At 41.7% G+C, this 71,829-nt stretch overlaps 4 protein-coding genes and 1 long non-coding RNA gene across 6 annotated transcripts; 2 read left to right on the forward strand and 3 right to left on the reverse strand.

The window, feature by feature from the left end:
• The first annotated feature begins 11,794 nt into the window (after positions 1 to 11,794).
• Positions 11,795 to 19,112, forward strand: LOC124033899 (G1/S-specific cyclin-D1). Its single transcript, XM_046346304.1, has 5 exons — positions 11,795 to 12,316; positions 13,695 to 13,910; positions 14,356 to 14,515; positions 15,404 to 15,552; positions 15,690 to 19,112. The coding sequence occupies exons 1-5, from the start codon at positions 12,119 to 12,121 to the stop codon at positions 15,843 to 15,845; spliced, it is 879 nt and encodes a 292-aa protein (XP_046202260.1). The 5' UTR covers positions 11,795 to 12,118; the 3' UTR covers positions 15,846 to 19,112.
• Positions 19,113 to 27,657: 8,545 nt separating this feature from the next.
• Positions 27,658 to 30,062, reverse strand: fgf19 (fibroblast growth factor 19). Its single transcript, XM_046345126.1, has 3 exons — positions 29,723 to 30,062; positions 28,816 to 28,919; positions 27,658 to 28,378 (listed from the first exon to the last, which is right to left on the reverse strand). The coding sequence occupies exons 1-3, from the start codon at positions 29,931 to 29,933 to the stop codon at positions 28,058 to 28,060; spliced, it is 636 nt and encodes a 211-aa protein (XP_046201082.1). The 5' UTR covers positions 29,934 to 30,062; the 3' UTR covers positions 27,658 to 28,057.
• A 459-nt stretch (positions 30,063 to 30,521) lies between these two features.
• On the forward strand, positions 30,522 to 49,306 carry LOC124033901. The gene is made up of 3 exons (XR_006838474.1): positions 30,522 to 30,799; positions 48,810 to 48,907; positions 49,107 to 49,306. It is a non-coding gene; the product is annotated as an uncharacterized LOC124033901 (long non-coding RNA).
• On the reverse strand, positions 37,501 to 42,522 carry LOC124033900 (fibroblast growth factor 4B-like). Of its 2 annotated transcripts, none has more exons than XM_046346307.1 (3): positions 41,945 to 42,522; positions 39,329 to 39,432; positions 37,501 to 38,639 (listed from the first exon to the last, which is right to left on the reverse strand). In XM_046346307.1, the coding sequence occupies exons 1-3, from the start codon at positions 42,237 to 42,239 to the stop codon at positions 38,463 to 38,465; spliced, it is 576 nt and encodes a 191-aa protein (XP_046202263.1). In that variant the 5' UTR covers positions 42,240 to 42,522; the 3' UTR covers positions 37,501 to 38,462. The 2 variants fall into 2 exon arrangements, with proteins under 2 accessions (XP_046202263.1, XP_046202261.1); XM_046346305.1 differs by having other exon boundaries at positions 39,323 to 39,432.
• A 2,752-nt stretch (positions 49,307 to 52,058) lies between the features above and the next one.
• On the reverse strand, positions 52,059 to 55,410 carry fgf3 (fibroblast growth factor 3). Its single transcript, XM_046345127.1, has 3 exons — positions 54,770 to 55,410; positions 53,113 to 53,216; positions 52,059 to 52,455 (listed from the first exon to the last, which is right to left on the reverse strand). Exons 1-3 carry the CDS (start codon positions 55,044 to 55,046, stop codon positions 52,069 to 52,071), a joined length of 768 nt encoding a protein of 255 aa, XP_046201083.1. The 5' UTR covers positions 55,047 to 55,410; the 3' UTR covers positions 52,059 to 52,068.
• Between the last annotated feature and the right edge of the window lie 16,419 nt (positions 55,411 to 71,829).

Consider the following 71,829-nt stretch of genomic DNA (forward strand, 5'->3'; position numbering starts at 1 on the left):
CTCATTCTGTGTTCAATAATAGTGTTTAACATTCTTTTTGAACGACTACCCCGTCTCTGTACCGCACACATACAATTATCTGTAGAGTCCCTCAATCAAGTGGTGAATTTCAAGTACAGATTCAACCACGAAGATCAAAGGATTTTTCAATGTCTCGCAAAGAAGGGCACCGATTGGTAAATGTGCAAACAAATATACAAGCGGACGCTGAATATCCCTTTGAGCGCAGTGAGGTTATTAATTAGGTTTTCAATGGTGTATCAATACATCCAGTCACTACAAAGACACAGGCGTCCTTCCTAACTCAATTGCAATTGATTATATAGAATTCTCACTTTAATCAGTCCAGGGATCACTTAGTAGACTGACAACTTTTGTACAACTTTGAAAATAATATACCTTTAGCTTACATGCAACATAAAATAGGCTTACCCAATACAATAGGCTTACTGTGTGCAACTAACACATAGAGTTGTTATAGAAGTCACTGAAAAGCAGGGGTGTCAATTGGGTATGGCAGAGTATAGTTCAATACCAGTAATTAAAATTGAACTCCTTCCAATCCCAATTTAAAAATGCAGTTTAACAGGCTGGTTTTAGGACCATGCTGGATCAGAGCTGACGAGCAGGCTGTTTTATAGATGAGTTGGTTGTTTAGCAACAAAACCGACGTGTGGGGAACTATGGAGCAAAACAGACGGGGTTGGCTTATGTTGACAACATGTCAACTACACTGAACAAAAATATAAACGCAACATGTAAAGTGTTGGTCCCATGTTTCCTAAGCTGAAATAAAAGATTGCAGAAATGTTCCATATGCTCAAAAAGTGGGGGGGGGGGGCTTGACAAGTGTCAACGTGGAGCAATCATCAAAGACAAACAGAGAAGTGGGAGGAGGCAGTGGCTGGGAGGTGGTCAGGTGGGCGTTATGTTAAGTGATGACAACCTCTAATCCTCTCATTAGGATTATGTTTTGGGATATATGCAGCAGCACAGCTTATTTCTCTCAAATTTTGTTCACACATTTGTTTACATCGCTGTTAGTGAGCATTTCTCCTTTGCCAAGATAATCCATCCACCTGACAGGTGTGGCATAGCAAGAAGCTGATTAAACAGCATGGTCATTACACAGGTGCACCTTGTGCTGGGGACAATAAAAGGCCACTCTAAAATGTGCAGCTTTGTCACACAACACAATGCCACAGATGTCTCAAGTTTTGAAGGAGCATGTAATTGGCATGCTGACTGCAGGAATGTCCACTAGAGCTGTTGCCAGGGAATGTAATGTTCATTTCTCTACCATAAGGTGCCTCCAACATCATTTTAGAGAATTTGGCAGTTCTTCCAACCGGGCTCACAAACACAGACCACGTGTAACCACACCAGCCCAGGACCTCCACAGCCGATGTCTTCACCTGTGGGATTATCTGAAAACAGCCACAACGACAGCTGATGAAACTGTGGGTTTGCACAACCAAATCATTTCTGCACAATCTGTCAGAAACTATTTCAGGGAAGCTCATCTGCGTACTTGTCGTCCTCACCAGGGCCTTGACCTGATTGCAGTTCAGCGTCATAACTAACTTCAGTGGGTAAATGCTCACCTTCGATGGCCACTAGCATGCTGGAGAAGTGTGTGCAATTCACGGATGAATCCCAGTTTTAACTGTACCAGGCAGATAGCAGATTGCATGTATGGTGTCGTGTGGGGAGCGGTTTGTTGATGTCAACGTTATGAACAGAATGCCCCATGGTGGTGGTGGGGTTATGGTATGGGCAGGCATAATCTACGGACAACAAACACAATTGCATTTTATCGATGGCAATTTCAATGCACAGTGATACAGTGACAAGATCCTGAGGCCCATTGTCGTGCCGTTCATCCGCCTCCATCACTTCATGTTTCAGCATGATAATACACGGCCCTATATCAGAAGGATCTGTAAACAATTCCTGGAAGCTGAACATCTGCCATGGCCTGCATACTCACCAGACATGTCACCCATGGAGCATGTTTGGGATGCCCTGTATCGACATGTACAGCGTGTTCCAGTTCCCGCCAATACTCATCCACTTTGCCCAGCCATTGAAGAGGAGAAGGACAACATTCCACAGTCCACAATCAACAGCATGATGAACTTTATATGAAGGAGATGTGTCGCACTGCTTGAGGCAAATGGTGGTCACACCAGATACTGACTGATTTTCTGATCCACATCCCTACCTTTTTTAAAGGTATCTGAGACCAACAGATGCATAACTGTATTCCCAGTCATGTGAAATCCATAGATTTAATTTATTTATTTTAATTGACTGATTTTCTTATATGAACTGTAACTCGGTAAAATCTTTGAAATTGTTGCACGTTGAGTTTATATTTTTGTTCAGTGTATATTTAGTCTCCAAATGTTTATTGGAAACATAAATATATTTGCTCAATGAACACTTGCTGTCCCTCAAACACATTGTTACAATTGTTGGTTAGCTAGCTAGCTTGCCATATTAGCATTGACATGAAATCAGTCAAAACATTGCAAAACAATACCAGAGGGGTGTCGTACGAAGCAGTTTTAAGGCGTTAGCAAGGTAACTTTGGTCAACTGAGTTCAACTTGCATAACCGGTCATATGAAATTGACTCACTTTTTATCCAGGTACATTTCTATGGTAGCGAATCCTTCAGAACCAACTTGCTCTGGAGCAGGCTAACTCATGGCTAACATTGTCATGTTTTGTCTTAGATTGTCTTGTCATTTTGCTTTTCCCTCTGTTCATTTTCCCCCTGCTGGTCTTTTTAGGTTCGTTCCCCTTTTTCTCTCTCCCTTCCTCTCTCTCTTCTCTCTATCGTTCCGTTCCTGCTCCCAGCTGTTCCTATTCCCCTAATCAATCATTTAGTCTTCCCACACCTGTTCCCGATCCTTTTCCCTGATTAGAGTCCCTATTTCTCTCCTTGTTTTCCGTTCCTGCCCTGTCGGATCCTTGTCTATTGTTCACCGTGCTGTGTCTATGTATCGCCCTGTCGTGTCGTGTTTCCCTCAGATGCTGCGTGGTGAGCAGGTGTCTGAGTCTGCTACGTTCAAGTGCCTTCCCGAGGCAACCTGCAGTTCTTGATCAAGTCTCCAGTCTGTTCTCGTCATTACGAGTAGAATTATGCCTTTTGATTGTAAAGTTACTTTACTGGATTAAAAACTCTGTTTTCGCCAAGTCGCTTTTGGGTCCTCATTCACCCGCATAACAGAAGGATCCGACCAAAGAATGGACCCAGCGACTACAGATGCTCGTAACACTGCCGTCGAGATCCAAGGAGCCATGCTCGGCAGACACGAGCAGGAATTGTCTGCTGCTCGCCATGCCGTGGAGAACCTGGCCGCTCAGGTTTCCGACCTCTCTGGACAGTTCCAGAGTCTTCGTCTCGTGCCACCTGTTACTTCCTGGCCTGCCGAGCCTCCGGAACCTAGGGTTAATAACCCACCTTGCTACTCCGGGCAGCCCACGGAGTGCCGCTCCTTTCTCACCCAGTGTGATATTGTGTTCTCTCTCCAACCCAACACATACTCTAGCGAGAGAGCTCGGGTTGCTTACGTCATTTCACTCCTTACTGGCCGGGCTCGAGAGTGGGGCACAGCTATCTGGGAGGCAAGGGCTGAGTGTTCTAACAATTACCAGAACTTTAAAGAGGAGATGATTCGGGTTTTTGACCGTTCAGTTTTTGGTAGGGAGGCTTCTAGGGCCCTGGCTTCCCTATGCCAAGGTGATCGATCCATAACGGATTACTCTATAGAGTTTCGCACTCTTGCTGCCTCTAGTGACTGGAACGAGCCGGCGCTGCTCGCTCGTTTTCTGGAGGGACTCCACGCAGTGGTCAAAGATGAGATTCTCTCTCGGGAGGTTCCTTCCAGTGTGGACTCTTTGATTGCTCTCGCCATCCGCATAGAACGACGGGTAGATCTTCGTCACCAAGCTCGTGGAAGAGAGCTCGCGTCAACGGTGTTTCCCTGCTCCGCATCGCAACCATCTCCCTCCTCTGGCTCAGAGACTGAGCCCATGCAGCTGGGAGGTATTCGCATCTCGACCAAGGAGAGGGAACGGAGGATCACCAACCGCCTGTGCCTATATTGCGGATTTGATGGACATTTTGTCAATTCATGTCCAGTAAAAGGCCAGAGCTCATCAGTAAGCGGAGGGCTACTGGTGAGCGCTACTACTCAGGTCTCTTCATCTAGATCCTGTACTACTATGTCGGTCCATCTACGCTGGACCGGTTCGGGTGCTACATGCAGTGCCTTGATTGACTCTGGGGCTGAGGGTTGTTTCATGGACGAAGCATGGGCTCGGAAACATGACATTCCTTTCAGACAGTTAGACAAGCCTACGCCCATGTTTGCCTTAGATGGTAGTCATCTTCCCAGTATCAGATTTGAGACACTACCTTTAACTCTCACAGTATCTGGTAACCACAGTGAGACTATATCTTTTTTGATTTTTCGTTCACCTTTTACACCTGTTGTTTTGGGTCATCCCTGGCTAGTATGTCATAATCCTTCTATTAATTGGTCTAGTAATTCTATCCTATCCTGGAACGTTTCTTGTCATGTGAAGTGTTTAATGTCTGCCATCCCTCCCATTTCTTCTGTCCCCACTTCTCAGGAGGAACCTGGCGATTTGACAGGAGTGCCGGAGGAATATCATGATCTGCGCACGGTCTTCAGTCGGTCCCGAGCCAACTCCCTTCCTCCTCACCGGTCGTATGATTGTAGTATTGATCTCCTTCCGGGGACCACTCCTCCTCGGGGTAGACTATACTCTCTGTCGGCTCCCGAACGTAAGGCTCTCGAGGATTATTTATCTGTGTCTCTTGACGCCGGTACCATAGTGCCTTCTTCCTCTCCGGCCGGGGCGGGGTTCTTTTTTGTTAAGAAGAAGGACGGTACTCTGCGCCCTGCGTGGATTATCGAGGGCTGAATGACATAACGGTTAAGAATCGTTATCCGCTTCCCCTTATGTCATCAGCCTTCGAGATTCTGCAGGGAGCCAGGTGCTTTACTAAGTTGGACCTTCGTAACGCTTACCATCTCGTGCGCATCAGAGAGGGGGACGAGTGGAAAACGGCGTTTAACACTCCGTTAGGGCATTTTGAGTACCGGGTTCTGCCGTTTGGTCTCGCCAATGCGCCAGCTGTTTTTCAGGCATTAGTTAATGATGTTCTGAGAGACATGCTGAACATCTTTGTTTTTGTCTATCTTGACGATATCCTGATTTTTTCACCGTCACTCGAGATTCATGTTCAGCACGTTCGACGTGTTCTACAGCGCCTTTTAGAGAATTGTCTCTACGTGAAGGCTGAGAAGTGCTCTTTTCATGTCTCCTCCGTTACTTTTCTCGGTTCCGTTATTTCCGCTGAAGGCATTCAGATGGATTCCGCTAAGGTCCAAGCTGTCAGTGATTGGCCCGTTCCAAGGTCACGTGTCGAGTTGCAGCGCTTTTTAGGTTTCGCTAATTTCTATCGGCGTTTCATTCGTAATTTCGGTCAAGTTGCTGCCCCTCTCACAGCTCTTACTTCTGTCAAGACGTGTTTTAAGTGGTCCGGTTCCGCCCAGGGAGCTTTTGATCTTCTAAAAGAACGTTTTACGTCCGCTCCTATCCTCGTTACTCCTGACGTCACTAGACAATTCATTGTCGAGGTTGACGCTTCAGAGGTAGGCGTGGGAGCCATTCTATCCCAGCGCTTCCAGTCTGACGATAAGGTTCATCCTTGCGCTTATTTTTCTCATCGCCTGTCGCCATCTGAGCGCAACTATGATGTGGGTAACCGCGAACTGCTCGCCATCCGCTTAGCCCTAGGCGAATGGCGACAGTGGTTGGAGGGGGCGACCGTTCCTTTTGTCGTTTGGACAGACCATAAGAACCTTGAGTACATCCGTTCTGCCAAACGACTTAATGCCCGTCAAGCTCGTTGGGCTTTGTTTTTCGCTCGTTTCGAGTTTGTGATTTCTTACCGTCCGGGTAGCAAAAACACCAAGCCTGATGCCTTATCCCGTCTGTTTAGTTCTTCTGTGGCTTCTACTGATCCCGAGGGATTCTTCCTTATGGGCGTGTTGTCGGGTTGACAGTCTGGGGAATTGAAAGACAGGTTAAGCAAGCACTCACGCACACTGCGTCGCCGCGCGCTTGTCCTAGTAACCTCCTTTTCGTTCCTGTTTCCACTCGTCTGGCTGTTCTTCAGTGGGCTCACTCTGCCAAGTTAGCTGGTCATCCCGGTGTTCGAGGCACTCTTGCGTCTATTCGCCAGCGCTTTTGGTGGCCGACTCAGGAGCGTGACACGCGCCGTTTCGTGGCTGCTTGTTCGGACTGCGCGCAGACTAAGTCGGGTAACTCTCCTCCTGCCGGTCGTCTCAGACCGCTCCCCATTCCTTCTCGACCATGGTCTCACATCGCCCTAGACTTCATTACCGGTCTGCCTTTGTCTGCGGGGAAGACTGTGATTCTTACGGTTGTCGATAGGTTCTCTAAGGCGGCACATTTCATTCCCCTCGCTAAACTTCCTTCCGCTAAGGAGACGGCACAAATCATCATCGAGAATGTGTTCAGAATTCATGGCCTCCCGTTAGACGCCGTTTCAGACAGAGGCCCGCAATTCACGTCACAGTTTTGGAGGGAGTTCTGTCGTTTGATTGGTGCGTCCGTCAGTCTCTCTTCCGGGTTTCATCCCCAGTCTAACGGTCAAGCAGAGAGGGCCAATCAGACGATTGGTCGCATACTACGCAGCCTTTCTTTCAGAAACCCTGCGTCTTGGGCAGAACAGCTCCCCTGGGCAGAATACGCTCACAACTCGCTTCCTTCGTCTGCTACCGGGTTATCTCCGTTTCAGAGTAGTCTGGGTTACCAGCCTCCTCTGTTCTCATCCCAGCTTGCCGAGTCCAGCGTTCCCTCCGCTCAAGCGTTTGTCCAACGTTGTGAGCGCACCTGGAGGAGGGTGAGGTCTGCACTTTGCCGTTACAGGGCACAGACTGTGAGAGCCGCCAATAAACGCAGGATTAAGAGTCCAAGGTATTGTTGCGGCCAGAGAGTGTGGCTTTCCACTCGCAACCTTCCTCTTACGACAGCTTCTCGTAAGTTGACTCCGCGGTTCATTGGTCCGTTCCGTGTCTCCCAGGTCGTCAATCCTGTCGCTGTGCGACTGCTTCTTCCGCGACATCTTCGTCGCGTCCATCCTGTCTTCCATGTCTCCTGTGTCAAGCCCTTTCTTCGCACCCCCGTTCGTCTTCCCTCCCCCTCCCGTCCTTGTCGAGAGCGCACCTATTTACAAGGTACGTAGGATCATGGACATGCGTTCTCGGGGACGGGGTCACCAATACTTAGTGGATTGGGAGGGTTACGGTCCTGAGGAGAGGAGTTGGGTTCCGTCTCGGGACGTGCTGGACCATTCACTTATTGATGATTTCCTCCGTTGCCGCCAGGATTCCTCCTCGAGTGCGCCAGGAGGCGCTCGGTGAGTGGGGGGTACTGTCATGTTTTGTCTTAGATTGTCTTGTCATTTTGCTTTTCCCTCTGTTCATTTTCCCCCTGCTGGTCTTTTTAGGTTCGTTCCCTTTTTTCTCTCTCCCTTCCTCTCTCTCTTCTCTCTATCGTTCCGTTCCTGCTCCCAGCTGTTCCTATTCCCCTAATCAATCATTTAGTCTTCCCACACCTGTTCCCGATCCTTTTCCCTGATTAGAGTCCCTATTTCTCTCCTTGTTTTCCGTTCCTGCCCTGTCGGATCCTTGTCTATTGTTCACCGTGCTGTGTCTATGTATCGCCCTGTCGTGTCGTGTTTCCCTCAGATGCTGCGTGGTGAGCAGGTGTCTGAGTCTGCTACGTTCAAGTGCCTTCCCGAGGCAACCTGCAGTTCTTGATCAAGTCTCCAGTCTGTTCTCGTCATTACGAGTAGAATTATGCCTTTTGATTGTAAAGTTACTTTACTGGATTAAAAACTCTGTTTTCGCCAAGTCGCTTTTGGGTCCTCATTCACCCGCATAACAAACATGCTGACAAGACCACACGCACGAGTCCGTCTGCGTGCGCCATCGCCCGCATGTTGATTATGTCCGCCCAAACCAGACGTGATCAGGACACTCAGGTTGAAATATCAAAACAAACACTAAACCAATTATATTAATTTGGGAACAGGTCAAAAAATATTCAACATTTATTTCAATGTTGCTAGTTAGCTTGCTGTTGTTAGCTAATTTGTCCTGGGATATAAATATTGGGTTATTATTTTACCTGAAATGCACAAGGTCCTCTACTCCAAAAATTAATCCACAGATAAACTAGTAATCTCCTCCTTCAGGCTTCTTCTTCTTCTTTGGACTTTATATGGCGGTTGGCAACCAACTTTAAAAGGTGCATTACCACAACCGACTGGAGTGTGGACCTCAGTTCATCTTTCAATCACCCACATTGGTATATGCTCCTAAAAAACAATGAGGAGATGGCACGTGGGTATATACTCCTAAAAACCAATGAGGAGATAGGAGAGGCACTTGCACCTCGTTGAACGTCACAAATATAACCAAGTTCTATTTTAGTACCTAACCACGCAGACGCTCGCGAGCAGTATGGGTGCAATGATTGAATAACATGTATGTGTACATTTATTTTTCAATGCTCGCGCATACGACGAGTCCGGTCTGGTCAGCATGTAACTCCACTTATGCTGACTGAAATACCTGAGCCACGAGTTGGGGACCAATTAAATCAGATTCCATCCTTCTTGCATAGATTGCGTCCTCGTCCCTTTAATTTGAGGAAGACGACTGATTAAATATTTTATTAATTGAATTATTTCTTTATATGTTAAAAATGTGTTATGTCACGCACAGTATGACTTAATACAATTATTTTACCAATAGGAGTGGGGGAAAAATGTGATTGTGGTTGTGCATTGATAAGCACACCGCAGTCGGCATTAACGATAAGTAATAAAATATAGAAGACCATTCTAAAAGCCTATTTTACACCATAGCCTGCTGAATTTGCAAGATAACTTGTCTTACATTTTTATTTTGGCACAAATTAAAATGTGGCACTGACTCGCCATGGATTTATTTTTCAGCATTGTCTCAATGAAGAGTTTGGCGTTCGACTAGTCATGTGCGACATGCATGCGCAGTTACAAGCCTGCTCGAGTTAGCGGCAGGCGGACGAGCAATATCCACCATTGTAATACAGACGAAGACTGGGCTGGAATGTGAAGCTAAATGAAGCTGATTAGCTTTAGAAAACCCTGAGCAGATCTAGCTTGCTTCGTAGGACACCCATCAGGCAGTGGTGTAAAGTACTTCAGCACAAATACTTTAAAGTACTACAAGTAGTTTTTAAGGTGTCTGTACTTTACTATTTATATTTTTGACTTTAACTTTTTATTTTACTTCACTGCATTCCTTAAGACAATAATGTACTTTTTACTCCATACATTTTCCTTGACACCCAAAAATGGACGTATCAAGCGAACATCCTTAGTCATCCCTACTGCCTCTGATCTGGCAGACTCACTAAACACACATGCTTCATTTGTAAATTATGTCTGAGTGTTGGGGTGTGCCCCTGGCTATCTGTACATTAAAGAAAACAATAAAATGGTGTCATCTGGTTTGCTTAATATAAGGAATCGTAAATTATTTATAGTTTTACTTTTGATACTTAAGTATATTTGAGCAATTACATTTACTTTTGATACTTACGTATATTTAAAACCAAATACTTTTAGACTTTTACTCAAGTGGAATTTTACTGGGTGACTTTTACTTTTACTTTAGTCATTTTCTATTACAGTTGCTTTACTTTTACTCAAGTATGACAATTGGGTACAGCTATCAAGAACAAGATAAAACTAGCTGAAATGAGACACCTACCATTCCTCACATGGCAGCTTCTTGTCATTGTTGCTAGCTATCTGACCATTTAGAATCAGAGCGAAGCAGGGCTTCTGGCCCTATCCATGCGTATGTATTATTTTGTGACTTTGTCAGCCAACCCATCTATGAGAGTGGATTGACACAGCTGCAGGGAACAGCATTATTTTTCTCTCAAAACAATGCAGAGGTGGAAGATGGCTGTGGTAGAAAATACCCCACTGTAACTTTGCCATACTCTACGTTTAGCTGAAGCCCCTGCTGAAAATATGTAGGGATTTTGGCACATGGTTTGCATAATGTTCAAAAAACATGACAAAAGTTGAAAAGAGTGCAATAATGTGCAACTTGGGTGATAAGAATACTAGGCCTACCTTATAGGCCATTTGGGTAATGATAAAAAATCACAAAGATGCTAACATCGATTTTGATTGTAAAAACGTTTAGCTTAAAAACTTGTAAAGGTGAATGAGTCACCCACATTCAGTCAGCAATAGCAAGTCTTGACAAAAAGAAAGCCTCTTTCTGTAGTTTTAGGTAGCTATTCAATAGCCTATGGAGAAGAATGTTAAGAATGCGAATAGCTCCTATTCCTATTGAAACGACTGAGATTAAATGTTTTTGCGACTCTTAGAAAAATTGTGACAAATATGATTTTGACTAGTCACAGAATTGATCCCATATTTAGATCCTCTTCCACACAACAACAATAATATTGATATTCTGCTCCCATGACTTGCAACTCTTCTAAAGGCAAAAGAACATACCTACCTTTCTTTTCAAATGGGACTTTTTTGTTATTTTTTGAATGTTATATAACAGAATAGTTCACACATTTCATATTTGGCCTACAGCCAATGGTATTTTAACCAATCACCAATAGGTCATTTTAATCTGAATAGAACATTTCAACACTCTCTTCATAAGTGCTTGGTCGTCTTCTGCCTGGTAACAGCAATTCCTCCTATTGGTTTAGACTAATTTCGGTCTCCTCCCTCGTCAGAGAGAGAGAGAGAACTTGTGTGTGTGTGTGAGTGTAATATTTACTGTTCACTTTTTATTGTTCATTTCACTCTTGTTTATCCATTTCACTTGCTTTGGCAATGTAAACATATGTTTCCCATGCCAATGAAGCCCCTTGAATTGAATTGAGAGATAAGAGTGGGGGGGGGGGGGGGTCAGTTTTATAAACTTTTGTTTCAGTCACCACGTTATTCATCTTGTACATTACAATTTCAACACACACAGCACTGTAAAGTGAGGTAGTGCACTTTTGTTGTGCCAAGTTTTAATGCCGTAAAATTAAACTGAAACCTGAAACCAATATTGATAATAGATGTGTATAGTGCAATTATTATTAGGTTAGGCTTTAACGTAAACGACTTTGCACATCGTGTTTTACTCTTGAAATATTCAATTGCCTGCCTTATTGAATGGCTCTGATAGTTTTATATGCTTTTTACAGGTTTTGTGATGCATATGTCTATTGAATATGCCTGCAATCTGAACAAGTATATGCATTACTGGATAATGATTACTTTATAATGATTAAAGTGATTTAAAAAAGACATGTCGCACTGTTAAATGTCTTTGTGTGTTAGAAGCTTGCCCATGTGCTCACCTCATGTTCGACTGGGTGACGAGAAGAGAAGCCGGAGTTATTCTCAGAGCTTTTTTTAACAGGAAAGTTTCATGAATGTGTCTATACCGCCCCCTATCAAAATTGAACCAATTCACATTAATCTCTGCATAACCAACTTCCCTATACTGACACTGGCCCTACATCCCTCCTCCCTCAAACCCCCACCACTCAGCGTCCGTTCTCTTCACCCCCTCCTGACTCCCCTCCGCTGTATAGGCTACGCCACCCAGAATACTGGGACCTCCCATTTCCATACCTATAGGAGTGGATAAGCAGCGATTGGAAGGACTTGGAAACTTTAGAGGGGTAGTTCTTTAGAGTGATCCTCCTCTCTCTATAGACTCCTTAGCTCGGCTCTCTCAGACTCGCTGTTGCTTTGATCTCCTCCTTAACAACAGTTAACGTCATCGCATAGCCCTCTGAAGGGGAGTTTTGTCTAGAAGGGTGAAGCGTTGGAGCTCTCAGAGGGTTTACACTGTAGGAGCAGCAAGCAGCATCCACGGAGCCTCACTCACTCCTAACAAGAAGCACATATTTTGATTATTTATTCAGCCCAGAAAACGCAAGCTACTACCGCAAAAGATATGGAGCACCAGCTGCTGTGCTGTGAAGTGGAAACCATCAGAAGAGCTTACCAAGACGCCAACTTACTAAATGACCGAGTTCTACAGACAATGCTCAAAGCAGAGGAAAATTATCTCCCGTCTCCGAATTACTTCAAGTGTGTCCAGAAAGAAATAATACCTAAAATGAGGAAAATTGTGGCTACATGGATGTTAGAGGTGTGTACATTTATGATGTCTCGATGTATTGCTTAAACGTTTGTGTCCTAACACTAACCATGCCCTTTGGACGCAATGTATTGAATTGGTCGGTTTATGCATCGTACGTTTATTCTTTCCAAGCATGATCATTCATATTATGTAAACATACTGACATGTAGTAGGCTAATGTTTCATTTGTAACGGTTGTCCAAGTAGGCTAAAATAGATTTGGAACACTGTTGTAGCCTATTAGGCTATTTCCAAGGTATTGTGTGTGTTCAGTAGTTACAACACTTGCAATGTAGCTGCTCGATTCTTTTCGTTGTCGGGACATAGGAAATGTATTTAGATTGAAAAATTGTTCCAAATTAATAGCAATGTACACGTATGCAGTCTTACTCTTGCCAGTATTATGCGCCATCTTTGTTGTCGTATGCGTAGGTTTTTAATATCATTAAAAATCTTTAATAATGTCGGCAATGACAGTAACTCAATCAGCAAGTCGAAAAGTATATCTTGGGTATGCACTTATAATCCTGTCGCACAGATAGCGAAAAATGATTATATAAAACCATAAAGTTTTGTTTCGGCTTACTTATCAGGCTGCTGTTCCTGCAGTTTCTGAAGGTCGCTCTGGAGACATGATCATTTTCACAAAAATGTTAAATAAGAATGCATTTTCAATGGTCGGATATGATACTATATCGATTAATCAACATTTACATGTAGTTAGAGATTGAGTCTTGTGTCGACATACATTTTTTATTAATTTCAGAAATTGTGAGTCCGCACAAGATCTAAATGTTGCACGCTCCACGAGAAAGAGCGGTGTCTTGTAAATTAAATGTTTTTTATATGTTTACTATATTAAAGTTCGACACATCTTAAAACTATCCGATAAGGTATACCATAAGGATCATTTACATGCTAATTTCACAAACCGGGACAATTTTTACATATTTTTAATTATTTTTTGAAAAGATGACGAACTAGAAATTTCAGGGGAAAGTTGCATTGACGCCACCTTTGTGTCTTAGTAAGAAGCGACTGAAAACAGCCTAAATTCAACTATTTCAATTTCCGTTTTAATTAGGCTTAAGCAACTGTTTCAGTTTTTCGAAATGCATGATTTTATGTTGATTGCATTGGCAGACTATAGCCTACTTTGCGCCAGCCAAGCCTATAATTAGGCCATAGCTATTGTTTTAAGGACAGCCTTAAGGAATGGAAGGATCTTTTTTTTAAATGCGTAGTGTTGTCATTACAGTATTTCGTTTACTCGTATGGACAGGCCTATTTATTGGTATATACAATCGACCTGAATGCACTTATAGTCCTATATTATAGGTTACTGTAATTTGAGGCTATAGGCTAAAATTGCTGTTTTCACTTCTAGGTCTGCGAGGAACAGAAATGCGAGGAGGAGGTTTTTCCCCTGGCTATGAACTACTTGGATAGATTTTTGTCTGTGGAGCCCACAAATAAAACCAGATTACAACTCCTGGGAGCTACTTGTATGTTTTTGGCCTCAAAGATGAAGGAAACGGTCCCTTTAACTGCAGAGAAGTTGTGCATTTACACCGACAACTACATCCGGCCCAGCGATCTATTGGTAAATGAGCAATGTCAATCTTCTACATATACACTCTGTATATGGCTGTAGTTATAATCCATTTAATATCGGATAGGCTATTTTAATGAGCATTTCCATAGTAGGCTATCTCATAATGCAATGATAGCATATAGGCCTATGCCTACAGGTAGCCTACTACAATGCATCCAGTCTGTTGGCCTATAGGCCTACTACTTGTCTTAGTTTCTCGTCGACGGGATCTAAATCATTATTGCATAATTTCTATTGTGTTAATTTCAAAGAAAGAGTTTGGATTCTTGTACATTTCACATGATAGCCTACAACGTTTAGCCCAGTGTAGCGCAATGACATGACGAGGGCGACATCTCCCTCTAGTGGATAGAGTCAAATGTAGAATCAATTATGAAGCCACTTGTGAAGTTCGATTGTCTCATTGCGCACGTCTGTTTGTCTTTCTTTGTAGCAAATGGAACTACTGACTCTAAACAAGTTGAAATGGGATCTAGCATCAGTAACACCGCACGATTTCATAGACCATTTCCTCTCCAAGCTACCAATCCAGCAGCACACGAAGCAGATTCTGCGCAAGCATGCCCAGACATTCGTGGCTCTCTGTGCAACAGGTAGGCCCACACATGAACCATTGTCTGTTAAGTGTGAGCTTTTTCCTGCCACTGCTCCATAACCACTTTTTCAGGGACCAATGGCTAAGATATGTGTTTGATGCAAGATATTGATTTTTGTCTGCATTTTCCCCACTTGTGAGGATAACTCTTCCTCGTTGAAAGCCCCCAGGTGGCCAATGGTCAATGTAAATGGTTGGGGGGTATGGGCTCTGGTGCAGGAATGTTTGAGTGTACAAGGCCTAACATGTTTTATGGAGGGTGTCTCTGTCACTGCGTAGTGTGGACAAGTAAGGAGATACTGGAATGGAGTCAGTGCCATCTTTTTTTTCTCCAGATCAGTTTTATGAGTTTGCTTCTCACCACATTGGTTTGTTTGCGTGGTGTTTCTCCCCAAAGTCAGGGTTTACTCAATAGATTCTGAATCAGTTGTCACTGGGGGTATGTTTTTAGGGCTATTGTGGAAATCATTTACGTGAGGGGAAACGGGTGTGAAGGGGTGGTAATTTCCTTTCGTTTTGGAAAAAGTTTTGAAGTGGTGTATCCATTGAATGTGTGTGCTCTACGTACTTTTGTACCTGTCCTATTTTGTCGACGAGCTAGATGTATTGTTCTTGGACGTCTGTGTGCATGAGCACTTGGTTGTCCTGTCAGTAGCCGGTCGTGAAATGAAGCACATTCAGGATATTGTGACTGCGAGTGGGAAGGGGCAACAGGATTTCCATTGTCCCCTACAGTACCTCATTCTGCCACAGCCTAGAATGGAATAGACTTTACCACATGAATCCCATTGAAAGCTCAGGTGTACCATTTGGCCGATGATCTGTTTCGGGTGTTTTGCTTTACGACTCGAGTACTTACCGTCTCTTTCTTTTGTCTTCCCCGTAGATGTCAAATTCATCGCCAACCCTCCCTCCATGATCGCAGCGGGCAGTGTGGCAGCAGCGGTCCAGGGACTTTACCTAAAGAGCAAAGATGGTGCACTTTCATCCCAGAACCTAACCAACTTTCTGTCCCAAGTCATCAGGAGTGACCCGGTACGTCAAACACAATTCTCCGGGCCTTTACATTGCACCACACACACACGCTTGCATTGGCTATTTGTCACAAACCCTTTCGCTACTATTGAGGTGTTTTGCTTCATTATGTTGACATTATCTCTCTCTCCTCACAGGACTGCCTGAAGTCGTGTCAGGAACAGATTGAGTCTCTGCTTGAGTCTAGTCTGAGACAGGCACAGCAACATAGTGTCTCCACAGAAACAAAAAGGGTAGAGGAGGATGTGGACCTGTCCTGCACCCCTACAGATGTGAGGGACATTAACATTTGAGTGGCATCTTCCCCATTTTTTTTGGAAATATTTTTGAGGCTCTGGCCTTACCAAGAGGCCATCTGGGAAAAGAGGACACCAGGGCACCCTCGAGTCGTCACCCTCTGAACACACTCTGGCAAATGCTAATGTGCCACACCTGTTACGGTGCCCCGGCCTGTATGGCCTCCCAGTGACATGTGGCCGCCCTCAGCCAGGGCTGTCAAGAAAGGACTGAGCACCTCACTTTTCTGAGACCTTCAGTCATATTCCCTCTCACTCTCCCATCCCGTCTGGCTCAAGACATAGACAAGGATGATAGCAAAAATGAATCATTGTGAAAGATACACAACTATATGGATGAAACAAAAACGTTATAGTTTATGTGCAAGATTAAGCCACAGAAATATACATTGTTACTACCCAATGTTGAACTAGGATTTTTAAATACCATAGACTGATTTTACGTGCTTACTTAAAACATTTAAAAATAACAAGTAGGTATTTTTTTGTCTGTCTTTGTGTCTAGGTTTTTATTTGAAGTATAAATTCATTTATAAAAGAGAAGGGGCTTTTTTTGTTATCTATTAGGCATTTTGCTTGCTATCAAAGCTCCCGTTTTCCCCCCAGTCTAGTCTTCTGTATATCCCTGCTTGCTTATGCGTTGAATCACTTTATTATATTGTCTAGACTTCTAAAGAAATTCTGAGCCCCTAGTTTTGGCCTCTTCTCTTTTTAACTGAGTTGTATAACTCAACAGTATACTTTTAGTATATATTGCTCTGTTTTATTGTTTAGATTGTGGATTGCTGAGGTTTGGCAAATAAGTTCATTCATTCTTCAGTATAAGGACAATTACTTTATATTCAATTAGGAGTAAATTGAATGAACCAGCATTGTTTGGCTGTTGATTTGTGATTAATTTTGTCCTCATTGCCACATATGTACATATATCAACAGCTAGCTATGACACAATAAGCTAAAATCTAGCATTAGTTGCAAACCTTTACCATGCAATCCATAGTTATTTTTTTGTGGTTATATCTTACTTTCTAATACCGTTCCATTTTTAAAAGCACTTTTAGTCAGGTTTTTTTTCTGACTCATAAAAGAAAAATCACAAAAAAATTGGAAAAGATGGTATGGAGTGGAGCAGGTCTCTTAACTATGGTGTTATGTGTTACAATTTTGGGTACAAGTCAACGCAGCCCTTACAGCGATCCCGTGTCCCCTTGATGTAGAAGGGTATTATTTTGGAGATTGTTATACCACAGTTCTTACAGGAGGGGTCTAGAGTGAGACGAGCGTTGGGTGTGGCATGTTTCTGCATCCTGTATCCCATCGCTTGAACGGCATCCAGAGCATTTGAAACACTAAAGTATCAAACTTGAAAGCTAAAACAAAGATTAACAGTGTTTATTATGACATGTTTTCCTCTTGGAGCCAGTGCAGATTAGAAACAGGATGCCAAAGTCTGTCTGTACGTAACATTTTGTACACAACTATTTACCAGAGTGCTAAACACATTGACTGCTCTCCAAATCATGTATGACAGTGTTTTCTCAACACAAAACTGAAAGAAAAACACCATAGTTAAAATGCTGTTTAGAATATGTGTAGTTGAGGGGATAAAAATACAAAAACAAACAAAAAAAATAGGTTTAGAGATGATTTTGCACAAACCTGAAGACATATAGGCTATGTTTTTGTGGCTTGCCTAAGAGAAGTGGATCACTAAGATGGGATGGGGAACGTTGAAAAGTGGGAGTGGGGAAAAAGGGAGGCAAAAAGGGTGACGGCTTGACAGCAACACGTTTCTGTTGAATTGTTGAATTACGGTGTTTGATTGTACATTGAGAAAAAGAGACAAGAAAACAGGATAATGGGAGACCACACTCCTCCTTTTGAGCTGCTATGGAGGAATTTCCAGCAAAGTGTAAAACAACAAGAAAAAAACCGTGCTTTTTCTCCTATTGTTTGCTGCTATATATTTTATACATATAAATGTCAATATACTGCCATGTAATAGGTTTTTAATTTTCTATGAGAAAATTGTTATTGACGTCTTCGTTTGTAGTCTTGTCATCAGTTTTTACTTTTAATATGATTTCAGTGCTATTCCAAAAAGATGAAAAAAATTAGACAATGGACATGGTTTTTATCAACAATACCTCATATTACAGTCAAGATTTATCTTTAATTTAGTTTTTAATTTTTATTTTACTTGTTTGTTCAGTGGCGGATTGTCCTGTTTTTAAACTGCTAATGGTAATGCATTGATCATTATCCAAATGGGTCCTGATGTGAGCAAGTAGAGAGCATTGATTGAAACTGGTGCCATAACAGACCGGATTATATAACTCTTGAGTGTTAAGGTGTCTCATTGAAAGTCTTTATCCCCTTTAAGCTCCCGAAGGCCCTGCGATTTTTTTTGTTGAATATAAAGCATTTGCTCAAGTTAAAGCCCGTAATGAGTTTGTTAAATACCAAGCCATAGAATTATTTTCAAATCATCATGCCGTTATTCCACACAGTTCAGTACATGCTTGTCTAGATATCTTGTCCTCCACCAAGAAGCATAGCATATTCATATTTGTGTCAACTGCACAATAAATGGTAAATAGATTTAAATATTGGAACACTGCAGTTTTTTTCTTAACTGAACCACTACTGGTACATTGAAGCTAAAATAATGGGCTACAGATATTGTTAGGCACACTTCCATTTGACCCAGACATCCTTCAATCAGAGTTAATGAGTGTGAGAGCCAACAGTGGTTCACTTAGCCATAGACATGATGCTGCTATATGTTCTGGTTGTAGATGTGAGGTAGGCCTAGTGTTGCCTAGTATTTGACAAATGATGTTGCTGCAAGCTGCTCAAATTTCTGCTAGCTAACACAGGACCCATGATGGAGATATTGTTTTCTGTCTAGTTTAAGGAATACTTGTTACCTCAAAAAATGGAGAAAACAAAATACATTGATGCCCCTGGGCTCAACTAAAGATGACATTACATATTTATGTCATATTAATAAAAAGTGCTGATAGTAAAAATGAAAACAGAAGGGGTGGAGATCTTTGTCCAAACTTTTTGACAGAATGTGCCCCCACCCCCCAAAAAAAGCTAAGTGGTCAGCTTTTTAGCCTTTTACCATTGTTTCTATTGTTAATGACGGTCGGGTAGTTTGCCCCTCTTACTGAAGTGTGGGTCAGATTCTGTGTTCATTGCAATGGGTCAAAGGTCATCTGGGGTCCAAGAAAAATAAAGCAAAGATACTGAAATGTCTGTTTTGTGTAACAGTCGCTGGTCTGAAATGCATAACATTTTACTTGCGGATCCATTCTAGAAACATGATTTGAATGTCAAACTAAACTAAAATTAAAAGTGGATTAAAACATCCTGTTTTGTCTTCTCTTGATGGGAAAACAAAAAACATATGTTGATGTCTTTTACAATGTCAAATATTTATTTCTAAAACAGTTATTGTATTCCATACATGCCTAATTACATAATCCTACCTCAGTTACGATTTTTGTTCTCTTTTGGGGGGCTCCCGACTGGTGCAGTGGTCTAAGGCATTGCATCTCAGTGCAAAAGGCATCACTACAGTCCCTGATTCAAATCCAGGCTGAATCACATCAAGCCATGATTGGGAGTCATACGGCTGCACACAATTAAAATTAAAATAAAAAAAATCATCTGTAATTATCCATTTTGAATAGGAAGTTATAGATTGCTGACAGTGACTGAATAGTTTTTCAAAAAAGCAAAATTGATATACATCATGATATTGAGGACATTTTCCAAAATCTAAAGTACAAATGCTTTTGTGGGTCTAATGATTACCAATGCTATTGGTGAAAGCATGTGTGTGACAGTACTCATTGATTTATTATGCAAGGAATTCCTTTGATCGGGGTTTTCTATAAAGAAAAAGGCGTGAAATTTTAATCCTTTCCCACAGCCCTGCAATCGTGAGCTGGACAAACAGTGGATAAAGGGTTTCAGTACATTAGGCAATGCGGCACCAAATCCCTGCTGGCACACCGACATCTCTCTCAACATCATGCCACATAATGCATCCTATAGCATTTGTAAACTAAAGGATAAAGAAAACTGCAGCTATAATGCTCACTATTTAACAAGCACCGAAACAACTCTCATAAAATGTTTCATCTAACCATAGCCCTGGGTTATAACTGTTTCACTAATGATTTATTAATCCTAGCCTTTAACCAACAGCCTTTAACCTGTTGTTGATTGTATCATAAACCTTTTGCATCCGTATCTGACCAGTCAGATCAGCTCTTTAGCCAATAATCAGCACTGCGTTTTAACAATGGGGACCATTTTCGAAAACATCACTCCGTGATGTATAGTTCTGTTGGCTGGGAGTCCCTTACTACCAGAAGGGCCCAGTGAAGTAGAAGTTGACAAAAAATATAAATAAAGACACCCCCAAAAAACGACTTAAGTAGTACTTTAAGGTATTTTTTCTTAAGTACTTTACACCACTGTGTAAAAGCAGCTGATTGTTGGGTAGGTCACAAGAAAATGTCAAAGGCTTTCAGATGAGCCAGAGTAAAGAAAAGACGGTACCCACTGCTCTAAGGCCCTGGGTATTTGCGAAGGAACTCTTGAGTATTTCACATAAACCTGTGGCCATCTGAGGTTTGGATTAATACAGTGTCCTCAGCCTCTGACATCTTAGCACTTACAGTTTCAGAGGAAGGATCAACATTGCGACCCAAGTGCCATCAAAGGGTACATGGATGGACTCGTCAGGACATGCTAACTAAGTGTGGTATCCTTTCAACATTTTTACCCATGTCTGTAGCTATGATGCAGCGCAATCCTTCACAACGGAGAATTAGGCATTTCTCACTAATGCCATTGGGAAACAGTTTCTATGCCAGGCAGCCACATAGGCAAATACTGTGCTGACCTGATCCTTCCATGCCTTTAAGCAGCTTGTGGCAACATCATGGATCAAGGTCTTTTAAAAAGTTATGAAATCTCCTGACTTTCACCGTGATACATATCAACATTATAATATTAAATTGAGTAGCTGACTCTTAAGTGCCAAGATTAATCGTAATGAATGTAAAAAATAAAATAAAAAACTGAAGCATGAAAATATATACTGGCATCCTTCAGATCTACATGCCCTGATGCTAGCATGAAATAGGGGCCCTGGGGGGAGGGGAGGGGGGGAACATGAGGCACCAAGGCAGTGAAAAACTCTGCCTCCATTTAGTTAGTTGTTTTTTTTCTTCCTCAAAGTGCCTGGCGGTTGCATTTGTCACGTCTTCTTTTCATGTCACCACTCGCCACCTGCTCCAGAAATTCCAGAACATTCTCTAAACCCTCCGGTGCCCCCATAGCCCTCTCTGCCTCCTCCCTTTCCTTGGCCCCATCCACTCTGCTTGCCCAACACAGGGAATCAAAGAAACAGTGCTGCTACAGCTTTCATTCACTGGCTTACCCTCTCTCTCCCTCTGTTCTTTTTGTTGTTGTTGCATTGGACTCAGGCACACACAAGTAACTACGAATCAGGTCAGACTGCACAAAGATAAGCAGTTCCTTCCCTCCAGCTCATTTGGGCTTTATCTGTCCCCCTCAGAAGGTGCCGCGGGGCAGTGTTCACCTGCTGCTGCACAGTGCATCAACCAGCTGCCACTGGCCCCCACCACCGTTGCCCCCCCCACCTCCCCATCTGGTTGTCTGAATTTTTATCCGTACATTGTATAGAAAGGGGGGCCATGAACGAAAAACAAGCACTCCGCAGCCCCTGCCATCGCTGGTGCCTCTTGATACCATTGTTACAGCCAGAGGCCAATCCCACACATGACCCAGGAGAAGGGGCCAAACATGAACTGACTGCTGACCACCCATGAAATTAGGCTGAAAGGCCCAGTGGTGGAATTTCATGGGGATGGAGTTGGGTGAACAAAACCAACAGACCGTGATTGCTTTGTGCCTCTGGCAGGTGAATCAACTCTCCTGTCATTTGTCATACTGTATATGAAGTCATTTGAACAAAAAAAGTGTTTTAGAAACACATACCACCTCGGTTTGTATCGCATAGTAAAGAATTGTGGTTTTGATCGCTTATTTCATATTATTGTGAGTTTAATTAATGCTTGTTAACTAATACGCCATAGCTGATGGAGAAGATCTGTCTCCATACTCTTCCACATTATCTCAGCCAGAGGAGCTCACTAAAACATGCGTGTGATATTTTTCATTGACCACACGGTGGGGATGTTGTAGTAGAGTTGAAGTTTCTGGCTATCCATAAAACTTCCTACTACTTGTTGATAATTTCAACCGCTTAAATGATGCATCGCCATGTGACCATTTAAAAATGTTTTAGCAAGTGTGAATACAAAAGGAAACAAATGTATTGGAATATGCTAACATACATACTTCACACAAGTATTTGAAAGAAATCGCTTTTTAGTATTAATATTATTATTTCACATCAACCAGTAGTTTTAGCAATCTCACAGCACTCATTCTCAACCAGGAGGTCACTCAAAATGGATCTACACTATTAGAACAAAAAGTGTTCATTAGGGTTCTGTATAGAACTTTTAGGGATGTTATTGTTATTGTATACAGTGCCTTGCGAAAGTATTCGGCCCCCTTGAACTTTGCGACCTTTTGCCACATTTCAGGCTTCAAACATAAAGATATAAAACTGTATTTTTTTGTGAAGAATCAACAACAAGTGGGACACAATCATGAAGTGGAACCTGAAATCATTTGAAACTCATACATAATCACGGAACATTGCTACAACTCTAGCTAGCTAACCATAACTATAAACAGACAGGCATCATGCCAGCTAGCTAAATAAACTAGAGCAAGGCAGTGTTTAGCCTTTCTTCACTTTTGTGGGCCATTTTCGAAGAGTATTAAAAGAGTATATCGGCTATTAGAAAGATGACTTGGTTAGCTATCTAGCCTAGCCAACAGCTCTCACTTCTGCAAACATTAATTTGTGGCTACAACATTGCTTTGGATAGCCCAACAGTTAGCTCGCATATCACTGCACTCTACTAAGTTGGAGTTTGTTGGAGCCGAGGTTACAGATAAAACCAGTAAAGAGATGCTAGTGTTGAAAATAAACATTACATTTAGAGCTATATTGTCACATCTCGCAATGAACATGACGACTAACACCATGAACATTGCCACTTAATTAACAGCCAGTGGATGTATATCAATGAGTAAGGTGCTCTAGCAGTACCCAGTGCAAGCAGTGGTGTAAAGTACTTAAGTAAAAAATACTTTAGAGTACTACTTAAGTAGTGTTTTGGGGAATTTGTACTTTACTTTACTATTTATTTATTTTGGTAAACTTTTACTTCACTACATTCCAAAAGATAATTATGTACTTTTTACTCCATACATTTTCCCTGACACCCAAAAGTAGTCGATACATTTTGATTCACACACTTATCAAGAGCACATCCTTGGTCATCCCTACTGCCTCTGATCTGGCAGATTCATTAAACACACATGATTATTTTGTAAATTATTTCTGAGTGTTGAAGTGTGCCCCTGGCTATCCGTCAATGAAAAAAATTAAAAACAATTGCTTAATATAAGGAATTTGAAATTATTTATACTTTTACTTTTGATACTTAAGTACATTTGAGCAATTCCATTTACTTTTGATGCTTAAGTATATTTAAAACCAAATACCTTTAGGCTTTTACTCAAGTAGTATTTTACTGGGTGACTTTCACTTTTACTTGAGTCATTTTCTATTAAGGTATCTTTACTTTTACTCAAGTATGACAATGTAGTACTTTTTCCACCACTGAGTGCAAGGAAAGTACGCATTTTCTTTACCTTAAAAAGGCCTACCAGGAGATTTTTTGTTTATATGAATGACAAAACATTGTTTAAAAAATAACAGGATTAGCATTCGCTGAATTTCTGTCCATGCATGGGTAGGCCTATCAGTTATCATACTTGCCTAGTACTTTGCCTATGGCAGTATATTTCATGTGTTATATCTTTAGTAGGCTACTGGCCCAACCCTACCTTCAGGCTATGCACAAACCCTACACCCCAACCCGAGCACTCCGTTCTGCCACTTATGGTTTCTTGGCTGTGGCAGGGCTTGAAAACTATTACGAGCTACAAAGGGAAACCCAGCCACGAGCTGCCCAGTGATACTAGCCTACCAGATGGGCTAAATGACTTTAATGTTCGCCGCAAGGCAAGCAACACTGAAGCATGCATGAGAGCACCAGCTGTTCCAGACGACTGTGTGATCACGCTGTCCGTTGCTGATGTGAGCAAGACCTTTAAGCAGGTCAACATTCACAAGGCTACAGGGCCAGACGGATTACCAGGACGTGTACTCAGAGCATGCATGGACCAACTGGAAAGTGTCTTCACTAACATTTTCAACCTCTCTCTGACTGAGTCTGTAATACCTACATGGTTCAAGCAGACCAGCATAGTCCCTGTGCCCAAGAACACCAAGGTAACCTACCTAAATGACTACCACTCATGTTGGTAGCCATGAAGTGCTTTGAAAGGCTGTTCATGGCTCACATTAACAACATCATCCTGGAAACCGTAGGACTTCCTGACAGTCCGCCCCCAGGTGGAAAGGGTAGGCAACAACATCTGCCACGCTAAGCCTCAACACAGGAGCCCCTCAAGGATGAGTGATCAGTCCCCTCCTGTACACCCTATTTACTCATGACTGCACGGCCAGGCACAACTCCAACACCATCATTAAGTTTGCCGATGATACAACATTGGTAGGCCAGATCACCGACAACAACGAGACCGCCTAGAGGGAAGAGGTCAGAGACCTGGCCGTGTAGTGCCAGGACAACAACCTCTCCCTCAACGTGATCAAGACAAGGAGCTGATCGTGGACTACAGGACAAGGAGGGCCGAACACGCCCCCATTCACATCGATGGGGCTTTAGTGGAGCGGATCGAGAGCTTCAAGTTCCTTGGTGTCCACATCATCAACAAACTATCATGGTCCATTCCCCCTGACCGGTTACATCACTGCCTGGTACGGCAATTGCTCGGCATCTGACCATAAAGCGCTACAGAGTGCTGTGCATATGGCCCAGTACATCACTGGGGCCAAGCTTCCTGCTATCCAGGACCTCGACGAGGCGGTGTCAGAGGAAGGTCCCAAAAATGGTCAAAGACTCCAGTTACCCAAGTCATAAACTGTTCTACCTGCTACTGCACGGCAGAGCGGTACTGGAGCGCCAAGTCTAGGTCCAAGAGGCTCCTTAACAGCTTCTACCCCAAGCCATAAGACTGCTGAACAATTAATCAAATGGCCACCCGGATTTCAAGGTAAGGTCTACCGAGTAGGGCAGCGGTCTAAGGCATTGCATCTCAGTGCTAGAGGCGTCCCTACACACCTTGGTTAGATTCCAGGCTGTATCACAAGAGGCCGTGATTGGGAGTCCCATAGGGCGGCGCACAACTGGCCCAGCGTCGCCCGGGTTAGGGTTTGGCCAGGGGGAGGCCGTCATTGTAACTAAGAATGTGTTCTTTATCTGACTTGCCTAGTTAAATAAAGGTTAAATAAAATTAAAATAGACTTGTTGTATTCAGCACATGTGACAAATACAATTGTTTTTATTTGATTTACAGGGTAAGGAAACCAATGTTTGACTTTGCTGATAGCTATTGTAAAGAGGAAACATGTACTTACTATGCCTGTGATATGTGGTTGTCCCACCTATCTATCTTAAGATGAATGCACTAACTGTAAGTCGCTCTGGAAAAGAGTGTCTGATAAATGACTAAAATATAAAATGCACAAACAACCCCCTGTGACAAGTCATTGTAAATAATCATAATAAAATACTATCACAGATTACATCTGTGATACTGTTGTATGAATGATAGTCGTTTCAGTGTACAATAAGCCCATACACTGAATCATCAAAGCTACTCTGGACAAACTCAAGAGCGTGCGAGAGGAATGGATGATAATGATGTTTGTTAGAGTTCCAAAACTGATAAAGAATTGTGCGATTTCGAAAATGATCAATGTGCTAGAATTGACTACACTGTGTGCCAATAATAAACACCTTTTTTGCATTGGTTAGTCTTGTTAAACCAAAAACTGCTGTGAGAAACTAATCATCAATATGGCTTTCTAGATCTGATGACTGATTGAATGATCAAAATGCATTCCAATAACACGGTGTGCCAACAATGAGGTGACAACAATTACACATTTGGACAAATTATTTCACATGGTGTCTTTAGTAAATTTGAAAATGTAAATGCAAAACACATATGAGTTAAAATTAAGGCCTAATTATTTATTTTTTAAATAAGCTGTACAAATACATAAGTATTTACAAATACAGTTGAAGTCGAAAGTTTACATAGAACTCAGCCAAATACATTGAAATTCCTTTAATCCGAGTAAAAATTCCCTGTTTTAGGGCAGTTAGGATCACCACTTTATTTTAAAAATGTAAAATGTCAGAATAATAGTAGAGAGAATAACTAATTTCAGCTTCTATTTCTTTCATCACATTCCCAGTGGGTCAGAAGTTTACATACACTCAATTAGTATTTGGTAGCATTGCCTTTAAATTGTTTAACTTGGGTCAAACGTTTTGGGTAGCCTTCCACAAGCTTCCCACAATAAATTGGGTGAATTTTGTCCCATTCCTCCTGACAGAGCTGGTGTAACTGAATCAGGTTTGTAGGCCTCCTTGCTCGTACGCGCTTTTTCAGTTCTGCCCACAAATGTTCTATAGGATTGAGGTCAGGGCATTGTCATGGCCACTCCAATACATTGACTTTGTTGTCATTTAGCCATTTTGCCACAACTTTGGAAGCATGCTTGGGTCAATGTCCATTTGGAAGACCCATTTGCGACCAAGCTTTAACTTCCTGACTGATGTCTTGAGATGTTGCTTCAATATATCCACATAATTTCCCTTCCTTATGAAACCATCTATTTTGTGAAGTGCACCAGTCCCTCCTGCAGCAAAGCACCCCCACAACATGATGCTGCCACCCCCGTGTTTCATGGTTGGGATGGTGTTCTTCGGCTTGCAAACTTCCCCCTTTTTCCTCCAAACATAACTATAGTCATTATGGCCAAACAGTTCTATTTTTGTTTCATCAGACCAGAGGACATTTCTCCAAAAAGTACGATCTTTGTCCCCATGTGTAGTTGCAAACCATAGTCTGGCTTTTTCTATGGCGGTTTTGGAGAAGTGGCTTCTTCCTTGCTGAGCGGCTTTTCAGGTTATGTCATTTACTGTGGATATGGATACTTTTGTACCCGTTTCCTCCAGCATCTTCACAAGGTCCTTTGCTGTTGTTCTGGGATTGATTTGCACTTTTCGCACCAAAGTACGTTCATCTCTAGGAGATAGAACACGTCTCCTTCCTGAGCAGTGTGACGGCTACATGGTCCCATGATGTTTATACTTGCATACTATTGTTTGTACAAATGAATGTGGTACCTTCAGGCGTTTGGAAATATCTCCCAACGATGAACCAGACTTGTGGAGGTCAACAATGTTTTTTCTGAAGTCTTGGCTGATTTCTTTAGATTTTCCCATGATGTCAAGCAAAAGAGGCACTGAGTTTGAAGGTAGGCATTGAAATACATCCACAGATACACCTCCAATTGGCTGAAATTATGTAAATTAGCCTATCAGAAGCTTCTAAAGCCATGACATAATTTTCTGGAATTTTTCCAACTGTTTAAAGACACAGTCAACTTAGTGTATGTAAACTTCTGACCCACTAATTGTGATACAGTGAAATAATCTTTCTGTAAACAATTGTTGGAAAAATGACTTAAGTAAATGTCCTAACTGACTTGCCAAAACTATAGTTTGTTAACAAGAAATGTGTGGAGTGGTTGAAAAATGAGTTTTAATGACTCCAACATAAGTGTATGTAAACTTCCGACTTCGACTGCATCTACAAAAATGTAGACAAAGTGCATACAGAGCCCCATATTTGTTTTTCAAAATACATGAATCAAGTATTTTCATTAAATAATATGGCTAAAAGTAAAGTTTAAAAAAATTATAATGAAATAAATACTACAATTGATTTCAATCCGGTTCTTCTTGGGCCTGTATGTTTGGAGTGGTGTATAATGTCATGTGCCAAAAATGAATTATGAGATTGGAGACACCGTGTAAATGTAGAAGCTTCTTAGTATAGATTGCACCATCAGTTGCTCATCTCTTATTGAAACTGGGGCTTTGGATTGAGATCTGGGAAAGTTTCCCAAAGGCATCCATAGTGTCTATGTCCAGGCCTGACTGAGGGCCTTGCTCGGGGTGGGTTGACAACCCCAAATCTGTTGTTATATCCAGGGGCAGGGTGCTCACCCTTGGTAGAAACTGGGACAGTGCAGGAATGCCTCTGTCTCGCCCCTGGAGCCTCTGCCTGCTGCCACCCAGGCTCACCAGGGTCCCATGCTTGTCAGAGACATAAATATTGTAGCCGTCTGGGAGGATGTTTTCCTTGAAGGAGCAGTCATCTTTCATATAGGTTTTCTTTGGGGAGAGGAGGGAGAAAATAAGGTTTAGTGAATATGGAGTGACACACATAGGCTATTTGTCAGATCCTCTTCATCAAAGTGTGTCATCCTGACTGACTCCTGCCAGAAGTTCTTCGAGAGCTATTTGCATAGGGTACACAGAGTCACTAGAGGCCAAGGCTGTTATTCCTGTTCCTTTCCAATGAGGTTTTAACTATACCCTAACAGTGGACAAAGGTTGCTGCAGTGACATATAACCTATAGTAAACCTATATATTTCTCAGTGTTTGACAAATGTATTTTAAATCTGGTATGGAAATGTAATGTAACATTATATGCATCTCCAAACTATGAATTGCAGTTATTCACAAATCGGAGCTGCATCTGAAATTGTTCAATCAATGTGAACGTGAAAATAAATGTTACAATCAAAAAAAGTCAAATGTGACTTACCGATGCGTACAGTCTTCCATTCCCTTCCATGCAGAGATACTGCGAGGCTGCTACTCCTTTGATTGCGACACAGCCCGTGTCTACAGGTCGGATTTCCACCAAACCTGTATCAACACAACAGGTCATTCAGTTGACTTTAAATGAAAAAGTATTAAATATTTCCAAATAATAATAAAACAGTAACAGAAATACATAAAGTCATACCAACACGTGATAAGACCAAACATAAAACACGGGTTTATATTGTACCTAATCTGAATAATATCTCAAATTTGGGATGAAATTGGAAAAGTTCAGTATTTGGACATGAGCTGACACCTCTCCTTATTTTGGATGTTATGAAGGAGATGGCTGAGAACCAGGTGGATATTGTGGTGGCTTTAGCTCTGTTGATTCTAGCGGTGGATCCCTACAGGAGATAACAAGTTGTAGATCCAAAGAGTGTTCAAGTGAGCCTCCTGATCAAACCATGCTTTCAAAATTGCCTTTTTATTTGCTGCAGTAAGCCAGTTAAAAGTGGATATTACTCTTTGGAGTTTAGACAGGTTTACACAATTTCTAAATGAATTTGATTGACTATTAAGGCATATATATATCTGATGTATGTACAATTTATGAACAACATAATAGAGTTACCATTTTAAAATCCACAAATTTCAAATTCATACTCACACGTTTTCAAGTTACTTTCTCAAATGATGCCAATACAATCCTCAACCAAAAGCTCACCACCTCTTTCATCAAAACAACCTATCCAGACTATGAGTTCTGGTTATGCAGTCTCCAATACATATTGTGAATGACCTTGCCAGGGATATTCAAATATGGCAAAGTTAATAGGGTCTCCATGTCTCAACAAAATGCTACCTTTTCACCGCAGCTCTATTCATAGTGGTAGCCTACTTACTGTAAGAGCTCTGCTCAGGAGATCCGTGCACATTGCCATTCTCGTTGATTAGCAAATGCAATCCGTGTTTGGCCGCATACAGATGTCTGAGCCGGACCGTCTGTCCCCATCCGTTGGCTATATGAGGCCCGGAGTCTGACAGTGGCAGACAAACAACTCCAACAGCGAAAAACACGCTGACCATGCATACTGCAGTAACTGCAAGTGTCATTTTGCTCTTGACTATATCAAATTCTCTTTTCTGATGCTTTTCTCTGTCTGTTATCGCAGACCGTCTCCCTTCTTCGTATCTGTCGTTATTTTCTAGTAAGACAATGTCCCAGCCTTTTTAAATGTGCTGCTTATCAGTACGATCGATAACCCTTTTCCCAAAGCCAATTCTGGGAACAACATAACACACTCTCTCGACATCCAACAAAATCATAGGTGACTGGTGGCTCACGCCACGACCAAAGGATTTATAACAACAGTTAGCCCTTTAGTTATCAAAGTCAAAACATTGATGATCACATAATATTAGAATTAATTGATTATAACGATATGTTTTGTTTAAATATGCAGATTCCACTTGATTTATAGCCCCGTGTAATTCATAAGGTCTTGAGAAGAAAAAGTGAATTACAGGATTAAAGTATAGCCATCCACTCGTCGTTATAATATAACAACAACCTTTTTAAATGAGGCTATACTAATTAAATCCGGTTTGCCATTGCTCAATCAGGGGGAGCGCTCCATTATTTCACTAAATACCAAGGGTACAAATCATGTGTAATTCAAACCAGCTCTGGCACAGGAGCATATCTGTCTTTGTTGGACTTGGTCAACTAGCACAAATAACAGATTTACCCCTCTGTTATCTGATTTTGACCGAGGGTTTCCGATGTTTAGTGTGCACTCGTGGTCAATTGACGAACTCCTCGGTGGACTGTGAAATGGAGGCTACATAGAAGTTAAACAGTAATTTAGAGCAAATATCCCCATTCATGAAAATGCAGCCGAGGACTGACATTTCAAAGCGCAGTATGCCAGATCAGGTAGTATTAAAAACTGTGTGGACGGTCGAGACAACATCTCTCGGTGAGTACCTTATTCCAGTAGGCCAACATTTGTCAAAATTCATGTTTTGAATTCCTTATGAAACTGAAGTCTTTAACTTTATTCATAACATTATGATTTGACCGACTAAAACGGGAGACTACTTGAAGATTACTGGCTAACCACTACAGACCGTGCTCTGCCTAAAATAAATAGCCTAATTCTGTAAACCAGATTATTTTTCACTCAGTGGTCCATGTCATTATACTCACTAGGTGGCGCACAATACCACATTATCAATTTTAAATTCAAAACAGTCTTCGTGAGCTTCATGGAGTCATACCTTGACACATGCAATTGGTTGGTGAAGTTTGCGCTAATGACGTCTTCAAAGTTTACAAGTATGTTGGAAAGGCCTGCTTTTGCGCACTTTTACGCCTTGAATTGGTGCACTGCGCATTTGCCTTACTTATTTGCACGGAGGCCAGCTGTCTTCTCGTCTGTTCAGGGTGATAGAGGTTGATGGTGAGTAGGGGAACCTAGGCTGGTTAACGAGATGAGATGGTAGCCTTAACCCTTTTATAGCTACATTTAATTGTAGGCATACCGAAAAGGAAAAGTAATATTGCCATGCTGATGTTGTCTTTTACTTTTGATCAGTATGCCTTGTCAGTCAGTATCATGCCCATAGTCTCACACAGGCTCCTGCCCTCTGATGATCGAATGGCGACAAAAACGTTGTGTTTTTGGTATACTTGTTGGTAGACCTCGCGCATTGTTTGCTCCAGACCTCTTAGTAAGAGTCAGTTCGCGTGCCTCGGCCAATGGCCCCATCAACAGGGAATTGAAGGCCTGCACTGCAATCCTGTGCTGTTACCTGATGGTGGCATTTGAGAGAACGCCTTCATGCTTTGGATGAGTGAGTAATGTTCATTGCACTGCTTGAGTCACAGTTTAAACTAGTCTCTCTTGCCAGGCCGAACTGTCTGGTGAAAGACTTGAGAAAAATGATGTCATGCTGAAATGAATCCATGGCTTCTGTGTGACGCTCAGTGCAGAGGATGTGACATTCACAGGCCTACTGATCTACAGCACTATTGACCTATGTGGTCATCCTGATGTCCCATCGAATGAGAGTTGATTGCTCTGCTAATGCACTCACTGGCAGGCAACTTCCATCCGTTATTATACATATATTGTAGTTTTATTGTAACATAGGATAAAAATAGCGTAACGTGGCGTTGATCCTGTTGCCCAAGATTTACTGAGGCCACTCCTCTTGGGGCTCATTCAAAAATACTGTCTTACAATATAAATATTCTGAGAGAAAAGAGTAGAGCATATAAAGGATACCATCGTCCCTCCATAAACTGCAGATGGATTTTGTGCATAGGATGCACAGCTATTGTAGTGCATTGGGAAAACGGCAAAACAAGTTGACACACACAGAGTAATGTCATTGGCTGAATAATACGCATGTGTTACTTAGAGTCATGTTCTAGTTCCCCAGTAAGTAGGCTTAACCATCTTCTAAATCTCCAAGGAAATTTGTTTGTGCATGAAATAAGGGAAATGGCCCATGGCCTCCACTGTTTCTGCTGAAATGGTGACCATCGGCCCCATGATTACAGGTCTATGTCATTTCCTAAATGCCCCAGGACAGAAAGCATTACACAGCATGGAAGTGAAAAGGGGGGGTGGAGTCTTTTCAGCACCTTTTGAAGTACTTTGTCTTTATAGGCAAACATCTGGAGGATCTCAAACAGACACCCCCCTCTCCCTCTTTCTCTCAGACATGTTTTAAGCACACATTTTAAGATTCTGGTAGGGATGTATGCATTTGTACCTAGTTGGTGTTTTGCATTCTGACCCAAAGCCTGTTTGGTTGTTTTTCTCTGTAATGTTTTGAGTTTTATCTTCAGGTGGAATACTGTGGGACTGTTAATCCGAGCCGACCTGAGGAGCAACAGTAAAACAGTAAATGCATCTGATTCCTATCAGGTCGAAACGCACACCACACATAATGTTTGCACCACATTGACGAGCGCGGGATGCGGCTCGAAAAGGTACCTCAATCCTATTATCCGAAATGACAAATCAAGAACATTGAAATACTGCTCGTTTTCAATGAATCAGCATTTTTTTCGTCCTTACGCTAGTAAATGCTAAAGCTAGCCTAGCATGAGGACGCAAATGGCAGTTTACTTGTTTGTTAAACCGAGCAGTATTTTAATCTTCTCGATTTGTCATTTTGGATAATGGGATAATTAAGTGTACAATGACATCATCCATCCCTTGATTGAGGTACGTTTTTGAGCCATATCCCGCGCTCGTCACCACGGTGCAAACGTTAATGGGTGGAATGCATTTCGACTTGAAGAAAGGTACTGAACTTCAAGTCAAGTTTTGGCTAATTCAATCCATAGATTTAGCCATTTAGAACAAAAATATACACATTTCCATGACTCTGTGTCGCAGTACATTCAAGTGAGACACTATCAAGGTTTTACTGTGTTACACTGAAACATCATGTGATGTAATAATACGCCTCTGAAATGGGCAGCAGCGTGACACACCCTGGCTCTGATGCTCTCCTATGTGCCAAGTTCTGCCGACCACACTCGGTCTGCCAAAGATGCCGCCTATTATCGTGGCTGAATAAAGCTAAACCAAGGGTTACGCCGAGGAGCCAGTCACCCGATAGTACACCGGGTGTTTGTTAACACAAACGGTTGTTTGCATGTGGTTTTAGGCCAGGTGTGGCTATTTGAATTTCCTTGCGTCTGGCTGATGTGCTTCAGCGCCTCGCTGTTTTATTTTGCCAATTAACAGTGTCATAGTGCCATAGATCAAAAAACTCCACTCATTGATGTCTTGAGAGAAGTTAGTTAATCTGAAGCATCTATACTGTGGTTGATTAGCAGGGAACAATGCAACCGTAGAAAAATGTCCATTATATCCTCTCTGCCGCTGTGCTTATGAGGGATAGATGGCCCCACACAATCTCATTTTGTTTTGACAGTAGAGAACAATTGAGCCCCGTCCCGCTTCATCCATCTCCTCTCATTGCTCCCTTTTCCCCTCAGAGATGATCCAGTCTCGCTGGCGTTAAAGACTTAGGCTTCGCTTGTGTTTGCCGGGCTGGATAAAGCAGCAAAACCCTATAAGCTGGGGCTTAGGAGGTGCGATACCCATGGAATCCAGGGACTCTGTGAGGGGGCCTAGATAACTAAGTGCTCAAGGTGCCCCTGCCAGTCAGCAACACGCCTGGCCCCATCTCACTGCAGCGTGATGTTTTAATCATTCTTTACAACTGGCATCTACACGGATGGCTTTAGACACTTGATGATCTTGGAGTTAAATAGACTGATTTGTGTGTATGTTGGGGGGGGTGCAGTATGCAGTTGTCAGTCTTAAATAGCTTTTGGCAGGGAAAAACGGAGTTTGTGGAGATTGTTTGTGCCATTCACAATTCTGCAATATCACTTATTTAGCGTTTTTTCTTTTGTTGCTAAATACATTTTTAGTTTGACTTGTTTACTCTACCTCACATGCCTTGTGTCAGTTCCCCAGTGCCGAACCCCTAGTATTCACTGAACTCTGTTAGGGCAGAGGGACAAAGTCACATTGGAAATGTAGAATGGCTGCCTTCATCCTTACCTCGTTGGATTCCTCCAACACTCCCGCTGCCTATTTACATAGCGCCATCGGACAACCATTCAATTACCCATCTCTGTTAGTGAACAAATCGTTGCCAGTTTCCCTGGCTGTCTCTGTGAAGTCCTTTTGTGTTTTACAGAACTTGAAAGGCACATCTGAAATAGAAAGACATGTTGGCCCGTGGGTTGATGGATGTTTATTTGGTTGACAGACAATCGAGTCAGGGCAGATGGATGGCGTGTAGCCACTATTTTTAGGGATTGTTTACAATCCTTAAACATTGCAGCCTCCGTTTACTGGAGCAGAAAGCTGTCATTCTTTCAGGCAAAGACGAGGCTCCATTTAGCTCGAGCTACCCAGTGGACAGAAATACATGTGTATTGAGTGGCCACACCTGTCTCACTCTTCCAAGGCAATTTCTCTTTGAGGCATTTATCAAAATGGACAGTTAAACAAAGAAATAACTTGGAATTGACTTAACTTGCTTTCCTCTCCTCAGTTTGACAGATACATTTCTGGTTTCGCCATTGTATTGTAGTGCGGTAGATAAAATAGAATTTGATGTGAAACTGCGTTAGAGAGCCATTGGAATCCTGAACTCCTATGTTATAGTCTATGAAGACATGTTCCAACAAGGGTTCAGACAAGAGTCATTTTACAACATTGGGAGTTTTATTAACTTCAAATTTAAGTTAGGCATTAGTCATGTGCACAGCACATACGTCAAAATAATTTAACAAGACCTGTATAAAACTACAGATAATAGAGATGAGTAACAAGACCACAGGACTCAAAGCACTTGTTACTTGAGACCCAAGAGCCCTCCAATGGGTGCAGAAACCGCACCGCAGTGGAAGAAATGAGCGCCCAGAGGAGACAATAGATGATGACCATTTAACACTGAAAACATGCTCGTTATTCTGCACTTGAAGTTCTTGTCTCTGTGCCGTCTCATCAGATGGATTCAGGGATAGATTTAAAAGTCTGAACAATTGTTCAAACTCTCTAGTCTACACGGTGCACTTCTCCGATCATTGTGTTTGTTTTGCTTGTGCACTTGCTGTGTAAGCAAATGAGGTGACTCTCCTGGGGTTGGAACAGGGTCGATGGGAGAGGTCACAGAATATTTGCCAGTGGCTTCTCAGTCTTTTTTGTAAACATTATGGTGAGCCATGCAAAACAGTCTGTTGGGGGAACGTTTGGCACAGCTGTGGCAAAGGAAAATAGTTATGGGATTGGCAGTGCAGCCTGACGTCTCGGGTGACTAAATAATATTACCAACAGGTGTTTTGAGCGTCCAGGTCATATGTGACAATATTAAGTTTGGTACAGCATTGGATAGCTCTCTGACCAGTCGGTCTCAGGAGCTGGATGGTAATACAAGAGCATCATAGTCTTGACTCATTTTGGCTGCCGTGTGCTTGTGTCTTTTTTTTTTTGAAGGGCGAGACGGGATCTAGGTTAGGATTGTTTTACGGGAGACTTAGACTTCTACAGCAGGTGTTTAGAAATGGACACCGAGAGTTCACCAACAACACCCTGAGATATTTGCTGGAGCCTCAGCCATTCTATTTTGTACTACTACCCAGTGAGACTCATTTAGAAAAGCTATTTGCTGTGTCAAAAGTTACGCCTCGTTAGATTTCTCAGGATTTGGACGCTAATTGTTACTTTTGTTATATTGACTATAAAACAATGGGCCTTCGCTTCCAGTTTGAGTTGTCTGAAATCAGTACTGTACCTTGTAAACTGCCATGGTATGTGGAATGTTGAACCTGAGATGGAACCCTCTCAGAAGAGAATGAACGCCATCGTACAATCTAGAACTATTCTAATAGTCCCAGTCGGTATTAGATAGAACGCTGCAGCCCTGCCCGCTTGTGGGGAAAACATCCGGTGGTTACATCGGTTGCCCTGTTGGCTCAGAGTAAAAACATTACCTTTTTCAAATGCAACTTTCCTGTTGTCTGCTTGTTTTAGTCAATTACAAAACAACATTTACAAAAAGTACAACATGCCTAAAGATAACTTTTCAACATGGCCAGTTTCCTAGTGTTCTCACTACTTATAGAACGGAAAAAAACGTAACATTCTAGGTCTTCCCTTATGCCCCTTTTCATGACAGTGCTAGCAGCCACGTGAGTGGTAGCTCGCTAACATTAGCCAAAACTAACAACACAAACAAATGGATTATACAGATACAAGTAATGAGTGGAGTTACAAATGGACTATACTAAACAAGTTAAATGTCTTGGCTGTGATGAAATGTTTTCCACACACATAGCTACGTGTAGCCTACTTGGACACCGGGTCCCCAGATTTCCTGCTCTCTCCCACGCCGACTAGCCTGAAGCCCCAGCACAGGGCTCTTCTCGCAGGCTCTATTTCCCTACGTGGGAGCATTGCGAACCGTAGGTCAGAATTTTTTTTACCTGGTTACGTTGACCGCAGCAGCTTTTCGACATTGTAAAAAAAAATGAAGAAAGTTGCCTCTTTTACAATGGAGGTCAATAGGATAGAATGTTGGTTTTCCCCAATTTGTGGTGGAGGGAATTCCTTATTATTACGTGAATACCGACTGGGACTACAGACGGAGAGAGAGACACCCTCTGGCACGGGCCATCTCCTGGTCAATCCCCTTCGTCTGTGAATGAATGATCCCAAAGGAGGAATAACAGACTTTTTGAAGCAGCATCGCTATGCTCCGCCAGTTACCAGGGGTTATATTTACAAAATATATAGAGAAAAATATAGGGTTACCGGTTAAGCATATAGTGCAGTCTAACAGCTGTCTGTAAATATTCCCACCATGATCATCCTTTCTAAAAGTAAATCACAGGGTAAAGATAGCTCAAACGTGACAAGGCGCAACTGGGACAAAATGGCTGCCTGAACTCCTGCCTATGGCATGGTGCTCCGAGAAGATTAGGGCTAATCTCAAACTGGTTCAACAGAATTACTTCAGGACAAAGTCTAGAAAAGTTTTGAGGGGATTTGTTGATTAAGTGAGGTAGAGGATAGATAACAAGGACAGTGGGGCAATGGGAAGAAATGGGAGGCAATGCATGCCCCCCCCCCCCCCCCCCCCTACAAAAAAAGTATACCTTTTCGGTGTACACACTTGGAGAAAACAACCTGTGACAATCATTACATTATCTTGCCTTCTTTTTTTTTTGCACTCAGGGAGGAGCACTGATGCTGAACTTGTGGTGATTTAAATTAATCATTTTGGGATCCATATATCCTCTATACAGCTGAGGACTTTGATTTTTTTTTAAACTTCCCCTCATAAAAGCTGTATGTTATAGAGCCATGGCTATGGTTTCTGCCGTTTGTGTCAGCACACTGACCTTGCCTATAAACTCTCAAATTCTCTGCTTATACAATGTCAAGAAGATGCCTCTCTCTATCCAGAGTCTTATAGATCTGACAAAGATTGACTGCAGAAAAGTTCAAAGTTCAACCCCCTGGCAGAGCTAAAAACAGATTTGAGAGGATAGGACTTCAACGCGGCTCATTCTGTAACCAGTAGTAAGCTGATACTGTTTCAATTAGACTCCAATGCCTACAAAGAGTCCTGCCATTAGACAATTGCTTCTGCTTCTAAAACCAATCATTTGATATTTCCCTTGTTTGAACATCGGTCTAAGACTTAGAAGTTAATTCCCTAGAAGAAAAATGAGTCATACAAAAGTATCCTTTGCTCTGTCGCTGTAGAATATTTTGTGTATAAACAGTGCAAAGAAAACCATAATTCAACAAAGGAATCTCACTTACCCAAACACTTAATAGCAGCAGACTTCTGATAAATTAAAAAAAACATAAATAAATGTGTTGATTTCTGAAATTCCCCCTGACGTGAGGACCTGTTTCCCGCCCAAATACAAAATTGTTTTACATAATAAATAAACTGATATACAAACTTATACATAACATGTTAAACAGGATGATGCACTTAGTCTTGCATAAAACTCCAGTTGAAAGTGCATCGTTTTGAGTCCCCCTCACCCCACCTTTATTGAGGTTAAGTCTATTTCTGAGTGACTCAGATTCTTGGCAAGAAATGCGTCACCGTCATGGCTGGTGACACTCTGTTTCCCCTTTTTGTTTTACCAGTCTTGCTTAGTCCAATGTACATCGTCGGGTATGCCACCGATTCGTAAGCGTTGTAATTATTTGCCAGGAGAGTTTCTTTGAATTTGCACTCGTTGTTGTAATGAACCTAAAACAGAGAAGATTAGAAGGATGTTTAATTATAGGTTATAGGTGTAGTATGAGCAGTATAATAGCATAGACAAGAGCTCGACGTGACCTACTTTGTGGAAATTGAAACTTGACAGAATATTGTATAATGTTAACAGTTATATTCCATATAGCCTTTAATGAATGACATGGGGGGTAGGTTAGTCCATTTGACTGCTTTTTTTTGCACTTGTTGATGCTTTTGTTTGGTAGGGATAACCTGGGCAGGTGATTAAAACAGATTTACGTAAGAGCCACAATCCAACTATTTAACTATCCCATCAAGAACATTCATGAATGTGCTGTGTGGTGGGGTCTATAGGCAGTGTGTGTGTGGGTGGTCTTTTGGGCCAGTTTATCTTTACTCTGAGAAAGACAGTAGGTGCATGTGGTGGCTGGCAATGCTAAGAATGGAATGTGCAGTCTGAATGATCTACTGCGCTACCGTTCCTGGGTTTATCCGGCCCACAATGAAAACATGGCCAGGCACTGGAAACATGCCATAACCCAGCCCAACAATGTGACGCGGAAAGGAGCTGTCGGGGGTGCTGTGGTGTATGTAGCAGAGGAAGTGGTTGCTACAGCTCAAATGGTGACATGTCATCGAGTAGGCTACCGATAATAACATCTCCCGGCAGAAATCAACCGTAAATCATCTCGTACACTCACAGATCCGTACAGCTTCCCTTTGCTGTTCATGGCCACGAATAGACTGCTTTGGACGCCAAAGATTGTCACAACTCCTCTCTCTACTGGAGATATCTCAAGGAGACCTGGAAAGAAGAAAACAAATAGTCTTGTATGTGGTTCACAAGCAACTAACTTCATATCACGTCATCAGTTGATTTCACTCATGTCTGGAGACAGAAACAAACTTTTTTTTTTATGTGCATTTACATTTACATTTAAGTCATTTAGCAGACGCTCTTATCCAGAGCGATGTGCAAACATGCATCCTCCAAGAAAGAGGCTTGTAGTCACTGGCAATTTAGAAGCTTTTGTTAAGGCCTAAAGTGCAAATTATTATTAAAAAACAAATATCAGTTGGTATTGTGTAATATATAATGAAATTAGCAATTGTGAATATTAAATATTCAATGCAATTCAACAATAAAGTACTGTTTTGCTATGTATTTACTGCAGCATACTAAAATATTGTGTATTGTGGGAGGAGAGAGAATCGCTGGCTCATTAACATATTTTAAGGCGTGCCTTGTAGTGGCTATATTTGTTGCATCTGATAGCGAGAGTCCTGTACCAATTTAAGTGATATGTGGTAGTAGTTCCCTGACAATTTCAATGTATATAGTGAACAGATCAGAGTAGTAGCGGGTCTTATAAAACTTTTAATGGTTGAATATTTACCCAGGTCCGTTTGACCTGTTTGCCCTGTAACCGGCCAGTTTGGAAGACTTTGTTTCAGCCTCTAGAAGTGCAAGTGATAGAAAGCACCATTAATATGCAAATGCATACAGCCAATTTGCTTGCTCTAATCCCTTGAAATTACAGTAAAATACTGTAGAAATAATTTTCTTACAGTGCACAGACATTAAAAGTGACAATTAAACTGTATTTCATTGCTCTGCAATCAAGTTACCGTGAATATCTCAGTATTGTATTGACAAGATATCTTGTTGTAATTACAATTATATTGAAGATCAATGTGTCCTCAACTACAAAAACATTTTCAGTAACGTTACAGCCATGTTTACGTGCTATGACTTTTTACTTGCTATCAACCTTGGTTTAATGCACTGACTATAAGTTGTTAAGGACAAGAGCACCGTTGACTGAACTAAATGAAAACTTGCTAAGAACACTGGGTAATATGTCACTGCAGGGGTATTTCCAGTAATATACAGTAACATTTTTGGTACCATAAAATGGATAACAGTAGCTGTACTGTAGAATAAATTAGAGTAACCTACTCGCCAATTGCTGCCAGTAAGTTACTGTACATTTTACAGGAAATGTTTGCCAGTGCATTAAAACACATTTGACACATCATTTGTTACAGATCAGGTCAATCAAGCACGCCTATGGACCTCTGATGCTGTTCTTGTGCCTTTTTGTTAAGTGTGCAAACGGAAGCATCATATGTTTTCGCTACACTCGCATTAACATCTACTAACCATGTGTATGTGACAAATAAAATTTGATTTGATATGTCACTTTCGAGTCCAGAATGATGTCTGACTCCCTTTTTGAATGTGTTTTTATGGCGACTAGAACTGTTCAAACAGAATCTATGTAATGTATCTCGCTGGAATTGTATGTCATGTCTCAAAATAGGCCAAGGGAACACAAAACAACCTTTGCATTCACAGGCAGACCTTGTCGATATAGGCGATCGGGGCGTAATTTGTCACATTATGTCGTTGAGAAGATACAGGATCATATTTGCAATGACAACTGTTAGACAATTAAATGTTATTTGTGTCTGCAAGTGTAATCGAATATGACTTTGTCTCGAGCGGACATTAATTTGACACGCAAGGCCAAGGGGTTAATTTACCGTAACATATGGGTTTATCTCCGTCCTAACTTAGGACGTATTGGATCTTGGCTTGGTTCCTAGAAATCTCTGATTTCAGACACTGGTTTCAGAGTGGAAAGCACCCACGTCATTTTTAGCCTCCAGATGTTCCAACGCATGCCCACATGATTCGCTCCTTTGACACAAGACACTTAGGCCTATTTATTTAATAGGAGCATCGCTTTTTAGATTGCTAGCATAGCACTGCATGTCACCGATGCCACACGGACAACATATTTCATCAGCAGTGAAATAAGAATCACATTCTAATCCTGCAATCAAGTCCTATCTATTCCACTTTCAAATTAAACACATTGGTAAGGCATTTCAAACCGTGCCAAGAGACTCCTGTCCCGACACTGACACTATCACATAATATGTCATATATTCATCGCGATAATATGTTTATGAAGACACAATCTAGCAGTCACTTCAAATAAGTATAGGCTAATTGGAATACACAAGTGGCACATAAAAACGTGTGTTTTTATAAATAATTTTTGGGGGCGTAAGTCAATTTTTAAAAATAATTGATTGCATGAAATATGTTATGAAATATTGGATTTCATTTTATGAATAGCCTAGGCCTATTCTAATACCAATGGTTCGCACGGGAACGGTCTATAAGTGCATGGAATGACCAGGCAGGCCAGAGATCAGGTTGGGAATGACAGCACAAGAGGCATATGCAACTAATGCTAGATGGCAGTCTAATGCGTGAAAAGTCGAAATAATCACGTTGAACTTACTGTAACGGTTTTCAGTGTGCACTCCTGTTATTCTCCCATCGGGTGAAACTTGAATATGAAACCCAATTCCTACATTGCAATAAAGGCGTCGTAGCCGTTTAATGCCCATAAGATAGTCGCTGTCCCGGTTTATCTCTCTTTTCTCCCCGGGGATCCGAGCCAAGGACCGCGAGTAGAGTGTCTCCCAGTGTCGTTCCACTGTGCCATTCAGCCTGCCAGGGAAGGGGGCACAACGCACCAAACTAGTCATCAGTCCCAAGACCAATATTGGTAAGAGGGCCGATTGAAAAGCCATCCTTGCCAACACTGCAGTAGCCTACAGTGTTTGAGGGAGTTTAAGGGACTAAAAATATCACCCCAGTGCTGTTCTTTACGTTGAACTCCGAATAAGAAAAAACGAACGGATGAAAAAAAGCAACGAAAGACGCTCATTCCAAGACAAAGATGAGTTCCCGTTGGTGCGACATCTATTGTTGCTTGGTATGACTGTCCTCTCACAGGTAACGTGTGTAGATTCGAGTCGAACTTGTCCAAGTATAAGTTGAAGTGTTGGCCGTCTAGGCAAGCGCGGCTCAGCCATGCCGCTTTTCCCTCGTCTACGATATTTATATCTGCTGCGAAATTACATCACGCACTACCTACTGCATCACGGGACAGTATTCTACGCGACTTTAAACAGATGGATCCCTCATAATGTACATGCTGTGCCAAGGGAGGGGGGGGGGGCGTTTTAACAAATGTCAAAACTAGACTTGCCCAGATAACAAAACGATATTTGCCAGTGTTCACTCATATTGAAAAGAGCAAGACTGCGGGAAGTTGTCTATACAAATAATGCCCTTATCTAATAGTGAAAATGAGAATAAAGACGTTGTAATAGGGCTTCATTGTGTAAAGCTTATTTCATTATCGGACTGAAATGAAATAATTTATGTATGGGAGGATGTAAAATAGGAAATAGCCAAGTTTACTGACTGCTGTGTCAGACAGGAGACAGTTCTATAAATGAACAATAACAGGAAAAAACAAAAGTTGAATTCATCGAATTGAAAACACTAATTTAAGACGGGCAGAAAAAAATACCCCGGTTCTTAAAGAGAACAATGGTGAGACTAAATAGAATATGAAAAGCATGATAAGTAGATGCTCCGACTGATAATCTGCACAGTGAAAATAGTGGCACAGAAAAGCCGTGCATGACTTATTCAGTTTTCTTCGCCTGCCTTGTGGAAGATATCGCGACAATGTGAGTCATTAGGCTATTGCTGGCTCTAGCTTTGTCATAGTTCCAATAACATCAATAAAGTGTAGACTATAACATCGCTGATAATGATAAACAATTATTATTCAATTTACGAACACATTTGAGAATGTGGACAATGCAGAATGTTTGCTCACGTTGCATGTGGTCCATAAGCTTAGTGAATAATTTAGTGAATAAAAGGTTTGTGTTACATGGCCAATATCCGTGTCCCCAAAGCAATGAAAGGTTTTCTTTTCTTGTTTTCAGTTACTGCGTTCGTCTGTGTCCAAATAATGCCCAAATTCCATCGGCATGAAATTTGGCAGTCTGCATGAACTGTCTACTATAAGCCGCCCATTTTGCTTCTACAATACATAAGTTACTTACATCTCTACACGTTGGTGAACTGGATTGGGGGAAACAATATTTTCATTAGTCTAGTCAAAACAGTTAAGTAAAATATGTTTGATCTTGAGTGCACACTGGTGCCATATAGGGTTGTGAACAGTAAGTACCTTCGTTAATCTCTGATTATTTTAAAAAAACTTGTTCTTTCTGCTTTTTTCCCCTTTTCGTGTATCTCAAATAACACACTGAGATCGCTATGCGTAGAGAAAGAAACAAACTATTCCTTGGAAATCGTTGGTGGGTTTACCGGCGCTCTTGTGGACCCTGAACACCCCCCCACCCACCCCCCCACCCGTCACAAGCTGATGATTCTCATGAAAACTTTTTCTCATGTTCACGGTTGGGTAATTCTCAATGTATAGGCTAATAACATTCCCCCCCCACTCTATGCTGCAAATTGGAACTTTAAATGCAGTCAGATCTTGGAGCCGTACCCCGAGTTGTTCAACCTTTAGCTTGGCGGCCCCTCTCTCCTGGGTTCGCTAGTTCACTATACGCTGCCTGCTGATGACACAGAAGACGCGTCTTTTTTCAGTCGGTTCATTTGATCTTTTTTCTGTGTCTCACACGTGGGCTGTTTGTTCTCTACCTTATGGATCGTCAAAAAGATCGGGAGTGACATTTGTTGTTGCGTTGGCAGCGATCACTGAGGTATACCATGGATTGTGACTCGTTACCATTGTACACATTCAGTACAACGTTGGTCTATTTGTACACGTTTGAGCATCGATTCTGGAGGTTTTCCCCCATGTCAACTGATCTGCAGGCCTATACTTTCCCCTGGTTTCGTTTTGGATCAATTCCTTATAAGTGATGGGAAATAAACTATTGTGTAAATGAAGCAGACGTCAAAAAGCCAACCCAAACAAATGTTTTTATAATTGATTTAATAACTTGCAGACTTTTCCAAGCAAATATAACGGACTTACACAGTTTCTAACGGTCTTCTGAAGATGCAAGTTATTTGCCATACTTCAATAAGTGACGTTTTTCCTTTCATGTAATGCTGTGGTGCTGCTCTCCATGGTACTGTAATGTGTATCTGCATTTTTAAGTAGGCTACACATCGCGCTGCATTGGGATTCGCTATCAATGGGTAACGTTTTGTTCGACTTTTTTTTTTTTTTACTGTCTTCGTGTTAGTTGTTCGGTTGCTCAATATATATATATTTCACTGACATTTGACTGAATACATTATCGACGTTTCTGTCTTGATGGCTTGAGGTTACTCCACATCTAAGCCTGTAACTTTTGAGCATGTCTTTAAACGTGTTAAAACAAGGACACCATTAATGTGTAAAGAGGATGTTTGAATCTGACAGCACTTTCGTCAATTGGCAGGTGGTTGTAGCCTGTTTTGGTCCAAATCTATTGTTCTCTTCACTCAATCTCTCGCCTGGTCAGCAAGACATTCGACAAGTGTCTATGATGTCTGCCTCTGCTTTCGGCCCTACCTGACGATTTCGAGGGACACCGTACACTTAAATTGCCCTTCATGTCTTGCACGTGAAAACCCACCCCTTGTCCACTTACAAAAGACAGCTGGCAGAGCGCTATAGTGTATTATGCAAGGGACTGTTTGTTCACCGATCCATTCACTCAACTTTAAACCTTTTTGTTTAGGTTGTAATCGGCATTTATACATTATAAATGTGCGAGCTTTAAAGGACATTGACCCAACCGCATGCAACTGTGATCTATACACGCAAAGTGTAGGCTATGCGTTGATAGGCTGTGATAGTCACACTTCAGTGTTTTGAGTTTGGATGTTGCTGTTACCCGTAACTGCACATTTGTAAAACAACCCGATACAAACCGTAGAAGCTATACACTTGTTACCCCTATTTGAAATCTATTTTGTGAAAAGGAACACGATGATAACATTTTAGCATGCTCTAGGTCTAGGATTTTGCATAGTGCACATGACCTAAAGTCATACTTGACTATGTATTTTATGAGTAAAATCATTCAAAGCTGTATTCGATTTGTTTCATATTTCCTCAGTGCTGAAACTGAGCATTTCCACAATTTTGTTCATTTGAATATCATCCACTTGATGATATTTCAAGTTTTATTTTGCCAGTGTCTATCTTTTTGCCTATAAAGGGAGAAATCATCCTGGTTTGATCTTCTATGATGCTTACTACTAGCAGTTACTGCTGATACCAAACTCCGGAACCTCCTATATCACGTGGGTTTCGTCAGCCAGGCTAACTGGCAGTGGGTGAACAAATCAGCCATTTCAGTGACTATCATTTCTTTATCGTTTTCGTTCTGCTGGTGAAATAACATTTTAAAGTGAATGTCACTAATTGTGTCAAATGTGTTTACCAAAAAAATGGTATAACAATTTTCCTATAGACTCAGGGGTGGATGTTTTCCACGAAGGCTACGTCACTTTTATTTTAACGTCAATAGATCAATAGGCCTACTTCAAAGGCCTATCACTCTTGTGGGATAGAAGTCGTGATTTTAACTTTTGCTCAGTATTTCACGGCATCTTATAAATACTTGCTGATGCGCAACAAATATTATTTGAGACAGTCTCGCACAATTTGGAAATTGTGTCTATATTTATATAAGCACCATTTAGTTCACGTCAATATGTCACTCCTCAGTCAAGTTATTTGACGACTTGGAAGATGCTCAAACAAATAAAATATTTGAAAACCAAAATAGTGAAATGTCTCTTTGGCTGAGAGGTCATGGTAAGCAGTGCAGACGGCCTGCACAGGACAGTGACACATTGCCTCCCACAGGTTATGTGAAGGTGGAATTCCTGGCCACACCAATTCGACAGGCGTGAGGGCCTGGCTCCTGTTGGCGAGACAATGAATACCTGCTATTTTAATTTGGTGGGACATCTTTCACTGATTTGTTAAGATGACATGTTCAAGCAACACTAATAGTAGCTTATTCAAATTCTTCGATTTCATCTTTGCATCTTGATCACTCCTCTTCGTTTTATCATCATTTTGACGATTGCATGGTTATTATATTGAATTTGCTCAAATTATGACTTGCTGTTCATAAACTCATTATTTATTTGATATAGCTCACATTTCGTGTCGTATATGTGTATATACGCGTTTGATGTTTCAAATGAAAAGTATTTGCACTCCATATATTTGCTGAAAATCCAAATTGGTGCCACATTTGATGTGCATTGCTTCATTTTTACAATCGTTTAGCGGAAAAGTATAAAACGTTTAATGTTATATTGTTTCACGTTATAAACGTTTGGGCTAAATAATAAATTGCAAAAAATATATATATTTTGTCCTTTTCTATAAAGCGTTTGTATTATTAGGAAACCACTAGCCTAACGTCCTACCCCTAGGGTGCAGTGTCTACAAGTTAACACAATAGATGCTTTCCATAGATGGGGGAAAAGGGAATCTCTGCTTCCTTACCTGTGATAGCCTATGGCTTATCCCACCCGTCTGCCGTAGTTGTGGAATTAAAAGGCCTTCAATCGCTGGATGTCATTACAGGTTTTACCGCGTTGACTGTAGGAGGGGAAGTTTGCTAGCGCGCTAATGAGCATCTCCCCTTGACATGGCGACACATTGTGTTGTGCGGGTCAACAGAAGTCGCCCGGTCGAGACGCAAACTCTTAACTACTGAGCTTTTGTTTACTTGCTTAATGCCACTGAACTAATAAGAGCGCCATGTGCCTGAATAGATGTTCTGCGGGAGCACGGAGGGGAACAGGAGAAAAACATGATCTGTGTGGGAATAAGCGGAAGGGGCCAAACTGCATGGTAGCCTACATTTCTACAATTGAAATCAGTTTGAACTCCTGATTTCTGTATGCTTCCTATTAGGTTGAATGAACATGGCCCATAAAGCCGATATCAACATTTAATTGGAGGGTATCAACAATTCATTTAAAAACGTTGTACTATGTTTGTGGACCGGGTGTAATTGTGGGTCTAAAATATAGGCCTGACGAATAACTGCAACTTGGTTATCATGGCAGACTAGGCTACAAACTTTACATGCAAATTAAATTAATCCTGTCTCTTTATTTTCCTCTTACAAAATGCCAGTGGGTCACACATTGATGGGTTAATTATACTGAACAGAAATATAAACGCAACATGTAAAGTGTTGGTCCCATGTTTCATGGTGCTGAAATAAAATATCCCAGAAATGTTCTATATGAACAAAAAGCTTGCTTCTCTCAAATGTTGTTCACAAATTTTTATACATCCCTGTTAGTGAGCATTTCTCCTTTCCCAAGTTAATCCATCAACCTGACAGGTGTGGCATATCAATAAATTGATTTAACAGCATGATAACACAGGTGCACCTTGTGTAGGATACAATAAAAGGCAACTCTAAAATGTGCAGTTTTGTCACACAACACAATGCCACAGAAGTCTCAAGTTTTGAGGGTGCGTGCAATTGGCATGCTGACTGCAGGAATGTCCACCAGAGCTGTTGCCAGATAATATAATGTTAATTTCTCTACCATAAGCCGCCTTCAATGTCATTTTAGAGAATTTGGCAGTACGTCCAATCAGCCTCACAACCGCAGGCCACATATAACCACTCCAGCCCAGGACTTCCACATCGGGCTTCTTCACCTGCGGGATCGTCTGAGACCAACCACCTGGACAGCTGATGAAACTGAGGAGTATTTCTGTCTGTAATTAAGACTCTTATGTGGAGGAAAAACTCATTCTAATTGGCTGGGCCTGGCTCCCCAGTAGGTGGGCCTGGCTTCCAATTAAGTGGGCCTATGGTTGCTCCCCTGCTCAGTCGTGTGAAATCCATAGATTAGGGCCTAATACATTTATTTCAATTGACTGATTTCCTTATCAACTGTAACTCAATGAAATTGTTGCATTTATATTTTTGTTCAGTATATATCATTCTCGTCTAATGCTCTCTTGGGAAATATATATTTTCGTCAGCCAGCGGATATTAGGCTACATCAGAATGTAGATTTTATTGTCCGGCTGATAAATGCATATCTTTGTAGGGTGACTGCTTAGCCTATGGAGATGAAGATAAGATTTGTCCCGTCAGATTAGACGAGATGTAGCTGAGAGTTGAAAATAGGACAGCGGGCGGGGAAAGGCGAAGGCTAATTCAAGTACTTCCACTTATCTGAAGTCCCACATTCTTGTTGAGTAATATTAGTTTGGCATTCATAACAAACTATAGCAACGTGTTACACTTTCTATCACACGGTTTCTTTTTCAGGAGGGATTGCCTTGTTTATTGGATCTGAGGCTTTGGTCGACCCAGGTTCCCCCAGAGACGTTCTATTGTCATGCTCAGGAAGCTTTCAGAACCTCAAGGTATAGGATAACACTTATTTTATATGCTCCTACAGATTGAGCAGCACACAGTCAGTGGTTGGTTGCTAGGTTCAGTTTTTCATCTAAACTTCAATTGAACAGTCAATGACCAGATTCAGTGCTTGCAATGTTTTTTAAACACTCAATTTGAAATAAAAATCTTACTGTATCCCTAACACTTTTTCTCTCATTAAAACAGGTGCAGTCACTCTGAATGAGTGAGAAGGGTACAGCACACAGAAGGGATTGGTTCCCCTGAGAGAGTTCCATTCTGCTGGAAGGCCATGAGAGCCATTCTACTTCAGGACTGTGGGATCACACTATTTTGGAATGATGAAAGCAAGCTACAAAGTCCTGGTACTTGAAAATAAATAAACAACAATTCAGCTTCTAAAATGTACATGTTGCCATCAGTAGCCTATATTATTTAGAAACTGTAAAAATCACCTTACATTGACAGAAGTAACTCTGATGCTAAAATTAGACCTCCCTCTTAACCCCATAATCCCTTTCAAACACAATGTTTACAGGTTAAACATTTCCATATGACATTAATCCAAATAGTTTATTGTTTACATGTTACAGTGTTCACTATAGCCTCATGACTCAACATTCACCGTAAAATAATTGATTGGTGGTGAGAGAAATCATGACAATTACATATTTGTGTTAACATGGAGTGGAACACAGCTGTATCCCCCATGCTCCCCCATGCTCTGAACAGAACAGCAATCTATGAGTAACATGGAAGGCCAAAGCTAGGTTCTACCTGGTGTAGGAACAGTGAGGTCAGGACTGACAGAGATGAACCCAACCTGGGGTGAAGTGCAAAACATGGTCATGGGCAGGACAAGACTTGAGTCTGAGTGGTCTCATTCCCCAAAAAATTGACAGAGGATTCAGTAAGTACATTTGATGTAGTTTGTCTATTCAGTTGTACTAGCTAGTTACACCAATTAACAAAACATGGTAATGTTTGACAAGTCAGATTGACCGTTTTGTTTTGACAATATATATTGTTTGAGTGAGGGGCACGCCTGGTTGGTTACAACAAAGTTTTTACAAATTATAACATTGGTAAATGTAGAAACAATCTCATCAATAACTTAAAAACAGGTACCAAATAAATATTAATATCATTAGTAATATACAAAGTACTTCTCACAGTTTACAGACAGACTATCACATCATAAGTACATTTCAAAATCAATTGTTCCCATGTTTGTTTTTACTTGTTTTCTTTTTATGTTCGTATGAAAAAGTGCTTTGCTGTATTTCTATTTCTCTGGAGCATACCACCTCCTTGGTATCTGTAAGCACTAGAATGATGGAGCATACCACCTCCTTGGTATCTGTAAGCACTAGAATGATGGAGCACACCACCTCCTTGGTATCTGTAAGCACTAGAATGATGGAGCACACCACCTCCTTGGTATCTGTAAGCACTAGAATGATGGAGCATACCACCTCCTTGGTATCTGTAAGCACTTGAATGATGGAGCATACCACCTCCTTGGTATCTGTAAGCACTAGAATGATGGAGCATACCACCTCCTTGGTATCTGTAAGCACTAGAATGATGGAGCATACCACCTCCTTGGTATCTGTAAGCACTTGAATGATGGAGCATACCACCTCCTTGGTATCTGTAAGCACTAGAATGATGGAGCACACCACCTCCTTGGTATCTGTAAGCACTAGAATGATGGAGCACACCACCTCCTTGGTATCTGTAAGCACTAGAATGATGGAGCATACCACCTCCTTGGTATCTGTAAGCACTAGAATGATGGAGCATACCACCTCCTTGGTATCTGTAAGTACTAGAATGATGGAGCATACCACCTCCTTGGTATCTGTAAGCACTAGAATGATGGAGCACACCACCTCCTTGGTATCTGTAAGCACTAGAATGATGGAGCACACCACCTCCTTGGTATCTGTAAGCACTAGAATGATGGAGCATACCACCTCCTTGGTATCTGTAAGCACTAGAATGATGGAGCATACCACCTCCTTGGTATCTGTAAGCACTAGAATGATGGAGCATACCACCTCCTTGGTATCTGTAAGCACTAGAATGATGGAGCATACCACCTCCTTGGTATCTGTAAGCACTAGAATGATGGAGCATACCACCTCCTTGGTATCTGTAAGCACTAGAATGATGGAGCATACCACCTCCTTGGTATCTGTAAGCACTAGAATGATGGAGCATACCACCTCCTTGGTATCTGTAAGCACTAGAATGATGGAGCATACCACCTCCTTGGTATCTGTAAGCACTTGAATGATGGAGCATACCACCTCCTTGGTATCTGTAAGCACTTGAATGATGGAGCATACCACCTCCTTGGTATCTGTAAGCACTTGAATGATGGAGCACACCACCTCATTGGTATCTGTAAGCACTAGAATGATGGAGCATACCACCTCCTTGGTATCTAAGCACTTGAATGATGGAGCACACCACCTCATTGGTATCTGTAAGCACTAGAATGATGGAGCATACCACCTCCTTGGTATCTAAGCACTTGAATGATGGAGCACACCACCTCATTGGTATCTGTAAGCACTAGAATGATGGAGCACACCACCACCTTGGTATCTGTAAGCACTTGAATGATGTCCAGTTCTTACACGCACTCATTTTCCCACATTAAAACTGCTGATAAATGAAACTGATATTAAAAAATAACTGTACACATATAAACATACATTATTTATGATCTTTAAAAAGTTCCACAAGAACACAAAAACAACTTTTTCCAGGTAATACAACAGTTGGAAGATATCCAGCTGTATTGACTTTCGTTGCATTCACAAGTGTATGTACAAAACAAAGAAAAAACGTAACATCCTTTCATACTTGTGTATTGGTAGCTCTAACTTCAGATATATGTGCCTAACTCGAATTCCCAGGCAAATCTTGTGTTTGTATTGCAATAGTTGTAGGGGATGGTTCGAGTTGCATGTATGCCAAGCAAGGATTTTGGAGGGTTCTTGTACAACAAAGTAATAGTTGTGCTGCTACTGGCTGATCCAAGTATCTAAGACAGATATTTCAGTAAGTTCATTTTTGGTCAGTTTCATGTGCCGTGAACTGGTGTTCCTTAGCGGAGAAATGGGGCCTACTGCTCTCTGGCAGTGGCTAGTGTCAGTCAATCACCAGGCCTCTTGGTTCTACCCTTTTTTCCCCTGACCCGGTGTCTCCGTCTCCGGTGCTCAGCCCGGCCCATAGGGGGACTCTGCTGTCCAGCTGGGTGCCTCTGGCTGTCACGGAGCTTTCGCACCATCTCATGGTCCTTATTGCCTAGCACTCGAGGCAGGAAAAGGGAGGCTTTGTCAGTGCTGCGCGTCTTAAAGCCCCTCCTTGGCCGGCCTTTCCCATTGATGGACACATACCACTGCCTCTTGGCACTGGCTCGTCGTTTGCCACTGCCACCCCCTGCAGGGGGCTGCAGGGTGGAGTGGTGTCTTGAAGCATAGGTGTTGTAGCCCAGCTCATGAATCCGCTCCAGGAACTCACACTCCTGGTTGAACACATCCTGAAAGAGAAAGAAAATGTTGATTTAACCTTTCATCATGGTCAGCCTTCCATCATTGTCAATCAGTCCTTTCATTAATCCTTCATGTATGGCCCTGGACCATCTATGAAATCACAATTTCACATGATTACTGCATAAGCTATTCAATTAGGCCTCCTTGATTCACTGACACACACACACACACACACACACGTGTTTGTTTTGCTATCTTTGTGAGGACCAAGCAATTGATTCCCATTCAAAATACTATTTTCCCTAACCAAATCAAATCAAAATCAAATCTAATCTAATTCTAAGAAACCCCTAAGCCTAAAATATAAAAATTTTCCTTGTACGGACCAGCGATTTATCCCCACTTGTGAGGACTTCTGGTCCCCACAAAGATAGTAAAACCAGACACCCACACAAACACATTCCATTTGATTGGTCATATTGCCTTGCAATGCTGGGCTGCTTCAAACTCTTGAACTAGAGCAGTGGCCAATTAGTTGGAGAAGTCGCACAAACCTCACGTAAGAGAGGTTGTTTAGGGAAATCCCTACAGTTTGGTGCGGTTTTACGCAAGATAAACACCACAGTGGCTAGATGGACTCAAATAGCGCTCCTTTTTACCCGAATCCTCTAAATGCATATCTAGATATGTGACATAACACTTACCGAGGCGTATAGACGTCCTTTATCATTCATGGCCAGATATCTCCCGGAAAATATCCCCTTTATCGCTACCACTCCAACATCAACTGCTGTGATCTCCATGATGCCTGAGAAGATGAGCAAATAACCAAATGTTATGCATTGATGCATTCTGAAGAACATTTACGTCCAGCTATAGGAGTAGTCTCCTTCATGACGCTATCATTTTGATGACATGCAGTGGCTCCGAAGGTCTTGGGCTACATTACGCATAGAAAAACGTTGGGTTTATCTGGATAATAAACGTTACGCGTTTTGGTTAAATGTCGGATGTGGAAATACAACGACTATGAAATGTCAATAAAATAGCCCGTACTGTGTATTTTTTTTAAATTGTTGGTTGAAATGTCATCACAAAAGTCCATTTGCGCGCAAATAATTTTGATAAATGTTTTATTTATTTCACCTTTATTTAACCAGGTAGGCAAGTTGAGAAGAAGTTCTCATTTACAATTGCGACCTGGCCAAATGAAGATGTAAGATTGAAAAATATTACGTTTGGGTTTATTTGCTCTATCCTCATCCATTGATTTAGTCTATGTAGGGTATTCAGTGGTTTCGGGTTTTGATTGGATAAATGCATCCGCTACGACTCAGCTATTGTGTCTCCCAGTCTGTTTAATTCTGATGTTCATATGGAAATAGGCCTCATTTTAGTGTTTGGGGTTGGCTAATGGGAGCTCTGTTGTCTGATAAGTGACTAGGCCTAAGTGTTTAAATAAAACCGAGAACAAGTGTCCTCTGGTCACGTTTTCAAAGATATACAAACATGATTACACTGCCCAAGTCAGAGGAAACCATTTAATATACCAATTATCTGTGAACACCGTAATGTTGACCCTGATGAAGTAGCCTGGAGGCAGTTTACTTGCGGAACAGCGGGAAGTGATCAGTTCGGTAAAGATTGCTTCACAAGTATGCTTCACAAGCTTTTACCTACCGGTGTTGTCGTCTATATGATCTACTGTACCCCATAGGCTAATACTGTTTTATAGAGAGCATGCCTATCCTATTTTAAACCAATGTTGTCCCACAGAGGCAAATATATACACTTTACGGTCACAGCTTTAGCTATAGGTATCAAGATATACACACACTTTTCTACATCTTTGATGAAAGAAGTGGGAGCCAAATGTAGGCTATAGGCTACCACCTTAATACAGCTATGAATGAAAATCTAGTTCAAATCGCATGGAATGATACTTCCAGCGCCACACAATTAAAACAAAGTATTCAATTCAACATATTTCCTTTATAATTAAGTTATTAAAATATGTATAAAGATGGTGTTCATTAACCACATGAGATCTCCAATATAAAACAAAATGTATACACTCTTAGAAAAAAAGGTTCTGGATAGAACCAAAAAGGGTTTTATTGCTTGCTTCATGTATTATGGTACCCCTAAAGGTTTATATGTTTATAGAAATAACCCTTTGATCAGAACCCTTGGGTTCCATAGGGTTTAATATGGAACCAATTTCGGTTCATGGTAGAACCTTAAGGGGTGCCATATGAAGCAAGCATATAACCATGCTTGGTTCTACCCCAAACCTTTTTTTATACGTGTAGGCTACACATATATAAAGGAAATACAACATTAATTATAGCCTATACTTACTTAACTGGTTGTTTTCCTCAAGAGAACCGTCTATTTTCCCGCTTGGATGTATTTGCAAATGATATTTAGTTGCACAGTAAAGTTTTCTGCATCTTGGTGCTCCTCCGAGGTGCTCGTAGACTCCACCGCGTCCCCCAGCATCTCTCCTCTGCCTTGGGTCACACGCCTGGCCAATGGCACAAGGCGCCCCTGAAGTCCTAGCACGCCTCGGCGACAGATAATCCTGCTTGCTTTGGTCCAAGAAACTCAGCAACAACAGGAGCTGAATTATAACCATTGTGGCATGGCTGTATATCGTAAGATTCTGGCAAGAATGGATAGAAATGGCATCCGGGGTCCCATTAATAAGTTGGCGTTTGCCTTTGCTGTCGTGTCGGCAAAACGCAACGATCCTGCCCACGAAACATTGGCAAGTAGAAGTGCTCCTCTGCAGTCTCTTTATCTGAAGTGATTTGGTGAAGCCGTGGTCATCGATTAGAGCCGGCGCGTTGACAACAGTGTGGTCTCGTCCTGGCGTTGTCGTCACCTTTGCTCTCACTACAGAGGACTGCAAAAACTTCTGGATCCTACAAGGAGTCTATCGTGAGATTTCGCTGATCGACAGCGTCCACAGATCTAAAAGAACCTTCCAGTGACAATAGCCTGAACTCCGACCAATTGATACAAAGGAAAGGGGGAGGCAAGGTATCAGCCTTGTGTTAATCAAGAGAGTGCAGCGTGGATAAAATTACACAGCATTACACACATTGGCTTATTGCGGAAAACCGCATTTCAAAGAGCGTGCCATCTGATGGCAGGGGTTTCCTCTGAACTCTTTTGAAATATAAAAAAAAAACGAATTATACATCCCACATTATACACTGTGGTTTAAGACATGTGCGCATATCCAAGTGCCCTATCAATTCAGTCTAACAGGTGAAGGTAAGAGTCTTACGTAAAAGTTTGAAGATGTTTTTATTTATTTTCAATTAGCCTAACCAAGCACCCCCAAGGATCAGAGAACCAACGTTTTAGGGTTCAGTTTCTTAGGGCCTATTAAAATAAAATAGTGTCTCTCATAATATTATAAATTAGGCTAGGGTTTGTTTAAGTGGTTTGATAGATTCAATTTAACTGAGTGTTTCAGAGAATTTCATTTGTTTGCCCATGCCTTCGAGTTTGTCAATTATTTGCATAATCAGGTTACATTTCAGACATTTTCCTAATGGATTTTGATCAGATAATCTAACCAGCCTAATTTAAAGTGTTGTGTTTCATACTATCAAATAATCGGAATATATTCGTTTAAATATGAATTTCAGTCATTTTTAGGGTGGTCCAAATACCTCAAGTGACTGTCCTACCAATTTATTAACGCTAGCAGGTGTCATTAAAGATTACGCAATACATATATTTTTATGAGCTCTAGTATTTTATCATTTGTCCGAATCTTTGTTTTGGTGAGATACTTTCACAACGGAATCTTCAAGCAGTGTGCTTCTGATGGAGAGCATCGCCTATCCAAATAACGCATGAAACGCACGGGGACGGAGTGGCAAGCAACAGAATAACTTTTCGGAAACGACCTTTTTCTCAGACCGATAGCCTCAGCATTTCGTATCATCGCCATCCCGGAGTGCAAACCGTTAATTCCATTTTGACTTAACAATCGACAGCTTTTTATGTACATCAAAAGATGGAGCATAAACTTTTCATGATATATTTCCAGAATATTTGAATACCCGGAGAAGCATCATTATTGGCATTAATCCAATGTTTGCGTCCCCATTACGGTCAACAATTGTTTTATATTTTATCTCCTTCTGCACAATATGCTCATTCATTCCTCTGTCCCAGGCTATTCATTTCCTAATATTAAGGATCCGGCTATGTTGTAGCGGTGGGCGGAAGAGTAAACGCAAATGACTTCTGCCAAAATTACTTCCATCTTGTTCATATTATGGTCACTATTCTCGTAATTAGCACAGTCTACACATCTCTCTGCCCTTTGGCGCTAATCGAGAGAATGCTATGAAGGCCATAGTTCAAAACTCCCTAAGGAGTGAACTTTTAAAATGTGTCTTCCCTTCGAATACGGTATTGTGGTACCCCTGTCTGTCAAATATAAGTAGTTTACTAGTCAATAGAAAGGTGGCCATAACATATTCAGCATTGCGCATCGTGGACGCCTGCGAGTCAGAAAACATACAACAACATCAGCCAACCAATGTATTTCATACGCTGTGCTGGTGTCCATTTCTGAGAGAGACTGTCTTGATGTGGCTTGATTCTGACAGATGTTGGGTTGCTGGGACTTAAGATGTGGTCCGCTATTTCTTTCAGAAAGTATTTTAATTATGGTCTACAGCAGCTCGCAAAGCATCTCCGTAATAATCTGTATGAACAGTCTGATTTTCGCAACACACACACGCACACACAGAGGGAGAGGAAGGAAGAGATGGACTGAATGGTTGATGCTCAAATTATTCTTAAAAAAAAGTTTAATGTTAGAAAACGTAGGTCAAATCAATAATGAGTTTGTCACGATCTTTCAGTGTTTGATCGATCTTTCATCAAACCTTTTGGAATAAAGACCCCTTTAAATTGGGCATAATCCATTTTTAACAACCGAACCAGACTGTACATGCCCGGCTTGATTATATGGCTAGATTTGGTTGTGTTTTGGTTATGGTTCTCCAGTAAGTTAAAGGAATATTCCACTCAAAAATTGTGTTTTGGTATGTTTTTCATTAGTCCACTGTTGATACACTCCCAACATGTTTTGCATGTCTGCAATCATTCTTTCAAGATAAAGGAATTTTAAAAAGCACATTGTAACTTGCTGCATCATCATCATCACACACATGTTGGGAGTGTGTCAACAATGAACTAATGAACAAAATAAATATATATATATATATATATTAGTTTTTATGAGTGGATTATTCCGTTAAACAACGTGTCATCTCCATGATCCATTTGGTTAAATGTGTTAGCAAGACTGCTTCATGATATACCACACTCTTAGAAAAAAAGGTTCTGAATAGAACCAAAAATGGTTCTATGCTTAGTTCATATATATGGCATCCTGTAAGGTTCTATACATGTAGAACCGAAATTGGTTGCATATAGAACCCTACATGGAACCCAAGGGTTCTATATGAAACCAATTTTGATTCATTGAAAAGAACCCATTGGGTTCTGATCAAAGAACTCTACAAAAATATTTTATATAGAACCTTTTAGGGGTGCCATATATGAAACAAGCAATCAAACCCTTTTTTGGGTCTATCAATAACCTTTTTTTTCAAAGAGTATGTATCCATTTGATCCAAAACAATGCTATATAAAGGGCAACCTACACATACATTTGAACCTTATAACTTGAAAAATGAAAGCAAGAATTTCAGAGCTTCTTTTTTAATTGACCCCAAATTCCCCAAAAAGTACACAATAGTGTATTTTCTGACATTATAAAGGTTATTAGCCACAGGTCCTTTTCTTGGCCCATTTGCAGAGAAAAAGGAGGTACCAATAATCCAGACCAAATCAAAGTGACCTTTGAACCTTTTTTGCTGTACTTTTTCTCATGGCATGGTTTCTTTAGTGAGCTAGTGATCTGAGGGCCCGGCCAAGGCTGTAGCCACTTTCCCAGATGGGAATGCCTCTCGTCCCCGGACAAATCACTGCTGAGCCTCTTTTGTCCACTTTTACTTTGATCTCACCTGCTTGTCAGAGACTAAGAAAGAACTCCCGTACAGTTTGAGCGCATTGCAAACAAATTGGCAACAATTTTCTTCTCTCAACCCCTTTAATTCAAGTTGGTTTGAAAATGTTAACCCTAGTTTTGCATCCACATTGATTTTCTGCAACACTTTATGTGATTGTAAAATGATTTTTAAACAGAACATGATTCAGATTTATTTTGTAATAGACTGTGGGAAGTTAGTCATCTACTATATATGTCTTCTGATGGAGTTTAACCACCAAATCTTAGTTTAGATTTTAGTATGGTTGTGGTCCTATTTGTATTAACTGGCTACATTTGAAATTGTGAATGTTAGACAGCATTGAAATTATATCACGTCTTTTAGGGTGCCCTATTACTGCCATGTAAATAGACAGATAGTTTCAGAGTATAAAAATATATTTTAACCACAGATTTATCTAAATAATTTGTTCTAAAATAGTATCTGGGGCACTGGAGAAAGACTCATTGAATGAGTGGTTTCCACAGCATCTGTGCTGGAGTTTGATGTGGATTACCAACCTCTCTCTCAATATCTATGTTTGCCGTGTTTTCTACTGACATACTGCAGGAAAAGCTCTGACTATCTCTGTATATATGTCATATTGGTTCTCAGGTTCAGTGGTGAGCCTTTGACATGCATTTGTTTATTTGAAGGACGACACAAGGGATGCTCTTTTTATTATGAGAAGTAGGTCTATTACAAAGCCACTTCAAACTGTAGGTGCAACCACTGCAGCACTGCTGTAAGGAGCAAGCACTTAGGAGATGCAAGAACATAATATTGTGTTACCTTCATGCACATTTTCCCTTGTGCAGGTTAACTCTGATATTGTGCACTGGATATGTGAGCATTTGAAAGATGGCGCAGGAGGGGATGGCTGCCGTCTTGTCAGCTCTTAACCAACCATGCTATTTAAAAAAATATATATATTCGTTGTTTGTACATAATGTTGCTGTTACCGTCTCTTATGACTGAAAAGAGCTTCTGGACATCAGAACTGTGATTACTCCCCTCAGATTAGACCAAGACTGTTTCTTCAATGAGTCTGATGGGAGGGAGACATTAGACACCCGACTAGGCCCAGATCCCCGTCATTCGCTGGAGAAGTAAACTGAGATTTTGCGGAAAAAGATCAGGGGGCCTTGTGAGGATCAGGCGATGAGTGACTGATCTTCCTTTGCCTTCTGTCTTGCTAGCTAATACTCAATCACTAGAAAATGGAACTGAAAGGACGTATATCCTACCAACGGGACATTAAAAACTGTAATCTCTTATGTTTCACGAGTTGTGGCTGAACGATGACATTAAGAACATACAACTGGCGGGTTATACACTCTCGGCAGGATAGAACAGCAGCCTCTGGTAAGACACGGGGTGGGGGCCTATGCAAATATGTAAACAGCTGGTGAACAATATCTAAGGAAGTCTGTAGGTTTTGCTTGCCTGAAGTAGAGAATCTCATGATAAGCTGTAGACCACACTATCTACCTAGAGAGTTTTCATCTGTATTTTTCATAGCTGTCTACATAGCACCACAGACTGATGCTGGCACTAAAACCGCTCTCAATGAGCTGGATACCGCCATAAGCAAATGTGAAAACACTCATCCAGAGGCAGTGCTCCTAGTGGCCGGGGACTTTAATGCAGAGAAACTTAAATCAGTTTGACCAAATTTCTATCGTAAAAAAATTATTGACAGCCTTACTCCACACTCAGAGACACGTACAAAGCTCTCCCTTGCCCTTCATTTGGAAAATCTAGCCACAATTCTATCCTCCTGATTCCTGCTTACAAGTACAAATTAAAGCAGGAATAACCAGTGACTCTGGTCTATAAAAAAAGTGGTCAGATGAAGCAGATGCTAAACTATAGAACTGTTTTGCTAGCACAGACTGGAATATGTTCCGGGAATCTTCTGATGGCATTGAGGAGTACACCACATCAGTCACTGGCTTTATCAATAAGTGCATCAAGGACGTTGTCCCCACAGTGACTGTACGTACATGCCCCAACCAGAAGCCATGGATTACAGGCAACATTCGCACTGAGCTAAAGGGTAGAGCTGCCCTTTTCAACGAGCGGGACTCTAACCCGGAAGCTTATAAGAACTCTCGCTATGCTCTCTGACGAACCATCAAACAGGAAAGCGTTAATACAGGACTAAGATTGAATCGTAGTACACTAACGCTTGCAAACTATTACAGACTACAAAGTGAAGCACAGCTAAGAGCTGCCCAATGACACTAGCCTACCAAACGAGCTAATTAACTTTTGTGCTCGCTTTGAGGCAAGCAACAGTGAAACATGCATGAGAGCGTCAGCTGTTCCGGACGACTGTGAGATCACGCTCTCCACAGCCGATATGAGGAAGACCTTTTAAACAGGTCAACATTCACAAGGCCGCAAACCCAGACGGATTACCAGGACGTGTACTCCGAGCATGCGCTTACCAACTGGCAAGTGTCTTCACTGACACTTTCATCTTCTCAATTTCTGAGTCTGTAATACCAATGTGTTTCAAGCAGACCACCATAGTCCCTGTGCCCAAGAACACTAAGGTAACCTGCCTAAATGACTACCGACCCGTAGCACTCACATCTGAAGCCATAAAAATGCTTTGAAAGGCTGGTCATGGCTCACATCAACACCATTATCCCAGAAACCCTAGACCCACTCCAATTTGCATACCACACCAACAGATGATATGATCTCTATTGCACTCCACACTGCCCTTCCACACCTGGACAAAAGGAACACCTACAGTTGAAGTCGTACGTTTAAATACACCTTAGCCAAATACATTTCAAACTCCGTTTCACAATTTCTGACATTTAATCCAAGTAAAAATACCCTGTTTTAGGTCAGTCACTTTATTTAAAGAATGTGAAATTTCAGAATAATGGTAGTGATTTATTTCAGCTTTTATTTATTTCATCACTTTCCCAGTGGGTCAGAAGTTTACATGCACTCAATTAGTATTTGGTAGCATTGCCTTGAACTTGGGTAAAACGTATCGGGTAGCCTTCCACAAGCTTCCCACAATAAGTTGGGTGAATTTTGGCCCATTCCTCCTGACAGAGCTGGTGTATCAGACAGGTTTGTAGGCCACCTTGCTTGCACATTCATTTTCAGTTCTGCCAACACATTTTCTATGGGATGGAGTTCTTTGTGATGGCCACTCCAATACCTTGACTTTGTTGTCCTTATACCATTTTGCCACAACTTTGGAAGTATGCTTGGGGTCATTGTCCATTTGGAAGACCCCATTTGCGACCAAGCTTTAACTTCCTGACTGATGTCTTGAGATGTTGCTTCAATATATCCACATCATTTTCCTACCTCATGATGCCATCTATTTTGTGAAGTGCACCAGTCACTCCTGCAGCAAAGCAGCCCCACAACACGATGCTGCCATCCCCATGTTTTAAGGTTGGGATGGTACGTTCATCTCTAGCAGACAGAACAAATCTCCTTCCTGAGTGGTATGACGGCTGTGTGGTCCCATGGTGTTTATACTTGCGTACTATTGTTTGTACAGATGCACGTGGTACCTTCAGCCATGTGGAAATTGCTCCCAATGATGAACCAGACTTGTGGAGGTCCACAATTATTTTTCTGAGATCTTGGCTGATTTCTTTTGATTTTCCCATGATGTCAAGCAGAGGCACTGAGTTTGAAGGTAGGCCTTGAAATACATCCACAGGTACACCTCCAATTGACTCAAATTATGTCAATTAGCCTATCAGAAGCTTCTAAAGCCATGACACCATTTTCTGGAATTTTCCAAGCTGTTTTAAAGGCACAGTCAACTTAGTGTATGTAAACTTCTGACTCACTGGAATTGTGATACAGTGAATTATAAGTGAAATAATCTGTCTGTAAACAATTGTTGTAAAAATTACTTGGGTCATGCACAAAGTAGATGTCCAAAACTGACTTTCCATAACTATAGTTTGTTAAAAAGACATTTGTGGAGTGGTTGAAAAACAAGTTTTAATGACATCAACATAAGTGTTTGTAAACTTCCTACTTCAACTGTATTTGAGAATGCTATTCATTGACTACAACTCAGCGTTCAACACCAAAGTGCCTGCAAAGCTCATCACTAAGCTAAGGACCCTGGGACTAAACACATCCCTCTGCATCTGGATCCTGGACTTCCTGACGGGCCGCCCCCAGGTGGTAAGGGTAGGTAATAAAACATCCGCCAGGCTGATCCTCAGCGCGGGGGCCCCTCGGGTGTGGGCTCAGTCCCCTCCTGTTCTCCCTGTTCATTCATAACTGCACGACTCCAACACCATCATTACGTTTGCAGATGACACAACAGTGATAGCCCTGATCACAGACAACGATGAAACAGCCTATAGGGAGGAGGTCAGAGACCTGACCGTGTGTTGCAAGGACAACCTCTCCCTCAACGTGATCAAGACAAAGGAGATGAATGTGAACTACAGGAAAAGGAGGACCAAGCACGCCCCCATTCTTATCGACGGGGCTGTAGTGGAGCAGGTTGAGAGCTTCAAGTTCCTTGCCGTCCACATCACCAACAAACAAATATGGTCCAAGCACACCGAGACAGTCGTGAAGAGGGCACGATAAAACCTGTTCGTTTTATCGTGCCCTCTTCACCTAACCTAAAGATAACCTAAAGATTTGGCATGGGTCCTCAGATTCTCAAAAGGTTCTACGGCTACACCATCGAGAGCATCCTGACGGGTTGCATCACTGCATGGTATGGTAACTGCTCGGCTTCTGACCACAAGGTACAACAGAGGGTAGTGCGTATGGCCCAGTACATCACCGTGGTCAAGCTTCCTGCCATCCAGGACCTCTACCAGGCGGTGTCAGAGGAATGCCCTAAAAATTGTCAGACTCCAGCCACCCTAGTCAGAGACTGTTCTATCTGCTAGCACACAGCAAGTGGTACCGGAGCGCCAAGTCTAGGTCCAAGAGGCTTTAAACAGCTTCTACCCCCAAGCCATAAGACTCCTGAACAGCTAATCAAATGGCTACCCAGATTTGATTATGCGAGCATGGATGGCTTGGGGGTGAGCAGACTTCACCCATGTACCTTTTTGTGAGAGACAGGTACAGATCTGTGTGCTGTACCTGATTTAAACAGCAGTACTTCAAGTTGTGTTCTGGTAAGAGGATTCTCTCTCGCTCTTTCACTCTGCCCCGCTTGAAACCAGATAGGGCTGTCCTATACTTCTAGCCCTTTGATTCCTACCTGCAGATCTCAAATACCTTTCGGTGGGACAGTGGAGTGCACTGCACCTTCCAACAGTAAAATGATTGTGGTGGGTTGTAACTCAATAAGCCATCAATGGCTGTCACACAACAAACAGTCACGGGGCAAGGGTTAGCCTGTGGGAGGGACAAAAACATTAGCCCGTTTCTTGTCACAGGTTGATAACAAGTGGTCCAATACAGATGTCCTGTTATCGTTAAACTCACTCAAAAGGCATCCAGTTGTTCAATGAAAAAGGCAGCCTCGGTCATATATTAACATTCCCACAACCATTGCTCCATTTCAACCCATTCATTTGACAATATAACTAGATGATGATTGGATTTGGTGTATCTGTCAAACAGCGCTCCTCTCACCGGTTCTAGAGAAGTTCCTCTGTGGTTCCCACCATTTGCTCCCCCCTCAAGTGGCTGGATTTACCATCAGGGCTTGGGAGGTGGGCAATGCCGTCCCCTTGTAGCAGTGAGATTAATGGTTTGGAGTGACGGCAAGGGAGCAGATGTGGCGAACTAATTTAAAACTCAATGTCACCTAATTTCCCTTATATTAAAGGCCATTGACACAAGGGGTGGGGTTCTCCACGGGGGCCACTGCATAAGAAAGCTGCATGTTTATAGTGTAAAAGATGGATGACAAGAGTGTTTACAGCATGGTGTATTGTTCTCCGGTCTCCTTTTCAAAGCATCACCGTGACATTTATATGGACCCTTGGTGGACTTTTACTCTGGCCTTCTTTTGTGCCCCCATCCAGAGAGACACATGATAGAAACCCAAGAACACACCAGAGAGGCTACATGAGTATGGCCCCGAGCTTCACGCTTAGATGGTTAAGCTGTTATACGTCATTAAATTGATGTATGCATTTTAGATATATGGAATGATTTTTAAATTACTAATTATTTTTTTAAATTAAAACAAATTGTATTTGAGGATGGAAGGACCTTGATGAAACTTGATCATGTTTCTGTGTGTTTAATTTATTTTTATTTTTATGGATTGTAATTTTTAGAATCGTTTTTTTTTTTTTGCAACGAAATCAACCCAGGTGTGAAGGTGATGGCAGCAGAGCAGTTGGCTGGTGTGTCTGTGGAGTTTGCAATTGACCTGTGGAGGGCCACGTTCTGCAGCGATTCTGGGTGGGCTGGTATCCATCAACACCTGGCTGATCCAAGGAAGAGACCATGACATGACTCAAGGAAGGACGATGGTTGTGGTTTTCTTGTCTTCACACAATCCAATTCAATTCCAAAAAGTTTTCTATATGGAACCCAACATAGTTCCCCTATGGGAGCAGCCAAAGAACTCTTTTTTTTTCAATGAGTGTACCCATACGTACAGAAGCCTTCTGCCCTAGAACTGGGCCATCTTCCTAGTGTGTCTCTCCCTGGCCACGTTCTCTCCTCAGACAACTCTGACTGTCACTATTTGAGCAAAATGGCCCACTGACAGATCTCTGTCCTGCAGGTACTTAGCACCACTGCAATGTTTGCTGATGTCTTTCAACTGACATGGCTGAGCTATGTTAATTCCATTCTTTCTGATGGGTTCTGAGTGACCCAAAATAGCACCTTGTGTGTGAAGTGGTTCCACATAATTCATCACCCTGCTGGATATAGTATATTTTAAGAAGGGGAGAAGTGCTGCTGTTCCTAGGAATCGGACAATAGTTACAGCATACATGGACACAAGTGGATGATTACTCTTCTCTGTACTCAAGTCATAGTACTCAGAATTGCTTGCCACGTTCAAGCAGTTCACTACACCTGCAATAACATCTGCTATGCATGAGTTTGCAACCAATAATATTATTTCAATTAGTCAAAATTCTGAATAAAATGTAGAAGCATACCAAGCCAGGGACGGAAGTTGATCCTCTATAAGAAGTGGTTGTGGAAAAGCCTGCCAAACGAGGTGAAATGCCACACATATTCCTTGCATACTTCCAATTGTGTGCGCTGCAATTTATGTAAATGTTGAGGCCATTATAAAGGACATCATACAACATTGCAATTAGTGATAACACTGAAGCATGTGGTAAGGGCCTGGCTTTTGCTGACTCTCTCTCCCCCTCTTAACTCTTGTTTGTGAAGAGGGGATTAGGATTATCATTGAATTCACCATACAACAAAGATTTAACCTGGAGCTCTAAGAGGGAGCGTAAACTCTTGTCAAAAGCAATGGAATTAGCGTTTCTGCAATAATGCACCGACAACATGTATGAATACGTAACTTAAAATACTACTACACAAACCAATTGTATAGTTTTATGCAGTATTGTGATGACCATGCATAAATTAAACACTTATTGCAGGGTTTAGCCATGGAACTTTTTTGTTCAGTGTGAAAAGAAAATGTCTTCGCGATTCTCCATAAAATGTACAATGATATGCGTGAAACAACACAAACACAAGGTTTTAGAACCTGCTCAGATGCTAGATTGGGGTTAGGGGCTAGACTGGTCGAGGGGGGCGTGGCCGATTTAGGCCTTGCTTCTTTTAGTGATGAATAAAGACACAATTGTTTGTCAGTCAGACTGAGAACAGGTGTTACGGAGCTGCAGACTGTAAAGCTAGAGGCCAGTGGTCTTGCTCTCTGATTTCAGGGGACAGAAGAGAGAGGGGGGGGGGGTTCCTATTATGTGGCCCCGGCACAGCCTATGGCCACTGGGAGAGTATTGCCTGTCTGAATGTGGAGACTGTCGCTACTTCTGACATACTGGGTGGTAACTCTAGAATACGTATGTCCCCACATGCATTCTTCCTTCATGGTCAGAGAAGCTACCCAGCTTGTATCCACCCCCTTAGGGAATAACAACTATTTGTATTAGGAGCAACAACAAAAAAGGGTTCTTGGTTTCTATTTCAATGATCTACCAATGTTTCATGGAAATGTCACAGGTGTGTGTATAGTTTTGCCATAATGATAATTAAGAGTGCTTATATTTACTGAGGATGCACACATCAAATAAATAGTTTAAAAGCTGTAGCTGGTTGCAGGAAGCATGCAGATGATATTAGACAGCATTGCAGTGGTTTCCAAATGTACTAACATTTACAGTCTTCTCCTCAACCTGGTCTTAGAGCTTTTCAAATGATTCTGTATGCAAGTATTAATTTGTGGACGTCCATCACCCATTTCGTATTATATGCTACGAATTTGCAAAACGTACAATATATTATGCATTTTCAAACTAATTTGCAAAAATTATGATATGTTACGAATTCTAGCAAGGCGACTAACGTTAGCTAGCTCGATAATGTTAGCTATGCTAGGGGTTAAGTTGAGCAGTTTGGTTAAAGGGTTAATGTTAGGGAAATGGTTAGCTAAAAAGGTTAAGGTTAGGTTTTGAAGTGTTAGCTAAAAGGGTTAAGGCTAGGGTTAGGGGAAAGGTTATCTAACATGCTAAGTAGTTGCAAAGTACCAAAAAGTAGTATGTAGTTGAAAAGTTGCTAATTAGCTATAATACTAATGTTGTCCATGGTAAGATTTGAACTCGCAACTTTTGGTTGCTAGACATTTGTGTAATCTACCCCGGCCAAAAATCCTCCTTTGTTTTGCCTTAAGTAAATGTCTGTCTTATGTAACAATACCAAATGGAGTGTCTCAGATCTATGTACAGAATATTACGAAATGCTCTGAGACCAAGTTGTTCCTGATTTAATGATTTATCAATCTCCCACTGCCCAGACTACATCATCATTGATTTAGTATGTGATGGGGCTCAGAATTTTTTTCCAGGCAGAGACTATTGTTCTTTGTAGTGACGTTGTGGAATTGTTGGTGCAAATGGTAGCCAATCCCTCAAAATAGTAATTTGCACTTGTGAAGGTGGTATCAATTGTTTTGAAGATGGCATTAGAGAAATTATATCAGACGAATTTTAAATTGACTGTCATAGCCCCACATTAAAAGTGTGTGATCATAAGTTAAGACAATCAGAAATACTGTTAGAATGTTTTGCAATTGACTGCCATAGCCCAAAATAAAAAGTTCACATTGGCTGAGCTAACATAGCCTAATGTGATTAGCATGATGTTGTATGTCCCAGATCATAGACATGTCTGATATTGGCAGAAAGCTTAAATTCTTGTGAATCTAACTGCACTGTCCAATTTGCAGAAGCTATTAGTGAAAGAATACCATGCTATTGTTTGAGGAGAGTGCAGTTATGAACTTGAACATGTATTAATAAACCAATTAGGCACATTTAGGCAGTCTTGATACAAAATGTTGAACATAAATGCAATGGTTCAATGGATCAGTCTAAAACACACACACACGCGCACACACACGCTGCTACCATCTAGTGGCCAAAATCTAAATTGCGCCTGGGTTGGAATAATACATTATGGCCTTTCTCTTGCATTTCAAAGTTGATGGTATAAAAAAATATAAAACACTTTCTTCTTTGTATTATCTTTTACCAGATCTAATGTGTTATATTCTCTTACATTAATTTAACATTTCCACAAACTTCAAAGTGTTTCCTTTCAAATGGTATCAAGAATATTATTATCCTTGCTTCAGGTCTTGAGCTAATTTTCATTTAGATTAAGGTATTGTGGGATTTTGGAAATTCTCCTACGACCCCTAGTTTGGGAACCATTGGCCTTTGACAGCTTTTCACACTCTTGGCATTCTCTCAACCAGCTTCACGAGGTAGTCGCCTGAAATTAATTTCAATTAACAGGTGTGCCTTGTCAAAAGTTCATTTGTGGCCAGCTGTGCCACCAGAGACTCTGGGTTCGTGCCCAGGCTCTGTCCTAACCGGCCGCGACCAGGAGGTCCGTGGGGCGGTGCACAATTGGCCTAGCGTCGTCCGGGTTAGGGAGGGGTTGGCCGGTAGGGATATCCTTGTCTCATCGCACACCAGCGACAACTGTGGCGGGCCTGGCACAGTGTGCGCTAACCAAGGTTGCCAGGTGCACGGTGTTTCCTCCGACACATTGGTGCGGCTGGCTTCAGGGTTGGATGCGCGCTGTGTTAAGAAGCAGTGCGGCTTGGTTGGGTTGTGTATCGGAGGACGCATGACTTTCAACCTTCGTCTCTCCCGAGCCCGTACGGGAGTTGTAGCGATGAGACAAGATCGTAGCTACTAAAACAATTGGATACCACGAAATTGGGGAGAAAACGGGGTAACAAATGTTTTTTTAATTTATTTAAAAAAAGTTGTGGAATATCTTTCCTTCTTAATGCGTTTGAGACAATCAGTTGTTGTAGAAAAGGCCCATGGAGTTGGTGGAATACTCCTTTAATTAATTGCCATTTACTCAGCTGGGCCAGGGGCGCTTTAATTAGGTCAGGTGGAAATGTCCTACAGATCTCAACTCTATGAAAGGAGGAAATTGCCATCGCCTGATCTCGCTGCTTTCTCTTCCCTAAATCCATCTGATCCAGAAGTTCTGTGCGTCCATGAATCCACGTAAGTCCACCAACTCTTACCTTTCATCTGAATGATCTGTGGTGATCGGGAGAGTGGGCCATTCAGTTATTGTTTATAGTTATCACCGCGGAGCGCGGCTTGGAGCGCACGCTTCAAACATATTGTGTAATGTGAATTGTTAATAATGACTGCTATGATTTGATCTTTGATTATTAATTTGATTGTATACATGTTATTTGTTTCCTTTGTGATGCAGCACAGACTACCAGTAAATATACCACTTTATGGTTAAAGGAATTCCTGCCTCAGTCTCATACATTCCTCTGTCACCTGACACGTGACCACCTGTTCACCTTCACTGTCAGTCATCCTACCTGTCCAGCACCCACACAGATTCCACTAATCTTTCAGTTGTGTTGTGACAAGGTAGGGGTTGTATACAGAAGATAGAGCAATTTATTTAAAAGACCAAGTCCATATTATGGCAAGAACAGCTAAAATAAGCAAAGAGAAATGACAGTCCATTACTTTGACTGACCTTCATGTCTTAATCTGGAAAACTTTCTTCAAGTCCAGTCGCAAAAACCATCAAGCACTATGATGAAACTGGCTCTCATGAGGACCACCACAGGAAAGGAAGACCCAGAGTTACCTCTGCTGCAGAGGATAAGTTCATTTAGTCCAAATAAATGCTTCGCAGAGTTCAAGTGACAAACACATCTCAACATCAACTGTTCAGAGGAGACAGGCCTAAATCAGGCCTTTGTGGTCGAATTGCTGCAAAGAAACCACCACTAAAGGACACAAATAATAAGAAGAGACTTGCTTGGGCCAAGAAACACGAGCAATGGACATTCGACTGGTGGAAATCTCTCCTTTGGTCTGATGAGTCCAAATTTGAGATATTTGGTTCCAACCGCCATGTCTTTGTGAGACGCAGAGTAGGTGAACACATGATCTCTGCAAGTGTGGTTACCACTGTGAAGCATGGAAGAGGTGTGATTGTGTGTGGGTGCTTTGCTGTTGACACGGTCTATTTTATTTAGGGTTAGGGATTTAGGGTTAGCGATCTATTCATAATTCAAGGCACACTTAACCAGCATGGCTTCCACAGCATTCTGCGGCTATACGCCATCCCATCTGGTTTGTGCTTAGTGGGACATAGTGGGACTTTGTTTATGAACAGAACAATGACCCAAGACACCTCCAGGCTGTGTAAGGGCTATTTGACCAAGAAGGAAAGTGATTGAGTGCTGCATCAGATGACCTGGCCTTCACAATCACCTGACCTCAACCCAATTGAGATGGTTTGGAATGAGTTGGACTGTAGAGTGAAGGAAAAGCAGCCAAGTGCTCAGCCTTTGTGGGAACTCCTTCAAGACTGTTGGAAAAGCATTCCAGTTGAAGCTGGTTGAGAGAATGCCAAGAGTGTGCAAAGCTGTAATCAAGGCAAATTGGTGGCTACTTTGAAGAAGCTTAGATATAAAATATTTTGACTTGTTTAACATTTCTTTGGTTACTACATGATTTACATATGTGTTATTTCATAGTTTTTATGTCTTCACTATTATACTACAATTTAGAAAATAGTAAAAACTAAAGAAAAACCCATCAGCACCAACGATGTTAGGATGAAACAGTCAGAGGTCACCAAGCGCAACATAGCTTCAGCGTGTAAATCGGCTAGAAAGATGTCGGCATCGAGTAATTGTCTCTGGCCCCCTCCCAGTTAGGGGGAGTGATGAGCTCTACAGCAGAGTCTCACAACTCAATCGCTGGTTGAAAACTGTTTTCTGCCCCTCCCAAAAGATGGAATTTGTAGATAATTGGCCCTCTTACTGGGACTCACCCACAAACAGGACCAAGCCTGGCCTGCTGAGGAGTGATGGTCTCCATCCTAGCTGGAGGGGTGCTCTCATCTTATCTACCAACATAGACAGGGCTCTAACTCCTCTATCTCCACAATGAAATAGGGTGCAGGCCAGGCAGAAGGCTGTTAGCCAGCCTGCCAGCTTTTAGTGGAGTCTGCCACTAGCACAGTCAGTGTAGTCAGCTCAGCTATCCCCATTGAGACCGTGTCTGTACCTAGACCTAGGTTGGGCAAAACTAAACATGGCTGTGTTCGCCTTAGCAATCTCACTAGGATAAAGACCTCCTCCATTCCTGCCATTATTGAAAGAGATTGTGATACCTCACATCTCAAAATAGGGCTACTTAATGTTAGATCCCTTACTTCAAAGGCAGTTATAGTCAATGAACTAATCACTGATCATAATCTTGATGTGATTGGCCTGACTGAAACAACATGGCTTAAGCCTGATGAATTGACTGTGTTAAATGAGGCCTCATCTCCTGGTTACACTTGTGACCATATCCCTCGTGCATCCCGCAAAGGCAGAGGTGTTGCTAACATTTACGATAGCAAATTTCAATTTACCAAAAAAAAGACATTTTCGTCTTTTGAGCTTCTAGTCATGGAATCTATGCAGCCTACTCAATCACTTTTTATAGCTACTTTTTACAGGCCTCCTGGGCCATATACAGCGTTCCTCATTGAGTTCCTTGAATTCCTATCGGACCTTGTAGTCATAGGAGATAATATTCCAATTTTTGGTGACTTTAATATTCACATGGAAAAGTCCACAGACCCACTCCAAAAGGCTTTCGGAGCCATCATCAACTCAGTGGGTTTTGT

This window comes from Oncorhynchus gorbuscha, linkage group LG04, assembly GCF_021184085.1.
Source record: "Oncorhynchus gorbuscha isolate QuinsamMale2020 ecotype Even-year linkage group LG04, OgorEven_v1.0, whole genome shotgun sequence".
Taxonomy (NCBI): Eukaryota; Metazoa; Chordata; class Actinopteri; order Salmoniformes; family Salmonidae; genus Oncorhynchus; species Oncorhynchus gorbuscha.

Bases quoted from the DNA above. Each gene is read 5' to 3' on its own strand.
- fgf3 (XM_046345127.1), bottom strand. From the start codon at position 55,046: ATGGTTATAATTCAGCTCCTGTTGTTGCTGAGTTTCTTGGACCAAAGC. The intron at 53,217-54,769 runs GTAAGTATAGGC...TCATCTTCTCAG, and splicing joins TGAGGAAAACAACCAGTTAA to GCATCATGGAGATCACAGCA. The intron at 52,456-53,112 runs GTAAGTGTTATG...TTTCTCTTTCAG, and splicing joins AAGGACGTCTATACGCCTCG to GATGTGTTCAACCAGGAGTG.
- fgf19 (XM_046345126.1), bottom strand. From the start codon at position 29,933: ATGACACTTGCAGTTACTGCAGTATGCATGGTCAGCGTGTTTTTCGCT. The intron at 28,920-29,722 runs GTAAGTAGGCTA...GTGTTGATACAG, and splicing joins TCCTGAGCAGAGCTCTTACA to GTTTGGTGGAAATCCGACCT. The intron at 28,379-28,815 runs GTAAGTCACATT...CTCTCCCCAAAG, and splicing joins ATGGAAGACTGTACGCATCG to AAAACCTATATGAAAGATGA.
- LOC124033900 (XM_046346305.1), bottom strand. From the start codon at position 42,239: ATGGCTTTTCAATCGGCCCTCTTACCAATATTGGTCTTGGGACTGATG. The intron at 39,433-41,944 runs GTAAGTTCAACG...TCTTCTTTCCAG, and splicing joins GCACACTGAAAACCGTTACA to GTCTCCTTGAGATATCTCCA. The intron at 38,640-39,322 runs GTACGAGATGAT...TCTCTGTTTTAG, and splicing joins AGCTGTACGGATCTGTGAGT to GTTCATTACAACAACGAGTG.
- LOC124033899 (XM_046346304.1), top strand. From the start codon at position 12,119: ATGGAGCACCAGCTGCTGTGCTGTGAAGTGGAAACCATCAGAAGAGCT. The intron at 12,317-13,694 runs GTGTGTACATTT...TTTCACTTCTAG, and splicing joins TGGCTACATGGATGTTAGAG to GTCTGCGAGGAACAGAAATG. The intron at 15,553-15,689 runs GTACGTCAAACA...CTCTCCTCACAG, and splicing joins AAGTCATCAGGAGTGACCCG to GACTGCCTGAAGTCGTGTCA.